General features: G+C 44.1%; 1 protein-coding gene, 1 long non-coding RNA gene, 1 other non-coding gene and 2 pseudogenes across 3 annotated transcripts; 3 read left to right on the top strand and 2 right to left on the bottom strand.

The window, feature by feature from the left end:
* The window catches only part of LOC147992315 (putative receptor protein kinase ZmPK1), an 11,245-nt pseudogene extending 928 nt beyond the window's left edge, over nt 1-10,317 (bottom strand).
* LOC125537521 (uncharacterized) lies at nt 57-2,011 on the top strand (annotated as a pseudogene).
* On the top strand, nt 7,192-9,077 carry LOC147992316 (uncharacterized). Its single transcript, XR_015609159.1, has 4 exons — nt 7,192-7,649; nt 7,722-7,784; nt 8,104-8,182; nt 8,827-9,077. It is a non-coding gene; the product is annotated as an uncharacterized LOC147992316 (long non-coding RNA).
* Nucleotides 10,318-23,440: 13,123 nt separating the features above from the next.
* DRT102 (DNA-damage-repair/toleration protein DRT102) lies at nt 23,441-24,791 on the top strand. Its single transcript, XM_087529260.1, has one exon. It carries the CDS (start codon nt 23,581-23,583, stop codon nt 24,529-24,531), a length of 951 nt encoding a protein of 316 aa, XP_087385386.1. The 5' UTR covers nt 23,441-23,580; the 3' UTR covers nt 24,532-24,791.
* Nucleotides 24,792-39,810: 15,019 nt separating this feature from the next.
* Nucleotides 39,811-39,882, bottom strand: TRNAK-UUU (transfer RNA lysine (anticodon UUU)). Its single transcript has one exon. It is a non-coding gene; the product is annotated as a tRNA-Lys (tRNA).
* Nucleotides 39,883-72,089: the final 32,207 nt, after the last annotated feature.

Below are 72,089 nucleotides of genomic sequence, written 5' to 3'. Positions count from 1 at the left end.
TGCCCACAAAACCTGAAGAACGGGGGTCCAGGAGGGACCGCCCGCGAGAGACTGAAGCCGGCTCCGTCCAGGGCTCCGGTGCGCGACCGTCTCCGCTTCCCGTCGCCGGCCCGCCCCTCTCCGCCCCCTCCGGCCATGGACCGCTTCCTCCACTACGACCCGGCGCGGCGGCCGCGGGTCAGCAACAAGGTGGTGGTTGCCTCGCCCGTCCTCGAGTGTGAGGAGTTCGTCCTTCGCCAACACGCCGTCACGCTCTCTGCCGTCGACGGGATCCACGCGACAAACCCCATGGCGGTGGGCAAGGCCATCGAGGAGCTGATAGGCACGCCGCCTTTCCAGCTCCGCGTCACCTCCCACCAGCCGGAGGCGTTCCTAGTCCATTTCGACCTGCCGGCGCACCGCGACGACACCGTGCGGAGGGGCTCCATCAAGGTGGACGGCTTCAAGTTCTTCATCCGCGCCTGGCACGAAGACGACCATGCTGCCATCATGAGCCTGCCGTTGCACGTCCGCATCGTCGTTGAAGGCCTCCTCGATGCAGCTCTGGTCCTTGGACGGGGCGGACGAGGCGTTCGGCAACTTTGGCCGCATCGACCGCCTTGACAGCCGGACCTTGGAGCACGGCCACACCAAGACGTTCGCCTGCTGGCTCTGGACTTGGAGCATTGCGCACATCCCCACCACGCGGGCGCTCTGGGTGCTCAAGAGGGGAGCGGGCCGCGTCGATGAGATCATTGGATACTCCCCGCCTGATCGCCGTGTCCCTCGTCCGCCGCGTGTCCATCGCTACGACATGCTCATCCACGTGGATCGGATGGAGGACTGGACCCCGATCTCGCCGCGTTCCTCGCACTCGGGCCAGAGCGGGATCCCTTCCTCCTCTGACGATGATGACGACCGCCCCTTCTCGCGGACTGACCCTGGTTCCTGGGCCGCCGGCGTCGAGGACGGCCAGGCCCCTGGGAGGAGGGCGGCCTCGCGGGCGCCGGCCTCTGGATGTAGGGGCGGGCCTCCGGTCGTCAATCGCCGTGACACAGACCGCGATGGCAACCAAGGTGGGTTGCGGTGCTCTTGGAAGGACGCCTTTTTGGGCAACTATTGCCACGCCAAGGGCAAGGCCACTGACGTCGTCGAGGCCGCTCCCCGGCACCGCAACAAGGCCCCCTCGGACCGTCGGCACGATGACCAGGGCAAGCAGGCAAAGAAGGGCCCCGTCCTCAAGGCCACCCCCTGCTCCCACTCCGTACGCGCGAGGCCGCTCGCCTGAGTGCGCCTGAGCCTGACCCGGTGGCCCAGTTCTTCTCCTTCCCAGGTGGTCGCCCTCTCCCCTCCACCTCGTACCGACGTCATGCAACTGGAGATCGAGAACGCCATGCTCGAGGCGCTCACTTCGCCGCTGGCCTTTGAGGACGGCGGCCGCTCACCGTCCCACGCTTCGACTCGACGTGGGGCCGTTGATGGCTTCCCGGAAGACGACATTCTGCCATGCATCGCCGACCTTGACACCCCTCTCAGTAGCCCATGCATCTCCACCCCGGCTCCTTATGCTGTAGGCTTCCATGTCGCTGCCATCACCCAGAAGGTCGACTGCCTCCACCTCGACGTTGGACAGGGAAGCACCAGTCAGGTGGGCGGACCGCAGCAGCTGTTCTGCCCCCCTCCATTGGCCATCCTCGATGTTCCGCCAGCTCCGCCTGCCCATCCACGCTCATCAGCTCCCCCGAAAGTGCGGGCCTCTTCTGCTCCTTCTCGCCGAAGCGCGCATTAGGCCGCGTCCAGCTGCACTGTGCCTGTGGCTCAGCGCGCGGCGCTGCGCCTCGTCCAAGAACTCGGCGGCCTCGGCCCAAAGGATCGGATGACTCCATCGGCGGCGGCTGCCCTGCTCAAGCGCTTCGAGGAGCCCCAGTCCCACAGCGACATCAAGGCGATTGCAAAGCTCACTGGCCTGGACAGTAAGGCACTGGAAATCGCGGCCGGGATGGCCGGCGCGGATGCTGAGGATGTAGCTTGATCATGTTAGTGTTAACTAGTAGTCTTCGTCGACGGCTAGTTTTAGACCAGTTCGAGTTAGGATTGGTCTTCATGTGTAGTCTTCAGTCAGCAGGATCAGTTTCTAGCCACCGTCGGGATTTTGGGCCTATTGGTGGCCGGCGGTGCCCCCTGGGTCGATGTAATGTGTGTTGTAACCCTTCTGTTTTAATGGATAGTCGACGAAGCAAACTCCCATGTCTCCATGATTGATACAAATTATAGGATTATGTCGTGGAATGTTAGAGGCCTTAACGCGCCGGCTAGACGATCTGCAGTTAGAGAGGTGGCGCAGGCAAACAAGATCTCAATCCTAAACCTACAAGAAACTAAAATAGAGGCTAGGACTTCTGAAATGGCTCGCGACGTTGGGGGAAATCTTCTGCAGGGCTGCGTGGTGCTTCCGGCAGTGGGCACAAGAGGGGGCGCGGCAATCTTTTGGGACAAGCAGATCGTCGACATCACAGATCAGATCATCGCTAGTTTCTCCATCACTGCCAAGGTGAGGATCATTAGCACCGGTCACTCGTTTTGGATGACTACAGTATATGGGCCGACGGATAACCAGCAGAAAGCAAATTTTCTGTCTGAGCTGGCTGCGGTTGCGCCGGCTGCCTCAGAGCCATGGATGCTGAATGACGACTTCAACATGATTTACCAAGCTAGGGACAAGAACAACTCCAACATCAACAGAAGAATGATGGGCCGTTTCCGCAGAGCAATTGACCTCGCCGGGGTAAAAGAGGTCAAATGCAAAAATAGGAGATTTACGTGGAGCAGCGAGAGGGAGGACCCAACTCTTTGTAGCATCGACAAGGTTTTCTGCAACCTGGCATGGGAGGATATGCGCCCAAAATTTGTGCTAATGGTGGCCTCCACTTCGTTCTCTGATCATTGCCCTCTGGTGCTGGCTAATGGAGTTAGGTCTGTCACCAGGGCAAGGTTCAGATTCGAAAACTTTTGGACAGTCTTTCCTCATTTCCAAAAGACGGTGCAGCATGCTTGGGAGAGGCCTGTCTGCCATGACTGCCCGTTCGTCAGATTGAAGAAGAAAATGGAAAGAGTTGCGGTGGATTTAAAGGTTTGGAGCAAAAGTTTGTTTGGGGGTGCGAAACTTCAATTTCACATCGCCAACGAGGTCATCATGAGGCTAGACGCAGCGCTGGAGGCCAGACCGTTGTCACCTGACGAGCTACACCTGAGGAAGCAGCTAAAACTAAAGGTTCTTGGGCTAGAAGCAATTGTAAGGGCTCGCAAGAAGCAGGCCTCCAGGATTTCTTGGCTCCGCGCGGGAGATGCAAACTCAAAGTTCTTTCATGCCCGCATCCTCTCACGTCGTAGAAAAAACTACATCCACTCGATCAAGCATGGAGACGCCATTGTCACAGAGCCGTGGGAGAAAGCTAAGTTGGCCTTCGATCACTTCGCCCGCGGCCTTGGGGATACCTGGCATCGAAGCTGCACACTTAACTGGGACATGCTCCAGCTGCCAGCCGTCGACCTGCAAGGCATCGATCTTCCTTTCTGTGAGCAAGAAATCTGGGCGGCCATCAAGGCATCTCCAATGGAAAAAGCTCCTAGGCTGGATGGGTTCACTGGCAAGTTCTTCAAATCATGTTGGCACATTATCAAACTAGATATCATGGCGGTTTTCCAAAAGTTCTACAACCTAGCGGGTGGCATTTTTGCCGATCTGAACACTGCCTTCATTGCCTTGCTGCCAAAGAAGGATGGAGCAACATAGTTGGGTCACTTTCGTCCGATCAGCCTCATTCATTCCATGGCTAAGTTGATTGCAAAAGTTCTATCCATGAGACTAGCGCCTCAGCTTCAAGACCTGATTTCCCCAGCACAAACGGCGTTTCAGAAAGGAAAATGCCTGCATGAAAGCTACCAATACGTGCAGGGCTATGTCAGAGTGCTCCATCGGCAGAAAAAAAAGGGCCCTCCTGTTCAAGTTAGACATTGCAAAAGCTTTCGATTCTATCTCTTGGGTTTATCTCCTGGAGCTAATGCAAAAGCTGGGTTTTCCACCGAGATGGCGTGATTGGATCGCGCTAATCTTATCGTCGGCCTCCTCTTCGGTGCTGCTAAATGGGGATCCGGGCGATCGCTTCTGGCATATGCAAGGGTTAAGGCAGGGCGACCCCCTCTCCCCCTGCTCTTCATCATCGCAATTGACCCGCTCCACCACCTGCTTGCTGTTGCATCTGACCTTGGGGTCCTGGCGCCCCTGCCGGGCCGCGGCCAAAGCTTGCGTGTCAGCTTATATGCTGACGACGCAGTTATCTTCGTCAATCCATCTGCGCAGGAGGTGGGCAAGCTGCTTGAACTGTTGGATAGTTTCGGAGAAGCCACCGGTCTGAAGCTGGACCAAAGAAAATCTTCAGTTGTCGCAATCTGCTGTGAGGAGCTGAACGTGCCGGATCTGCTACAGGGCTTCGGTGGTCAAATTGTCAGTTTCCCAATAACTTACCTGGGCCTCCCAATTTCGCCAACTCGCCTCAGAATGGTACATTTTCAGTTCCTGATCGATAGGTTGAAAGCACGGCTGGCTGGCTGGAAGGGCAAGCTCCTTAATATTGCTGGGAGAAGAGTTCTCGTCAGATGCGTCCTCTCTGCTCTCCCAACTTTTGCGATGACTGCACTGAAGATACCGAAAAAGATACTGAAGGAAATGGACAAATCGCGAAGACGATTCCTTTGGGCACAAGATGACGAGCTCTCTGGTGGAAAGTGCAAAGTATCCTGGGACAAGGTTTGCTGCCCTCTAGATCGTGGAGGCCTTGGTCTCCTGGATCTGCTCAAATTCAACCGTGCGTTGAGAATGCGCTGGCAATGGCTTGCATGGGCAAGGCCTGAGAAGCCTTGGGTTGCCGTGTCCCCAGGTCCTGATGATCAGGAAAGGGCTCTGTTTGCCAATGCGACATCTATCCGTGTTGGCAATGGAAAAAGCACCAACTTCTGGAAGGATACCTGGATCGGAAATGAGCCACTGTCTACAACTTTCCCTGCTCTATTCAGTCACGCGAGGCGCAATAACAGATCGGTTGGGGAGGCGCTGGCAAATGACCAGTGGATTTCAGATTTACAACATGGAGATACAGTAGCAATAGCCCCTCAGTTTCTGCAGATGTGGCGACTCTTTGACGCAGCGCCAATTGCCATGGCTCCTGATCAAGAAGACGAAATCACATGGAAGCTCAATCGTGAAGGAACATACACTGCCAAAACAGCTTATCAGATGCAATGCCAGCAAGCCCCCAACCCGGCCTACAGCAGCTTCATCTGGAAGGTCTGGGCTCCCAACAAGCTCAAAATGTTCATGTGGCTCTTGATAAGAGATCGACTGTGGTGCAACGACAGACTGCAAAGAAGAGGTTGGCCCAATAGCTATTTTTGCCCTTTGTGCACCAGGAACTTGGAAACATCTACACACCTCATCTGGAGCTGCAGTTTCTCACACCTGGTTTGGGGGAAATGTGCCACTTGGTCAGGCTGCTCTTCGCTGGCACCAGTCACGACGTCTCGGCTCAGCTCGGCACAGACTTGCCAACTCCTCATCAACAAGACTGCTACCGCTTGCAGGCGCGGAATCAGATCGCTGATCATCATGATCGCCTGGGAATTGTGGAGGGAAAGGAACCACTGCGTTTTCCGGGAAAAACACCACGGGTGGATGATGTTCTCACGGCAATCAGGAGCAATATCGAGCAATGGAGACTGGCCGGAGCCAAATGCTTAGAGTCTCCCTTCGGGGACACCATTAGCGAAAATTAGACTCAAGAGAGGAGAGGGCAACTGTATTTTTCTATTTTTCATCCACCTGATCGCTTGATCTTATGTTTCCACTGCTTTCTGCTAAATCAATGAAGCCAACAATATGTCGGGTCTTTCAAAAAAAAAGCTATACACGTCGACCTTGGCATCGACCGGCAGACTCAGCGCCCACTCGGGTGCCATGTACCCCGTCGTCCCCCTCATGTGGGAGAGTTGTACGCCGTTGCCAATGGCCTTCCTCCCGGATAGCTTGGCCAGCCCGAAATCAGAGATCTTTGGGTCGAGGTTCCGCGTGAGCAGGATGTTCTCCGGCTTGACGTCGCAGTGAATGACCCACTCGAGGCACTCGTGGTGAAGGTAGGCTAGGCCCCTGGCCGCACCCAAAGCGATCTTGAACTGCTCACTCCATGCCAGCGCCTTACCAACATCGTCGCCGAACAGGTGCCTGTCGAGAGACCCGTTCTCCACGTACTCGTACACCAACAACTTGTGTTTCCCCTCGGAGCAGAACCCCCAAATCCTCACGAGGTTGATATGGTTGATCCTCCCAAACACCGTCATCTCGGCCCAGAACTCCTCCTCGCCCTGCACCACGTTTGTCAGCTTCTTCACTGCCACCACGGTGGCCTTGTCAAGCACGCCGCGGTACACAACGCCGGAGCCGCCCCGGCCGAGCTCCTCGTTGAAGTTCCCAGTCGCAGTCTTGAGCTCCCGATACGTGAACCTCCTGAACTGGGTCCCCAAGATCAGCCTATAGCCCGATGCCTCCAGAGAGCTCGGGAATGGGATGCTCTCATGTCCTGACAGGAACCACCATGCCATGGCGACCAAGAAAAGGAGAAGCTCGAGAAATCCGAGTGCTGCGGCGAAGGCGAAAACGTAGGACCAGCTTGTGTGGCCGCTGGGTACCCCGTACGTGTACGCGTATGGCGAGACGATGGCAGCGCCGGAACCATTATGATTGCAGTCGAGGCCCGCGGACGGCGTCGGTGCCGTGGCGTTGAGATCACCAGGCACCTTGATACATATGCTTCCGGGGAACGCCGGCGAGGTGTAGCCGTTAAACAGGAGGCCTTTAGGGTAGCACCTGCCCTGGCCATCCATCTGGTAGGAGAAGGCGATGCAGGAGCATGTATCCTATATACTTAAGAAGTTCACCCCCACTACTTGATTTATCTCAACATGCAGCATAGACACGTCATCATCCATTCACATCTAGCCACGTCACACCTCATGCAGTCCCACTTAGGCCCACCTCCTCAGGTCTGAATAAATATATTCAATTTTTCTTCGGCTGGACTTGTGGCGGTTGTACGAAGCGATTTCTCAGCAAAGAGTTCGAATGGGCTGGGTTGGACGTTGGCAGACCGTATCCGTCAGGGTTCCCCGCATGATGGTACCACTTCCTTCTGTAGCGCCTCCTCTGCGTCCTTTCTTCTACACGGCTGCTCCTCTTCCTCTTCACCTTCTCTAATGTCCATTAATGGAGACAATGCATCGATACCTTAATTTGGCTCCTCCTCTCCCCTGACCTACCATGTCTTCTCACCATTAATACCCTTCCCAACCTCCCGCCCCAGCCCTTGCACATCCACCGCTTCGCTTACCCGTGCCATCAGATCCGTCCTCTTCTCCTTGGCTACAGAATCCGTGGCCTTCTCTCCCCCGTCCTACCATCTCCATCCACTAAATCGATCACCACGCCCTGCAGCCAGCAGTACCAGCAACCGGCGGTAGCCTTGGCCTGGTTGGGAGGAAAGCTGTTGTGTAAAGGTTTTCTAAGACAACTTCACCACGATATGCTGACGAGAAGAGATACTGCCAGTCAAGAGTATATCAAGGTACACCCGAGATCCCAAAAAAATAACTTCCAAGTTGCAGATTCACTATACTGTTTTGATTTGCTCTAGCAGATTGCTACAATCATGTTACTAGATCCCTTTGAAGAAGACGATCAATGCTACCATCCACTGAAGGTAACTCCTGTACCTACATTTCTTTAGCAGGATTGCATTAGTTATTGCAGAGATTGTATTATTTGTGCATCGCTAAAGAAGACATCTAAGGAAATTACCTTGCACAGATCTTCTTTGATGGTATAACTTCCATAATCTTCTTTTTCATTCAACACACATTTTATTTGGGAACATAGTTGTATGCTGAATGTATACATCTCTGTATAATTGAAATAGCTTCCATGTATATGCATCTCCTTCTGTATTGTTCAACAATTATAGTCGGACACTGTTTCAGTTATGCCCATCATTGATACTGCATGATGGCTGAATCTGACAGAGAGTGGTGGCTGGGTCAGCCATATACGGGTGCCGTTGTTTTGGAGCTTGAGAGGCCAGATCAAAGTCTACATAATTCAGTATGCTTCCTTATCTTCTTCTTTAGCTTAAGTTTGACAAATTCAAGCTTAAGTTGCTGAACCGAATCAGTTTGGTGTATAATCCATCTTGATATCATGCAATGTAACTAAACTTAGGAAAATGTGTTAACCTGAAATGACTTTTTATTATTGAAAACATTTTACCAGCATAAGCGTGAAATTACCTATTCCCGAGGGCACAAGTTATGTCGCCATTGTGGGAACATACCATATGATTCATGTGCCTAAATTGATATGTTGGAATATGTCACATCATTTTCTGAACTCTACTACGTAACTGTACATCTATATTTTTAGTGATCTACATTCTTATCTTATCTTCTTCTTTAGCAAGGATAGTAATCTATATTTGTGTACTTGGATGAGATAAAAAGTTATAACCTTCTCCCAGCATGCCGAGATACATTTTGGTTGTTTGCTATGTTCCAAGAGGTAGCATGTCTCGATCAAATTATTATTCGATATGTTATCTATTTACAGAGATTTTGATAGGCATACACAAATGAGGACATCTTGCTAGCCATGTCATCATACTCACGTGATAATAAGATCTTCCTTTAGTTGTGTGTTTTTTGTCATACTTTTGCTGATTTGAGTAATTTATTCCGTGGTGTGATTCTCAGGTGGTTCTCAGTACAATACATGAGTGTGCAGGTTAGTTGGTTAGCGAAGTGAAGGATTCAGGACGACCATTGATGTGTGCTCCATCTTTGTGAACTATTCTTTTGTCTCACATACTACATTTCGTATGCTTCCTTAGTTTGAAGATCAGAACAATGAAGGTTCCTTACTAAGCAATTACATTATTTGCTTTGCATTTTGTGTTTTTAAATATACATTATTAGAAGGAAAAGAGGAAATATTTCTATTTTTCTATCCGGTCGTTCATTGTTCAATTCAATCTAATCAAATTGTTTTACTTTAGTCAAGAGACCATATGGTTAACAAGTATATCCAAATTATTTATAATTCATTTGTCTAATACATCAAATTTTTCGCACTACAATTCCCGCAGCAACGCGCGGGGTATCATCTAGTTCAAACAGATGCTCTTGCAGTATTGGAACGTGACGGACTGGTTGAACCCGAGGTCGTAGCCGTAGAAGTCGGTGTAGGCCACCTTGACGAACTTGAACCGCTCCGGCGCCACGGCTCCGCTGCAGTTGGCGGTGAACCCCGGCGCGCAGGAGCACCGGAGGGACGGCTGGTACTCGCAGATGGCGTTCTTGCCGCACAGCCCGTGGACGGAGCACGGCTGCTTCAGCGCCGCCCACGTGACCGTCCATCCTCCGGCCGCGTCCAGGCTGTACATCCTCAGGTTCCCGTCCTGCTCGACGGTCAGCCGTCTCTTGGCGCCGGCGACGCCCAGGTCGGTGGCCTCGGCTCGCAGGTTGTCGCTGGAGAGGAACACCCCGGCGTCGTCCAGGACGCCGACCCGTGAGCTGTTGTAGTTGGTCCGCCCGCTCCCGAACACGCCGAGGTCCGGGTCCGGCCAGTAGATGCTGGCGATCTCCGGGCCGTCGTAGAGGAGGCGCAGCACGTTGTCGTTGTCGTAGTAGAGGGTGTAGTAGCCGGCGACGAGCTTCTTGTCCTTGGACAGCGTCTGCGACGGGAGCAGCGTGTCCGTCGGCCAGTCGAAGCTCTGCCACGCGGCAACGCCGGTGGAATCTTCCGGGGTCCGTGATGAGAAGGTTGCCGGCGTCGAGAAGGGAGACGGCGAGGCGCTTGTTGCCGCCGGTCTTGCTGTCCCACACAGTCGTCCCGTTGGCGTCGGCGAGGGCCAGCACGCCGTCGTGGCCAAAGGATATACGGGAAGCCCGGCCGTTCACGGGGGCGCCAGGGTTGGCCGTCCAGACGGCGGTCCGGTTCTTGGCCGCGGTGAACCAGACGGAGAAGTAGAAGGCGTTGTCGACGTGGACGGCTGGGAGGAAGCCGCAGGAGAAGGTGGCGTCCGGCGACACCAGGAAGGGCCGCTCGTGGTCTTCCACCGACAGGGATGACCCGGCGCTCAGCGTGTGCTGTGCCGATGATGCACCGGAGCGCAGGAGCAGAACGAGAGAGACGAGCGGAACGAGAGCTGGACTGAAGAATCTAGCCATCACGAATTGTGTAGAGGAATGTGTGAGTACGTGCTAGTTACGTCGTCAGGCCAGTGGTGTTCTTTTAAAGGCTGAAGAGAAAGTAGTGAGATGCTGGATACGGTTGTCCACTCGTCTTGTCCATATGATGTCGGCGTGGACTATAAGACTTAAGCCTTGTTTGTTTCATAAGTTCTAGGACTTTTTTAAATTTTAACTTATAAGTCCCGAGTCCCTACCTGTTTATTTACAGAGACTTATCATGGGCTAGAGGTTATTAAATGGGGTCTGTCTAGGCCTCATCTAGATGAAACATAATTATGTCTCATTTAAGTTGTGACATCGGAAGGCTACTTCACTTATTTGTTTGTTTATTTGTTTTTCCTCCTTCGATCCGATATCAGTACACGCGCAACCGTGTTGACCGACGCTCGAGAAGCGGGCGGGCGGTCGTGGCCTCCTTCCAACAAGGACGGCCCAAGCGGAACGGCTGGCTGGGAGGCCCAATTACACGATGGTTCTTTACAAAACATGTATGTACACTCGTTATCCTCGGAAGAAAATGTACGTGCACTTGCTCGCTTAGAATCCTAGACCTAGCAGCTAGGCTCGTATATTCAACGAGCATGCTATCATCACATAGCTAATTACCTCCTCTAGTCTAGTAATTAAGCACGCTACATCTCTCACTCAACTATTAATCAACGAGCAACTACCCCATGTAGATGCAGCTAGACACGCCGTAATTCTCGCCAAAGCCTTTTCCTTAGCCTACTCTGTAATTATTTCCACTTTGTGTTTTCTTGCCGTCCATCAGTCAAATACAACTAAGGGCAAAACATATATTTTCTATTATTTTTGATTTTTTGGTGAAATAAAAATATGCAAATTTTTGTTAAATCGTGAATTAGAAAGGACATAGAAAATTCAAAAAATGTTTACGAATTCAAAAAAGTTTATCAAATAGAAAAATGTTCCTGAAATTAAAAAAGTTCAGATTAAAAAAATCACGATTTTATAAATGTAATTAAAAACAAGAATTGGAAAATTTATGATTTTCAAAAAAATCACAATTTTCCGACTTTATTCATGAATTTTTTTACAAATAATATAAAAACTAAAAATCATGAATATTTTTTAAAATGTGGGTACAACCGCCCGATAACACTCCTCCCGCCCCTAATTGTAGTCTCGTTGCAGGCATGCAGTTCCATGTCGAAGGTGGACTTGCAACCAGGACAAAAATAGATTAAATCCAGTTCTGTGTCAAGGATGGACTTCCAACTGGGACAAAAATGGGTCGGGCAATTGGGATAAAAAGGGTAGGGGGGCCCAGTTGCATGTCGATGATGGACTTGCAACCACGACAAAAAAGCGACACCCCCTCTCTCAGTTGCATGTCGAGGGTGCAGCTGCAATTGGGACAAAAAGGGTAGGGGCTCCCAGTTGCGTGTCGAGGGTGAACTTGTAACTAGGACAAAAAAGGACGTCCTCTCTCTCAGTTCCATGTCGAGGGTGGAGCTGCAACTGGGATAAAAGGTAGGGGGGCATTTGCATGTTGATGGTGGACTTATAACTAGGACAAAAAGGGGATGTCCCCTCTCTTAGTTGTGAGTCGAGAGTGGAGCTGTAATTGGAGCAAAAAGGGCAGGGGGGCCCAGTTGCGTGTCGAGGATGTGCTTGCAACTAGGACAAACAAGGGACCACCCCCTCTCAGTTCTATGTTGAGTTGGTGCTGCAATTAGGACAAAAAGGGTAGGGGGCCCAGTTGCATGTCGGGGTGGACTCACAACTAGGACAAAAAAAGGTGTCCCCTCTCTCAATTGTGTGTCGAGGGTGTACTTGCAACTAGGACAAAAAAGGGACGTCCCCTCTCTTAGTTGTGTGTCAAAGGTGGAGCTGGAATTCGGACAAAATGTGTAGGGGGCCTAGTTGCGTGTCTAGGGTGAACTTGCAACTAGGACAAAAAAGGAACATCCCCTCTCTCTACTGCGGGTCAAGGGTGAAGCTGCAATTGGGACAAAAAAGGTAGGGGGCAGTTGCGTGTCGAGGGTGGACTTGCAACTAGGACAAAAAAGGGGCACCTCCTCTCTTTGTTGCGTGTCGAGAGTGTAGTTGCAACTAGGATAAAAAAGGAATGTTCCCTCTATCAGTTGCGTGTCAAGGGTGGCGCTGCAATTGGGACAAAAAGGTAGGGGGCCCAGTTGCATGTCCATGGTGGACTTGTAACTAGGACAAAAAAGGGACGTCCCCTCTCTCAGTTGTGTGTCGAGGGTGGAGCTGCAATTGGGGCAAAAGAGTATGGCCCCCAGTTGCATGTCAAGGATGTGCTTGCAACTAGGACAAACAAGGGACGTCACCTCTCTCAGTTCCATGTCGAGTTGGTGCTGCAATTGGGACAAAAAGGGTAGGGTCCCCCGTTGCATGTCGAGGTGGACTTGCAACTAGGACAAAAAATGGACGTCCCCTGTCTCAGTTGCGTGTCGAGGGTGTACTTGCAACTAGGACAAAAAAGAAACGCCCCCTCTCTCAGTTGCGTGTCAAGGGTGGACTTGCAATTCAGACAAAATGAGTAGGGACTCCAGTTGTGTGTCCAGCGTGGACTTGCAACTAGGACAAAAAAGGAACATCCCCTCTCTCTGTTGCGTGTCAAGGATGGAGCTGCAATTGGGACAAAAGGATAGGGGCCCCGGTTGAGTATCGATGGTGGACTTGCAACTAGGACAAAAAAGGGATGTCCCCTCTCTTAGTTGCATGTCGAGGGTGGAGCTGCAATTGGGACTAAAAGGGTAGGGGGGCCTAGTTGCATATCAAGGGTGGACTTGTAACTAGGACAAAAAATCCCCTCTCTTAGTTGCATGTCGAGAGTGTACTTGCAACTAGGACAATAAAGGGATGTCCACTCTCTCATTTGTGTGTCGAGGGTGGAGTTGCAATTGGGACAAAAAGGGTAGGGGGCCCAAGTTGCATGTCGATGGTTGACTTGCAACTGGGGCTCCTACAAACAAACCCCCTAGTTGCAAGTTGATGGTTGACATGCAACTAGGGCCTCCGAGAAACACACAGACGTCGCCCCTAGTTGATAGTCAATGGTTGACATGCAACCCCCCCCCCCCCCCGACAAACACACATAGAACTTGCCCCACCAGTTGCGAGTTGATGGTTGACTTGCAATCTGGCCTGAACAAACACACTCCCTCCCCTAGTTGCGAGTCGGTGGTTGACATGCAGTTGGGCCCCTACAAACAGACGACCCTCTAGTTGCGGGTTGATGGTTGACTCGCAACTAGGACCCCTACAAAAAAACAAATAACACCCCTGGATTGCATGTCGATGGTTGACTCGCAACCGAGGCCCTACAAAAACACCCCTAGTTGCAAGTCAATGGCTGACATGTAACTGGGGCCCTATAAAAAAACAAATGCCACCCCGAGTTGTGAGTCGATTGTTGACTTGCAACTGTGACCCGTACAGAATACACTCCTCTCACCTGGTTGCACGTCGATGGTTGACTTGCAACTGGGGCCTGTACAAAAAAACTTCCCTCCCTAGTTGCAAGTTGATGGTTGACTTGCAACTGCTGCCCCTACTAACAAACCCCATAGTTGCAAGTTGATGCTTGACATACAATTGGGGGCCTCGACAAACACATAGACGCCCCCTAGTTGCAAGTCGATGGTTGACATGCAACTGGGGCCCCTAACAAACACACACAAACGTCGTCATGCTAGTTGTGAGTCGATGGTTGGCTTGCAACTAGGGCCCGTACAAACACACTCCCTCCCCTAGTTGCGCGTCGATGGTTGACTTGCAACTGCGGCCCGTACAATCACACTCCCATCCCCTAGTTGCAAGTTGATGGTTGACTTCAAACTGGGGGCCCTACTAACCACCCCCCTAGTTGCAAGTCGATGGTTGACATGCAACTGGGGCCTCCCACAAACACACACAGACGTCGCCCCCTATAGTCAATAGTCAATGGTTGACTGCAACTAGGGCCTCCCACAAACACACATAGCCGCCGCCCCCTTATAGTTGGTAGTCGATGGTTGACATGCAACTGGGGCCCCTGACAAATACACAGACATCTCCCAACCAGTTGTGAGTCGATGGTTGACTTGTAGCTAGGGCCCGTATAGACACACTCCCCTCCCTAGTTGCGAGGTGGTGGTTGACATGCAAATGGGCCCCTAAAAATACACGCCCCCTAGTTGCAAGTTGCGGGTCGATGGTTGAGTTGCAACTGGGCCCCCTATAAAAAAACAAACCGGGGCCCTACAAAAAAAAACCCTAGGTGCGAGTCAATGGCTGACATGTAACTGGCGACCCTAAAAAAATGCCACCCCCAGTTGTGAGTTGATGGCTAACTTGCAAAATGGGGCCCGTACAAACACACCCCTCTCCCTCATTGCAACTTAATGGTTGACTTGCAACTGGGGCCCCTACAAACAATCCCCTAGTTGCAAGTCGATGGTTGACATGCAATGCGTCAACTTGGGCCCCCGACAAAATGCACACAGACGCCCCCTAGTTGCAAGTTGATGGTTGACATGCAACTAGGCCCTCACAAACACACACAGACGTCGCCACACCAGTTGCGAGTCGATGATTGACTTGCAACTAGGGCCCGTACACACTCATTTCCCTTGGTTGCACGTCGATGGTTGACTTGTAACTGGGACCCGTACAAACACACTCCCCTCCCTAGTTGAAAGTCGATGGTTGACATGCAATTGCGGGCCCCGACAAACATCCCCCCTTGTTGCGAGTCGATGGTTAAAAAAGAAAAAGGAAAAAGGAAAGGAAATGAAAAAAAATAAAAATGGAAACAAAAACCATGAATTTAAGACAATTGAATTCTAAAAATTCATAAATTTGAAGCAAAAAAGGAAGAGTGAAAAAAAGGAAAGGAAAAACAAAAATAAAACAACCTGACTCGGACGAGAAACATGCATCGACGCCATGTATATACACAAAGCATAGAATCGAAATGGAAGGAAAAAGAAGCTCGAAAAAGAGCTCACAAATAAAATTTCTACAATGAACGGATACAACACATATAGTAGACAAAAAAATTAAGCTTGAAAAGGAAGAAATCGAGCAGGCGGACACACACACCAACAAAAAAAAGGAAGCAGGCACGAATAAATTTCTATCTAACATGAACATCTGAAGCACACCCTGCAATTCAAAAACAACCAGAAAAAAGCGGCCCACCTGTTCCCCGGCGTGATGACCATAACGGGTCAGAAACAAAAAACGGGTCAAAAAAAAGAACAACTAAAGATGCAACTAGCGTCAGGGGCAACGAACAAGATACGGGATAAATTTTGCATGAGAATTACAAAAAAAGATCCAATGACCACTGGTTTAGATGTGACATCCTTAAATAAATCTAGATGTGAGTTTTCCGTAAAAAGTTACAATAAATAGGTCGGATGAACCACAACTTAGATAAGACATTTTGAAATCTTCATGAGATTTAACAAATCTGATTTAAAATTATTCAAATATATTTTAAAATGTTTTTCAATTTTAAAATCACACATTCAAATAAGTATTGACAAAAAGAAAATTCATGAATTTTAATAAATGTTTGCACACTTCAAAAAGTGTTTCACGTACTAACAAAAATCATGAACTGGGCAGAAAAAGAGTGAGATGTGAACCAACGAGTGTTATATCGTACATTATATATTTTTAGTTTTGTATATCGTACATTATATAGGCACATAAAAACAGATAGCCTTTTGAATTGTTACAACACATCCCAGAAAATACAAAAACAAAAAAGAACAGGCTGCCCGTGCAACAAAAGGCCGGACCAACAAAAGAACACAGCCCAGAAAATACCAAAACAAAAAAGAATAAGCCGCCCGTGCAACAAGAGGCCGGACCAACAAAAGAAAAAGCAACGGCCCGAGTGACAGCGACTTGCGGGCGAGCGATGCGGGACGTGCACGACGCGAATCAAAACTTGCACGATAATTACAGCAGGTTAAATCCAAGGGTTAAGAGCTTAGATGTGACATCCTTAAAAAATATCTAGATGTGAATTAGACAAACTGTATTAAATGACATGCTAAAAGACCCAAATCACCACTATAAGTCCCTATAAGTTTCTCCCTGAGAGTCTTTTTTGATAAGTCCCAAATCACCACTTTAAGTCCCTATAAGTCCCTCTTGTTTGGTTTAGATGGGACTTATAGGGACTTTTTTAAGTCCCTAAATCAATAAGTCCCTGAAAACAAACACCCTCTTAATCAAGTGACTAACATGTATAATAAGAAAGAAAGAAAAATCTTAATGTAAGATCTCACCAAACGGCTTTCATGCAAGGAAGAAATATACTCGATGGAGTAGTTATCCTTCACGAGGCCATTCACGAGATGCACCGGAAGAACATGAGTGGGGTAGTATTGAAAATTGACTTTGAAAAGGCATATGATAAAGTCAAATGGTCATTTCTACAGCAGACCCGGAGAATGAAAGGTTTCTCCGATAAATGGTGTGAGTGGATCCAAAATTTCATTACTGGAGGCAGTGTGGCTATCAAAGTCAATGATGATGTAGGCCATTACTTCCAGACGAAAAAAGGATTACGTCAAGGTGACTCACTCTCTCCAATGTTATTTAACATTGTCGCTGACATGCTGGCTACTTTGATTGAACGTGCCAAACAGGATGGTCAAATTGCAGGAGTAGTGCCACATCTTGTTGATGGAGGACTCTCTATCTTACAATATGCCGATGATACGATTCTTTTCATGGAACATGACCTTGATAAGGCGAGAAATCTGAAACTTCTGCTTTCAGCTTTTGAGCAAATGTCAGGTTTGAAAATCAACTTTCATAAAAGTGAATTGTTCTGTTTTGGAGAAGCCAAGGAGACGGCTGCGCAATATGCTGACTTGTTTGGATGTGCACAAGGCCAATTCCCAATTAAATATTTGGGAATTCCGATTCATTATCGGCGTCTCACTAATGCGGAGTGGAAACATGTTGAAGAACGATTGGAGAAACGGTTGAGCAGTTGGAAAGGAAAATTGCTCTCCGTTGGAGGACGACTAGTTTTGATCAATTCTGTTCTCACCAACATGGTTCTCTACATGCTCTCATTTTTCCAACTACCCAAAGGGGTTCTGCAAAGACTGGATTACTTCAGATCCCGATTTTTTTGGCAAAGAGACTGTGAAAAGAAAAGGTATAGACAAACCAAATGGAGCATCATTTGCCGACCGAAAGACCAAGGAGGCTTAGGTGTTCAGGACCTCCAGGTCAAGAATGATGCCTTACTCAGTAAATGGTTGTTCAAACTTCTTACTGAGGATGGTGTTTAGCAAACTATGCTACGCAACAAGTATTTAGGCCGAAAGGCGTTGTCCCAGGCTTATTGAAAGCCCGGTGACTCGCATTTTTGGGCTGGTCTGATGGCGGTAAAGAAACATCTTTTCCGTTTCGGATCCTTCGCGATAAAGGACGGCTCGGAGATACGCTTCTGGGAGGACAAGTGGCTAGGAAATATCACTCTCCGAGAATAGTACCCAGCCTTGTACCGCATTGTACGCGATAAGAACGATACTCTTGCGCACGTGATGACCACTTCTCCGCCAGATATATCATTTCGGAGGGATTTGGTTGGGACCCGTCTTGTGTCATGGCAACATCTTCTATCCCGTTTGGATTCGATTAACTTGACACAAGGTCGGGATGTCTTTCGCTAGAATCTTACTACATCTGGGTCCTTCACAGTTGACTCTATGTATCGTGCACTATCGCACACAGAGATTCCAGTGGCCAATAATAAACAAATCTGGAAATCGAAGATGCCACTAAAAGTTAAGATTTTCATGTGGTATCTTCGGAGAGGAGTTGTGCTAACTAAAGACAACCTCGCTCGACGCAACTGGAAAGGAAGCAAGAAATGTAGTTTTTGTACTCATGATGAGACAATCAAACATCTCTTCTTTCAATGCAAGTTTGCGCGTTCTACATGGTCAGTTATCCAAATAGCGTCAAATTTGTATCCACCAACAAGTGTTACCAATATATATGGTCACTGGCTTGATGGAATACCAAATACTTTTAGTACACTAATACGGGTGGGAGCGTCTGCCTTACTATGGTCGCTTTGGCTATGTAGAAATGATTGTGTTTTTAATGACAAAATCTCTTCTCCTGTGCAGGATATTTACCGTTGTACGCACTGGCTTTGTATGTGGTCTACTCTGCACCGAACGGAGTACCAATTGCTGTTCAAGGCGGTGTGTATGCGGTTGGAGCGGGTGGCCAGGGAGGTTTTTACCCAACATGGGTGGCAGCATAATCTCCGAATCGATCCACCTTCTCCGTCGACATAGGCATAGTTTCGGCCCCATATGGCTTTACTGTTGCCACTTTGTCGTTTTTATATTTTTTTGTCAGACTGTTTGTTTGATGGTTGTGTGCATCTTAGCTATGCAGAAGCCGGGTGTCGCTCTTTATGTTTTGTATCCGCTCGATGCTACATTTTGAGTTAATAAAAGCGTCCTTTATCGAAAAAAAGATCTCACCAATATAGCACTGATTGAGACTATATAACATCAGCAGTACCAATTCAAGAAGAAAAAACGAATAAAACACTAAGTCGATTTCTTCCGCAGCAGCTCCTTCAAGAAGAGGTACACATGTCCTTGTGTTGTCATTGTCCAGTGAGCGGTAGGACGAGGATTTTCATCTTAATTGCTAAAATCAATCACTTAAGGCCAATGCATCAAACAACGAGACAACCCCTTTAACAAGGTAATGACACAAGTTCTTCGTTGTTCAACACGACCAATAAAGGTCAGAACAAGTTTTCATTTGGACATGAAGCGTGAAGGAAATATACCCTAGAGACAATAATAAAGTTATTATTTATTTCCTTATTTCATGATAAATGTTTATTATTCATGCTAGAATTGTATTAACCGGAAACATAATACATGTGTGAATACATAGACAAACAGAGTGTCACTAGTATGCCTCTACTTGACTAGCTCGTTGATCAAAGATGGTTAAGTTTCGTAACCATAGACATGAGTTGTCATTTGATTAACGGGATCACATCATTAGGAGAATGATGTGATTGACTTGACCCATTCTGTTAGCTTAGCACTTTATCGTTTAGTTTGTTGCTATTGCTTTCTTCATGACTTATACATGTTCCTATGACTATGAGATTATGCAACTCCCGTTTACCAGAGGAACACTTTGTGTGCCACCAAACGTCACAACGTAACTGGGTGATTATAAAGGTGCTCTACAGGTGTCTCCAAAGGTACTTGTTGGGTTGGCGTATTTCGAGAGTAGGATTTGTCACTCCGATTGTCGGAGAGGTATCTCTGGGCCCACTCGGTAATGCACATCACTATAAGCCTTGCAAGCATTGCAACTAATGAGTTAGTTGCGGGATGATGTATTACGGAACAAGTAAAGAGACTTGCCGGTAACGAGATTGAACTAGGTATTGAGATACCGACGATCGAATCTCGGACAAGTAACATACCGATGACAAAGGGAACAACGTATGTTGTTATGCGGTCTGACCGATAAAGATCTTCGTAGAATATGTAGGAGCCAATATGGGCATCCAGGTCCCGCTATTGATTATTGACCAGAGAGGTGTCTCGGTCATGTCTACATAGTTCTCGAACCCGTAGGGTCCGCACGCTTAACGTTCGTTGACGATATAGTACTATATGAGTTATGTATGTTGATGACCGAATGTTGTTCGGAATCCGGGATGAGATCACGGACATGACGAGGAACTCCGGAATGGTCCGGAGATAAAGTTTGATATATGGGATAATAGTGTTTGGTCACCGGAAGGGTTCCGGAAATCACCGGAAGGGGTTCCGGATGTTTCCCGAAATATTTGGGTACGAGAACACTTTATTTGGGCCAAAGGGGAAAGCCCACAAGGTTTTTGGAAAGCGCAAAAGGAAGTTTTGCGGAGTCCAGGGGCCAGACGCCAGGGTCCCTGGCGTCTGGGTCCAGACGCCGGGAACACTGGCGTCTGGCCCTGGAGTCCGAGAAGGACTCTTGCCTTTCGGGTGAAACCGACTTTGTGGAGGCTTTTACTCCAAGTTTCGACCCCAAGACTCAACATATAAATAGAGGGGTAGGGCTAGCACCCAAGACACATCAAGAAACACCAAGCCGTGTGCCGGCAGCCCCGTCCCCTCTAGTTTATCCTCCATCATAGTTTTCGTAGTGCTTAGGCGAAGCCCTACGGAGATTATTCTTCACCAACACCGTCACCACGCCGTCGTGATGCCAGAACTCATCTACTACTTCACCCCTCTTGCTGGATCGAGAAGGCGAGGACGTCACCGAGCCGAACGTGTGCAGAACTCGAAGATGTCGTGCTTTCGGTACTTGGATCGGTCGGACGTGAAGACGTACGACTATATCAACCGCGTTGATATAACACTTCCGCGAACGGTCTACGAGGGTACGTAGACAACACTCTCCCCTCTCGTTGCTATACATCATCATGATCTTGCGTGTGCGTAGGAATTTTTTTGAAATTACTATGTTCCCCAACAAAAAGATGTTTCAAAAATCATCTTGAAAATATATCTTTTGATAGTCACCCCAGCCAGTACTCCACCATAGAACATAGTTGTTCTTTCGCATGGGTGGGACACCTACCCACCATAGACGACCACCGATCGCCCATGTTGCCAGTGGTGGAGCCAGAAATTAAAGGTAGTTAGGGGGTACAAATGACACGGGGCCGAACTACATTAATGCATGTATTTTTTTCTAAATTCTGCACTGTTCATCTCTGTATTAGGAGTAAATCAGTGATGGGGGGGGGGGGGGGGTCAGGGCCCTGCTACTGCTGGTCCCTCTGTCTCTGCCACTACATGTTGTGGAGCGAATCTGTTTGTTGTCACTCCAAATTCGATATTTTTGTGGCTTGTTTGCTATTTTTAAGTCACTAAAAGAATTTTATATCCATTTAATGAATATAATTCAAATTTGAACAATATGTGCGTGAAAAAGTTGGCAAAATGAGTTTAAAATCGTATTTGTGTTCTTTAGTCTATCCTGAGGTCTTATCCAAGACAAGAAAGGAGAAATTCCAAACATTCAGGTGTCAAGGTCTGACATGAAGCTTATTGCTTCTTTAATTCTAAAAAATGCAAATGAATTCTGAGAAACATGAAACCTGGCGTGGTTCCAAATTTGCATCCCTACCTTTATAAGCAAAATTGTCTTAAAAAAACTTTATGTTCGTATCTCTACCAAACAGTGTGATACACAGGGACTGATGGGCCGTTCGAGTTCTCATTCGTGTCCATCTCATCAACAAAGAAAAGGTCCACTTGCGGTCGTCGTCTTGCTTAGTTCGGCCCGGCTGCCTTTGCTCGCTGTCGCTGCTCGCCACTGTAATCTTCTGCTCCGCATCCAAATCTCGAGCTCCCAAATCTCAGATCGAACACCGCTATCGCCGATGGCCGCCTCCGCCGGCACAAAGGAACTCTTAATGAAAACACCAATGTCGGTGTCAAAACCGGCGGATCTCGGGTAGGGGGTCCCGAACTGTGCGTCTAGACCGGATGGTAACAGGAGGCAGGGGACACGAAGTTTTTACCCAGGTTCGGGCCTTCTCAATGGAGGTAAAACCCTACGTCCTGCTTGATTAATATTGATGATATGGATAGTACAAGAGTAGATCTACCATGAGATCAGAGAGGCTAAACCCTATAAGCTAGCCTATAGTATGATTGTTGATGTGTATGTTATCCTACGGACTAAAACCCTCCGGTTTATATAGACACCGGATAGGGTTAGGGTTACATAGAGTCGGTTACAATGGTAGGAGATCTGAATATCCGTATCGCCAAGCTTGCCTTCCATGCCAAGGAAAGTCCCTTCCGGACACGGGACGAAGTCTTCAATCTTGTATCTTCATAGTCCTGGAGTCCGGCTGAAGGTATAGTCCGGTCATCCGGACACCCCCTAATCCAGGACTCCCTCACCCGTGCTGGAGCCGTCGCTGTGCTAGAAACCATCGATGCGCCACGCTGGAAGCTCTATGGCCGCCGTGATGGAATCCGGCCACGCTCGCGCTGGAACCGGTGAAGTAAATTGCTGGAACTGGCTACTCGATTTGCTACAATGGAGGATTCAAGACGCTGCATCCATGGTGGTGGAGGTATTTTTTGTTGGAACCGCGAGCTGATTTGCTGGAACCGGCTACTGGATTTATTGGATCCGGCGAAGTTTTTTGTTGCAACTGTCCGCGACGACGCATGTTCTTTGGTTGTAACTGGCATATGTTTTTCCTGCCACGGTGATTCGTTTTGCTACAACCGTATCAGTTTTTTGCTACATTCATTCACGGCCGAGCTGCATTCTGCGACGGCGACAACCTTTTTTTCTACAACCGTTATAGTTTTTGCTACGTCCGTCGAGGATTTCTTGATACATCCTTTTTTTCATGGTGGAGTTGGAGGCTCGACAACGGCGACGGTGATTTTTTTGCTACACCCGTCGTTGCTTTTTGCTACAACCTATGAGTTTTTTTGCTACATACATTTTTTTCTTTTTTGCTGAGATTCGTCTGCTACATTTGGCGGCAGAAGACGAGGATCGGCCTAGTGTGTGGCACGGTGTTGCACCGACGATGACGAGAACTGCTGCATTTGCAACCTCGGGGGAGGGGGGGGGCTGGTGCGGCCATGGTGAGCGGCGACCTTGGGGTCCGGCATGGCGCTGCACTCCGAGCGGCCGGCCCTGCTGCTCGCCAGAGCCACACATGGCGTGGCTGAGCCAAGCAACGATGGAAGGCGGGAGTTTTTTTTCGCGAAGGCCAGGGAAGAGAAGGAGGCGCCATGGTGGAGGATGTGTTTGTGTCAAGCGCAACCCGTACCTGAGGAAGGAGGAGGCTTTGACCCGCATGCAAGGGAGAAGATGCAATATGGACGGTTATTATTGAGTAAATCGAACGACTAGGGCTTGACCAGCCAAAACTTTCGACCGGCGCGCCGGGGCCAGTACTGGCCTTCCAAATTTGCATCCCTACCTTCATGAGCAAAATTGTCTTAAAAAAAACTTTATAAGGAAAAAAATGTTCTTATCTCTACCAAACAGTGTGATACACACAGACTGATGGGCCGATCGAGTTATCATCATCAAGAAAGAAAAAGTCCACTTGCGGTCGTCGTCTTGCTTAGTTCGGCCCGGCTGCCTTTGCTCGCTGTCGCCGCTCGCCACTGTAGTCTTCTGCTCCGCATCCAAATCTCAGATCGAACACCGCTATCGCCGATGGCCGCCTCCGCCTCCGCCGGCAGCCGCCGCTTCAAGATCTTCGCGGCCGCCGACGGCTTCGGCGAGCCGCTCAAGGACGCCGTCGTCGCGCACCTCCGCGCCCACTCCTCCGTCGCCGACGTCGTCGACCTCGGCGTCGACAAGTACTACTCCGCCGCCGCGGCCGTCGCCCGCGGCGTCTCCTCCTCGGCCCCCGACCCAGCGCTCGAGGCCCGCGGCGTCGTCGTCTGCGGCACCGGCGCCGGCGTCGCCATCTTCGCCAACAAGTACCCCGGCGTGTACGCCACGCACTGCGGCTCCGCCGCCGACGCCGTCAACACCCGCTCCATCAACGCCTGCAACGTCCTCGCCCTCTCCGGCATGGCCACCCCGCCCGAGGCCGCCGCCGCCATCGCCGACGCCTGGCTCGCCACCCCCTTCCGCGCCCCCTGCCCCGCGTCCGGCGACGCCCCTTGGCCGGAGGACATTCAGAAGTTCTTCGATGCTGCCCCCGGTGAGATGGCCTCCATCCCCGAGGGACCGGCAGCCCCTCCTGCGCCGGACTCCGCCTGCGCCATCTGTTACCTGAGGAAGGGGATGGAGTTCGAGCCGGTGGACATCATGCCCGGCGGCGAGATGCGGATTGTGCGCGAGAGCCCGACTTCGGCCTACGTGCGGTTCAAAGCTGGAAGCGTGGAGCCGGCCCACCACCACACCTTCGGCCACGACCTGGTGGTGATCAAGGGCAAGAAGAAGGTGTGGAACTTGACCAAGAAGGAGAGCTATGGCCTGGTCGATGGGGACTTCCTGTTCACGCCTGCTGGGGACGTGCACCGTGTCAAGTACTTGGAGGACACAGAGTTCTTCATCCGCTGGGATGGGCACTGGGACATTTTCCTTGATGAAGACCTCGAGACCGCACGCAATGCCATCGATGCAGAGCTCGGTGTGGTTGACAGTGAGAAGTGAGGAGGTTTGTGAAGGTTCTATCTTGTGCTTCCACCTTTTTTTCTCCATCGATGCAGAGTTCAGTGTACAATGTTTGTTGCTGGTGCTGTGCCTGTACTGGTTCTGGTGACATCTTTTCAAATATGTATGTTTGCTGGATGCTGTGCCATGCTTTGTCGAATAAAATGGTGATACTGGTTGTAATGCTACCTTGATATGTTTATACAATTACAATCTGTGTTTGCTGAATAATATGCAGATGCAAGGATTGCTATGTTTTATTCAGACTCAAGTTTAATGATCTCAACAAATATAACAAGTTAACAATTATATTCTGTGTCAATGTTAAGTGACACACAAGATGTTTTAGGCTATCGGCAAACATGCTTGGCTTGGTTTGTTTTGTGACTCGACATCCATGGACAAATGGATGCATCTGGTCTGCATTTAAAAGCTCGAACTTTTTTGGGTGGAAAGCAACCTCTAAAATAGTACTGTAGAAACTATGACTTGCTTTGGATATTTGCCTATTGAACAAACAGAAAATGTTTATCCGACCACAGTGTTTGCAATACTTTTTGGCCCAGAGCACTATTTATTTTCTGTCTTCATTAGAATTGTCCTCATTTTTGTAGCTTATTATCCTGGTATTTGTTTTTTGTCAGCGGTTGCCACTTGCTTGTTCCTTGTTTCTGTTTTTGATGGTTGCAGTTTTCTAAACATATTACTCAGCTGGTTTTCATGTATTTGTTATGGGACAGAGGGAGTATTAGTTATTATCCATGTATATCCCTCAGCTGGTTTTCATGTATTTGCGTTGAATACATGATTGATACTATGCCATGAATCAAAGTAGTATATTACATGAGATGCTAATATAGGTTCTAAAGCTCTAAAATCACATACCTGTGTTTGTACGCCTGCACAGAGGCGTCATGAGTAAATTACTGGATTGGTTGGTACAGTTTTATTGATGTTGGCTAAACTGGCCAATTTGCTGCCAAATGCCTAAACCATTTTTCAGTATATGAAATTATAAACTTGAATGTTTTAGATCTCAAACTGTATCACTACTAGCAATTCAGTAAAAAAGAGAGGCATTATCTTCAAAAATTGATGACCTTATTTCTATTTTCCATGGTTGAAGTATATCAAATTGTTTTAATTGAAGACGGACCTTAGGGTAATTTTTTTTTCCTAGGAGGTACCATAAATCTTTGATATCCTTCCTTGTATAGAACTATAACATTTTGCATTTGACAGCCGAATAGAGTAAAGTGAACAATCAAGAACATGGACTTTAGAATTTTTCTAGTGACCTAAGAATGAATGTTGCTTGAAAACCCCGTATTGGTGTTAAAGAACTTGAAAACAACCCTTGGTAGTTCCAAAATGCCATTCCAGAACTGATATTTAAGAACCTGGAATAAGAGTTTGTGAAACTGGAGCTTTGAACCCTCGTGATGTAGATGAAGCTGCAAATCCGGCCTTCAGGCTCCAATCTGACCATCCATCTCATCGAGTACTGGGCTTCAAAGATAAACTCCATCAAGGGTACTTATAACTTTATGGAATTGCATATTTGCTTGGACTCCCATGCTTGCAGTAGTTCTAGCATAGAAGATTTCTAGGTGACTTGTCGTGGATAGCAGGTTGTATGCTATGCTAGTCGTTGTCATCGAACTCAAAAACACTGTCAGATTTGAAGCAGGCGAGGGCTGCTGTGCACGAAGATGGTTCTCTGTAACTCAATGCAGATGTATCCTGCAGCTTCTGAACGTTGAACAAGAGCATGCTTATTTGGCAGGTTCTCTACAATGGCTGGGCTTTTTTTCATAACTTGTACAGTGCACTGCTGTTTTCTTAAGCTACAACATCCACGAGGTTTTATTTCCTCACCCAGGGCTTGGAACATGTTTTTTTTTTTGGTAAATAGATAAACATTGTTCATATTGAGGTGATGGGGGGCTATTCAGAAGTCTCATGACTTTGGCAGTCTTCTCGGCTGAAGTACACTCTTGCATTGGATGAATTTTCCATGCATAGGCCAGGGCTCTTTGGTCCTCTCAACGAGAGGAAGATGGAGTGCTGTGGGGCTCATCGACAGGAAGTTATATTTAGAAAAGTGCAGTGATTTAAGTTCAAGAATAATACTACTACAACCAAGTGATTTGCTGTTTTTTCTCCTTACTTTTATAGATTCGAAAACCACGTATAGGCCATCACAAATTCACAATTCTCTCTCTAATATACTGGGCTGTTAAAGAATAGCTACTCTGATTTCAAAAGTAAGTCTTCAGTAAACATGCTTCCATAATGTTTCTCTATTTCTATACGGTGCTGCTAAATCTCAGTCGCGAAGTCTCAGTCGACGCGTCCATCATTTGATTGGTATTTGCTTTAAGCTTCGTGCTGTAAGTGGGTTTGTCTCGTTCTGGCCTGTTAATGCAGCCGGTTCTTTTTCTTCATGTCTTCTGGTTGTCTGGGCTCTTTTTGTCGCGGGCCAGAGGGTTTGCGTGGTGGGTTGAGGAGGTGTGGAGGGCCTTTTCAGTATCTTTCCTGTGATTTGTTCTTTTTCTTCATTTTAATTTTGCTTTTTTGTGGTACGCGGTTGTGAGCTTGGCCTTTTTTTTCTGTGCCTGCGTTGTTATGTTTGAGGGTGAAAAAAATATTCGCCCATTTCTTTTCCTGTGTGATCCTCAAAAAAAGAAAAATAAAATTCTTTTCATGTGCTGTTATGTTTGTCTTTTTTGTTTTTCCATTTCTTCTTTTCTAAATATTTTTTGTAAATACATGAATAATTGTAGAATTATATAATTTTTTGTATAATTTTTTTTCTTCTTGTAAAATTACATGTTTTATAAAGAATATAAAACTTTGATATTACATGTATATTTATGTAATTTCGCTTGCGTAACAATTGTTGCACACTCGTTTGCTACGTGTAGCTGGATGTTCATCGCCCACGTGAAAATCCTTAAAAATTTATTCAATAAATTACTTTATCAATAATTGTTTATATTTTTAGGTTCTACTTTATTTATATTTCTAGTTTCTATCTTTTTGCTGTATTGGGTTTTTCCGTTGTTGTTACGGCTTCACTAAATCTCAGTCGACTGAGATTTAGCGAACTCTCAATCAATGGCACTAAGATTCGTGTGTATGTGTACGCTGGCTCGAACGAGCTCTTTTCTTTGTCGCTGCACGGGCCGGTGGAGATGAGAGAGCCTTTCTTTTATTTTTCTTCTTGGCCTTGTTCCCTTTGTTGTGCAGCACAAGTTTCCCGAGAGTGTTTTTTTAGTTATTTTGGTCAGCCTAAAAAAAAGTACTTTGTTTTGTTTCTTTTTCTCGCCCTACACAAGTGAGTTTTGCCGGTAGGAGAGGAAGTCTCGGTGGCTTCTCTTTTTCCCAAAAGAAATTTTCATTTTCATTTTTCCTTTTTATTGTTTTACTTTTCATTTACTTTTTATAAGTCTTTAACTTTTCTTGTATTTATTTATATTTATTATTTGCTTGTCCCGTTTCATATTTTTCGTTTTGTTTTTTCTCTTGTTTATTTAATTTCATTTTTCATTTTTCATTTTGTCTTTGCTTAATAATGGTGTGTTTTATTCTATTTTATTTTAGCATATTTTCCAACTTTCTAGCAGCCCTATTTTAGCAACGAAATTGCCTACTCCCTCCTTCCATCTATATAGGGCTTTTGCGTTTTTCGAGGCTAACTTTGACCAAATATTAGAGCAACAATATATGACATGTAACTTACACAAATCATACGGTCAAATTCGTATGTGAAAGGAGCTTCCAATGATATAATTCTCACATTATATATCTCATGTACTACTAATCTTGTCAATAGTCAAAGGCGGTATTGAAAAGCACATTAGGCCCTATATAGATGGAAGGATGGAGTACCAATTTTTTTGTTAATCATTTTCAGTTGCACATCCATTAGATACTTTTGTAACTAAATGTTGGCTGTAATAGTTGAAATTTTATTATTGGGATTGCTAAAATTCAGACGATTGAGTTTAACCGAAGTCCCGATACACATATATAGTCGTTATCACTGTTTCTGTATGATTCACACAACACTACTTGTCTAGTGTTACCCCGACCTGTTTAGCGCTCGCTTCTTCTTTTTTTACTTTTCTCGTGTTCGGTGTGCTGGTTGTGAGAGGTGTTTTTCATTTTTTTGTTGGACATTTCAATTGCCATGTACACACCATATCTACCGCGGAGTACTCATCTCAGGGGAGGGATTTTCGTACCTCGGGGTTCTTCAGTTGCATTTTTTCATCTATTCCCCCCTCTTTTATGACAGATCTCTATTTGTGGATTTATTTATGTATGCATTTTATTTTTTATGCTTGTATAATGTAGGAAATGCTTTTTCTTCGATGAGTGGGGATTTTTGAACCATGTAGACATAAATGTTAGTGGGTATGTTGGTTGTTAGCGGGTTTTTAACCATGACTTTTGTTTTTTATAGGACCGACATTTTCATATATATTTTTCTTGTTTATGCGTAAAAGAATATTAGCATATTTTTTTCTTGCACCCGGCTGCAAGTGAATGTCTTCTGACCCAACCGCAACTGGACTTTTTTGTTCTGTCGAAGGGGGAGCCGGAAGAGGGGGTGGGCCAGTTGCAAGCCCAACAACAACCCCGCAACTGCATGTCCCCCAACATGGTTGCAACTCGACTTTTATTTTGTCAGAGGGGGCGCCAGGAGAGGGGGCAGGCCAGTTGCACGCCTGACAACAGCCCCACAACTGCATGTCCCCCAATATGGTTGCAACTCGACTTTTGTTTTGTCGGATGGGGCGCTGGGAGAGGGGGCGAGCCAGTTGCAAGCCCAACAACAACCCCGCAACTGCAAGTGCCGCACCCGACCGCAATTGCATGTCCGCCAACATGGTTGTAACTCTACTTTTGTTTTGTCGGAGGAGGCACCGGGAGAGGGGGCGGACCAGTTGCAAGCCCGACAACAGCCCCGCAACTCCATGTCCCCCAACATGGTTGCAACTCGATTTTTTTTTGTTGGAGGGGATGCCAGGAGAGGGGGCAGCCAGTTGCCCGAGAACAGCCCCGCAACTACAAGCGTTGCACCCGCCCGCAACTGCATGTCCCCCAACATGGTTGCAACTCGACTTTTGTTTTGTCGAAGGGGGCGCCGGAGAGGGGGCGGGCCAGTTGCAAACCCGACAACAGCCCCGTAACTGCAAGTGCCGCATTCGACCGCAACTGCATGTGTTTTAACCCAACCGCAACTGGACTTTTTTATTCTATCGGAGGGGATGCCGGGTGAAGGGGCGGGCCAGTTGCAAGCTCGACAACAGCCCCGCAACTGCAAATGCCGCACCCCGACCGCAACTGCATGTCCCCCAACATGGTTGCAACTGGACCTTTGTTTTGTTAGAGGGGCGGCGGGAGAGGGAGCAGCCTAGTTGCATGTTCGACACTAGGAATGCAACTGCAAGTGTCACACCCAACCGCAACTGCATGTCTTCTAGCCCGCCCGCAACTGGACTTTTTTGTTCTGTTGGAGGAAGCACCGATAGAGGGGGTGGGCCAATAGCAAGCCCGACAACTGTTGGAAATATGCCCTAGAGGCAATAATAAATTAGTTATTATTATATTTCCTTGTTCATGATAATTGTTTATTATCCATGCTAGAATTGTATTGATAGGAAACTCATATACATGTGTGGATACATAGACAACACTATGTCCCTAGTAAGCCTCTAGTTGACTAGCTCGTTGATCAATAGATGGTTATGGTTTCCTGACCATGGACATTGGATGTCGTTGATAACGGGATCACATCATTAGGAGAATGATGTGATGGACAAGACCCAATCCTAAGCCTAGCACAAGATCGTGTAGTTCGTATGCTAAAGCTTTTCTAATGTCAAGTATCATTTCCTTAGACCATGAGATTGTGCAACTCCCGGATACTGTAGGAATGCTTTGGGTGTACCAAATGTCACAACGTAACTAGGTGGCTATAAAGGTGCACTACGGGTATCTCCGAAAGTGTCTGTTGGGTTGGCACAAATCAAGACTGGGATTTGTCACTCCGTGTAACGGAGAGGTATCTCTGGGCCCACTCGGTAGGACATCATCATAATGTGCACAATGTGACCAATGAGTTGATCACGAGATGATGTGTTACGGAACGAGTAAAGAGACTTTCCGGTAACGAGATTGAACGAGGTATCGGGATACCACGATCGAATCTCGGGCAAGTATCGTACCGATAGACAAAGGGAATTGAATACGGGATTGATTGAATCCTCGACATCGTGGTTCATCCGATGAGATCATCGTGGAACATGTGGGAGCCAACATGGGTATCCAGATCCCGCTGTTGGTTATTGACCAGAGAGATGTCTCGGTCATGTCTGCGTGTCTCTCGAACCCGTAGGGTCTACACACTTAAGGTTCGGTGACGCTAGGGTTGTAGAGATATTAGTATGCGGTAACCCGAAAGTTGTTCGGAGTCCCGGATGAGATCCCGGATGTCACAAGGAGTTCCGGAGGTAAAGATTTATATATAGGAAGTCCAGTTTCGGCCATCGGGAAAGTTTCGGGGGTAATCGGTATTGTACTGGGACCACCGGAAGGGTCCCGGGGGTCCACCGGGTGGGGCCACCTATCCCGGAGGGGCCCGTGGGCTGAAGTGGGAGGGGAACCAGCCCCTGGTGGGCTGGTGCGCCCCCCATGGGCCTCCCCCTGCGCCTAGGGTTGGAAACCCTAGGGGTGGGGGCGCCCCACCTGACTTGGGGGGCAAGTTCCCCCTTGGCCACCGCCCCCCCCTTGGAGATGGGATCTCCTAGGACCGGCGCCCCCCTAGGGCCCCTATATATATTGGAGGGGAGGGAGGGCAGCCGCACCCAAGTCCCTGGCGCCTCCCTCTCCCTCCGTGACACCTCTCCCTCTCATTGGTGCTTAGCGAAGCCCTGCCGAGATCCCGCTACTTCCACCACCACGCCGTCGTACTGCTGGATCTCCATCAACCTCTCCTCTCCCCTTGCTGGATCAAGAAGGAGGAGATGTCTCTCCGTTCCGTACGTGTGTTGAATGCGGAGGTGCCGTCCGTTCGGCGCTAGGATCATCGGTGATTTGGATCACGACGAGTACGACTCCATCAACCCCGTTCTCTTGAACGCTTCCGCTTAGCGATCTTCAAGGGTATGAAGATGCACTCCCTCTCTCTCTCGTTGCTAGTATCTCCTAGATTGATCTTGGTGACACGTAGGAAAATTTTGAATTATTGCTACGTTCCCCAACAGTGGCATCATGAGCTAGGTCTATGCGTAGATTCTATGCACGAGTAGAACACAAAGTAGTTGTGGGCGATGATTTGTTCAATTTGCTTGCCGTTACTAGTCTTATCTTGATTCGGTGGCATTGTGGGATGAAGCGGCCCGGACCGACCTTACACGTACACTTACGTGAGACAGGTTCCACCGACTGACATGCACTTGATGCATAAGGTGGCTAGCGGGTGTCTGTCTCTCCCACTTTAGTCGGATCGGATTCGATGAAGAGGGTCCTTATGAAGGGTAAATAGCAATTGGCATATCACCGTTGTGGCTTTTGCGTAGGTAAGAAACGTTCTTGCTAGAAACCCTTAGCAGCCACGTAAAACATGCAACAACAATTAGAGGACGTCTAACTTGTTTTTGCAGGGTATGCTATGTGATGTGATATGGCCAAAAGGATGTGATGAATGATATATGTGATGTATGAGATTGATCATGTTCTTGTAATAGGAATCACGACTTGCATGTCGATGAGTATGACAACCGGCAGGAGCCATAGGAGTTGTCTTAATTTATTTATGACCCGCGTGTCAATGAAAACGCCATGTAATTACTTTACTTTATTGCTAACCGTTAGCCATAGTAGTAGAAGTAATAGTTGGTGAGGCAACTTCATGAAGACACGATGATGGAGATCATGGTGTCATGCCGGTGACGAAGGTGATCATGCCGCGCCTCGAAGATGGAGATCAAAAGGTGCAAGATGATATTGGCCATATCATGTCACTTTATGATTTGCATGTGATGTTTGTCATGTTTACATCTTATTTGCATAGAACGACGGTAGCATAAATAAGATGATCCCTCGCTGAAATTTCAAGAAAAGTGTTCCCCCTAACTGTGCACCGTTGCGAAGGTTCGTTGTTTCGAAGCACCACGTGATGATCGGGTGTGATAGATGCTAACATTCGCATACAACGGGTGTAAGCCAGATTTACACATGCGAAACACTTAGGTTGACTTGACGAGCCTAGCATGTACAGACATGGCCTCGGAATACAAGAGACCGAAAGGTCGAACATGAGTTGTATAGTAGATACGATCAACATGAAGATGTTCACCGATGATGACTAGTCCGTCTCACGTGATGATCGGACACGGCCTAGTTGACTCAGATCATGTATCACTTAGATGACTAGAGGGATGTTTATCTAAGTGGGAGTTCATTGAATAATTTGATTAGATGAACTTAATTATCATGAACATAGTTAAAAGGTCTTTGCAAATTATGTCGTAGCTCACGCTTTGGTTCTACTGTTTTAGATATGTTCCTAGAGAAAATTTAGTTGAGAGTTGACAGTAGCAATTATGCGGACTGGGTCCGTGAACTGAGGATTGTCCTCATTGCTGCACAGAAGGGCTATGTCCTTAATGCACCGCTCAGTGCATTGAACCTCGAGCGTCGTCTGTAGATGTTGGGAAACATCTGACATACACGTTTTGATGACTACGTGATAGTTCAGTGCGTAATACTAACGGTTTAGAATTGGGGCACCAAAGACATTTTTGAAACATCGCAGAACATATGAGATGTTCCAAAGACTGAAATTGGGATTTCAGACTAGTGCCCACGTCAAGAGGTATGAGACCTCTGACAAGTTTCTTAAACCTGCAAACTAAGGGAGAAAAGCTCAATCGTTGAGCATGTGCTCAGATTGTCTGAGTACTACAATCGCTTGAATCGAGTGGGAGTTAATCTTCCAGATGAGATAGTGATAGTTCTCCATAGTCACTGCCACCAAGCTATTAGAGCTTAGTGATGAACTATAACATATCAGGGATATACATGATGATCCTTGAGCAATTCGCGATGTTTGACACCGTGAAAGTAGAAATCAAGTAGGAGCATCAATTGTTGATGGTTAGTAAAAACACTAGTTTCAAGAAGGGCAAGGGAAAGAAGGGATACTTCATGAGACGGCAAATTAGTTGCTGTTCTAGTGAAGAAACCCAAGGTTGAACCAAACCCGAGACTAAGTGCTTCTATAATGAGGGGAACGTTCACTGAAGCAGAACTACCCTAGATACTTGGTAGATGAGAAGGCTGGCAAGGTCGACAGAAGTATTTTGGAAATATGTTATATTAATGTGTACTTTACTAGTACTCCTAGTAGCACTAAGGCAATAAATACCGGTTCGGTTGCTTAGTGTTAGTAACTCGAAATAAAAGGCTACGGAATAAACGAAGACTAGCTGAAGGTGAGATGACGATATGTGTTGGAAGTGTTTCCAAGGTTGATGTGATCAAGCATCGCATGCTCCCTCTACCATCGAGATTGGTGTTAAACCTAAATAATTGTTATTTGGTGTTTGCGTTGAGCATGGACATGATTGGATTATGTTTATCGCAATACGGTTATTCATTTAAGGAGAATAATGGTTACTCTGTTTATTTGAATAATACCTTCAATGGTCTTGCACCTAAAATGAATGGTTTATTGAATCTCGATCGTAGTGATACACATGTTCATGCCAAAAGATATAAGATAGTAATGATAGCACCACATACTTGTGGCACTGTCATTTGAGTCATGTTGGTATAAAACGCATGAAGAAGCTCCATGTTGATGGATCTTTGGACTCACTCGTTTTTGAAAAAATTGAGACATGCGAACCATGTCTATTGGTAGATATGCATGAAGAAACTCCATGCAGATAGATCGTTTGGACTCACTTGATTTTGAATCACTCGAGACATGCAAATCATACCACATGGGCAAGATGACAGAAAGGCCTCGTTTTTAGTAAGATGGAACAAGAAAGCAACTTGTTGGAAGTAATACATTTTGATGTGTGCAGTCCAATGAGTGCTGAGGCACGTAGTGGATATCGTTATGTTCTTACTTCACAGATGATTTGAGTAGATGCTGAGTATATTTACTTAATGAAACACAAGTCTGAATTATTGAAAGGTTCAAGTAATTTCAGAGTGAAGTTGAAGATCGTTGTGACAAGAGAATAAAATGTCTATGATATGATCATAGAGATGAATATCTGAGTTACGAGTTTGGTACACAATTAAGACATTGTGGAAATTGTTTCACAACTAATACTGCCTGGAACACCATAGTGTAATGCTGTGTCCGAACATCATAACTGCACCCTATTGGATATGGTGCATACCATGATGTCTCTTATCAAATTACCACAATCGTTTATGGGTTAGGCATTAGAGACAACCACATTCACTTTAAATAGGGCACCACACAATTCCGTTGAGACGACACCGTATGAACTATGGTTTAGAAAAACCTAAGCTGTCGTTTCTTAAAAGTTTGGGGCTGCGACGCTTATGTGAAAAGTTTCAGGCTGATAAGCTCGAACCCAAAGCAGATAAATGCATCTTCATAGAATACCCAAAAATAGTTGGGTATACCTCCTATTTCAGATCCGGAAGCAAAAGTGATTGTTTCTAGAAATGGGTCCTTTCTCGAGGAAAAGTTTCTCTAGAAAGAATTGAGTGGGAGGATGGTGGAGACTTGATGAGGTTATTTGAACTGTCACTTCAACTAGTGTGTAGTAGGGCACAGGAAGTTGTTCTTGTGGCACCTACACCAATTGAAGTGGAAGCTTATGATAGTGATCATGAAACTTCGGATCAAGTCACTACCAAACCTCATAGGTCGACAAGGATGCATACTACTTCAGAGTGGTACGTAATCCTGTCTTGGAAGTCATGTTGCTAGACAACAATGAACCTACGAGCTATGGAGAAGTGATGGTGAGCCCAGATTCTGACGAATGGCTCGAGGCCATAAAATCCGAGAGAGGATCCATGTATAAAACAAAGTATAGACTTTGAAAGAACTACTTGATGGTCGTAAGGCTGTTGGGTGCAGATGGATTTTAAAAGGAAGACAGACAATGATGGTAAGTGTCACCATTAAGAAAGCTCGACTTGTCATTTCCCGACAAGTTCAAGGAGTTGACTACGATGAGACTTTCTCACTCGTAGCGATGCTAAGAGTCTGTTGGAATTATGTTAGCAGTTACTGCATTATTTATGAAATCTTGCAGAAAGGATGCCAAAACATTGTTTCCTCGACGTTTTTCTTGAGGAAAGGTTGTATGTGATACAACCAGAAGGTTTTGTCAATCCTGAAAGATGCTGACAAGTATACAAAGCTCCAGCAATCCTTCTAAGGACTGGAGTAAGCATCTCGGAATTGGAATGTACGCTTTGATGAGATGATCAAAGATTTTGGGTTTATACAAAGTTTATGAAAAACTTGTATTTCCAAAGAAGTGAGTGGGAGCACTATAGAATTTTTGATGAGTATATGTTGTTAACATATTGTTGATCAAAAAATGATGTAGAATTTCTGGAAAGCATGCAGGGTTATTTGAAAAGTGTTTTTCAATGGAAAACCTGGATTAAGATACTTGAACATTGAGCATCAAGATCTATAAGGATAGATCAAAAATCGCTTAATAGTACTTTCAAATGAAAACATACCATGACAAGATTTTGAAGGAGTTTAAAAATAGATCGGCAAAGAAGGAGTTCTTGGCTGTGTTATAAGGTATGAGTGTTGAGTAAGACTCAAGACCTGACCACGGCAGAATATAGAGAAAGGACGAAGGTCGTCCCCTATGCTTTAGACGTAGGCTCTAAAGTATGCTATGTTGTGTACCGCACCTGAAGTGTGCCAAGCCATGAGTCAGTCAAGGGGTACAAGTGTGATCTAGGAATGGATCATAGGACAACGGTCAAGGTTATCCTTAGTAACTAGTGGACTAAGGAATTTTCTCGATTATGGAGGTGGTAAAAGAGTTCGTCGTAAAAGGTTACGCCGATGCAATCTTTGACACTAATTTGGATGATTCTGAGTAGTAAACCGGATTCGTATAGTAGAACAGTTATTTGGAATAGCTCCAAGTAGAGCTTGCTAGCTGCATCTACAAGATGACATAGAGATTTGTAAAGCACACACGGATCTGAAAGGCTCAGACCCGTTGACTATAACATCTCTCACAAGCATAACATGATCAAACCCAGAACTCAATGAGTGTTAATCACATGGTAATGTGAACTAGATTATTGACTCTAGTAAACTCTTTGGGTGTTAGTCACATGGGGATGTGACCTTGAGTGTTAATCACAAAGCGATATGAACTGGATGATTGACTCTAGTGCAAGTGGGAGACTGTTGGAAATATGCCCTAGAGGCAATAATAAATTAGTTATTATTATATTTCCTTGTTCATGATAATCGTTTATTATCCATGCTAGAATCGTATTGATAGGAAACTCAGATACATTTGTGGATACATAGACAACACCATGTCCCTAGTAAGCTTCTAGTTGACTAGCTCGTTGATCAATAGATGGTTACGGTTTCCTGACCATGGACATTGGATGTCGTTGATAACGGGATCACATCATTAGGAGAATGATGTGATGGACAAGACCCAATCCTAAGCCTAGCACAAGATCGTGTAGTTCGTATGCTAAAGCTTTTCTAATGTCAAGTATCATTTCCTTAGACCATGAGATTGTGCAACTCCCGGATACTGTAGGAATGCTTTGGGTGTACCAAACGTCACAACGTAACTTGGTGGCTATAAAGGTGCACTACGGGTATCTTCGAAAGTGTCTGTTGGGTTGGCACGAATCAAGACTGGGATTTGTTACTCCGTGTAACGGAGAGGTATCTCTGGGCCCACTCGGTAGGACATCATCATAATGTGCACAATGTGACCAAGGAGTTGATCACGGGATGATGTGTTACGGAACGAGTAAAGAGACTTGCCGGTAACGAGATTGAACAAGGTATCGGGATACCAACGATCGAATCTCGGGCAAGTATCGTAAGGGAATTGAATACGGGATTGATTGAATCCTCGACATCATGGTTCATCCGATGAGATCATCGTGGAACATGTGGGAGCCAACATGGGTATCCAGATCCCACTGTTGGTTATTGACCAGAGAGATGTCTCGGTCATGTCTGCGTGTCTCCTGAACCCGTAGGGTCTACACACTTAAGGTTCGGTGACGCTAGGGTTGTAGAGATATTAGTATGCGGTAACCCGAAAGTTGTTCGGAGTTCCGGATGAGATCCCAGACGTCACAAGGAGTTCCAGAATGGTCCGGAGGTAAAGATTTATATATAGGAAGTCCAGTTTCGGCCATCCGGAAAGTTTCGGGGGTAATCGGTATTGTACCGGGACCACCGAAAGGGTCCCGGGGGTCCACCGGGTGGGGTCACCTATCCCGGAGGGCCCCATGGGCTGAAGTGGGTGGGGAACCAGCCCCTGGTGGGCTGGTGCGCCCCCATGGGCCTCCCCCTGCGCCTAGGGTTGGAAACCCTAGGGGTGGGGGCGCCCCACCTGACTTGGGGGGCAAGTTCCCCCTTGGCCGACGCCCCCCCCTTGGAGATGGGATCTCCTAGGGCCGGCGCCCCCCTAGGGGCCCTATATATATTGGAGGGGAGGGAGGGCAGCCACACCCAAGTCCCTGGCGCCTCCCTCTCCCTCCGTGACACCTCTCCCTCTTGTTGGTGCTTGGCGAAGCCCTGCCGAGATCCCGCTGCTTCCACCACCACGCCGTCATGCTGCTGGATCTCCATCAACCTCTTCTCTCCCCTTGCTGGATCAAGAAGGAGGAGATGTCTCTCCGTTCCGTACGTGTGTTGAACGCGGAGGTGTTGTCCGTTCGGCGCTAGGATCATCGGTGATTTGGATCACGACGAGTACGACTCCATCAACCCTATTCTCTTGAACGCTTTCGCTTAGCGACCTTTAAGGGTATGAAGATGCGCTCCCTCTCTCTCGTTGCTAGTATCTCCTAGATTGATCTTGGTGACACGTAGGAAAATTTTGAATTATTTCTACGTTCCCCAACAACAACATCCCCACAACTGCAAGCGCCGCACCCGACCGCAACTGCATGTCCCTCGACATGGTTGCAATTGGACCTTTTTTTGTCGAAGGGGGCGGCAGGAGAGGGGGCGGGCTAGTTGCATGTCTGACACTAGGAATGTAACTGCAAGTGTCGCACCGATCGCAACTGCATATCCTGTAACCTGACCGCAAGTGGAGTTGTTTGTTCTGTTGGAGGAGGCGCCTGTAAAGGGGGCGTGCCAGTTGCAAGCTCGACAATAGCCCCACAGCTGCAAGTGCCGCACCCGATCGCAACTGCATATCCCCCAACATGGTCTCAACTGGACCTTTGTTTTGTCGGAGGGGATGCCGGGAGAGGGGGTAGGCCAGTAGCATGTCCGGCACTAGGCATGCAACTGCAAGTGTCGCACCCGACCGTAACTCCGGTTTTTCAACACGACCACAACTTAGTGTTGTTCTGCCAGTTTTTTATGAAAAATTTATTGCACGCCATATCTCAACTGTAACTGCAAGGGATACAAGTACCAGCAACTAGCCGCTCCCTACACCTTAATTATTTAGTGTTAGATGACTAGATATGGATGTATCTAGACACGTTTTAGTGTTAGATACATCCATATTTGGATAAATTTAAGATAAGTAATTTGAGATGGAGGGAGTATAAGGTTAGCAGAAAATTCCATGGGCAGGTTGTTGTTTCTACAGTGAATACTACTCCATTTGTCATATAGAACCACAAATAAAGAAAAAATGCTCAGAAACGCTAACTTGCGTTCATCATTGACATGTGGACAAGCCCAGGTCCAGTTTGAGACTTCAGAACTTACCTTTATCATGGTTAACTTTCCCTATGGTTCATCTGGAATGGACAACTGTTAATCCAACAACACGGACAAGAAAATGATTAGTGCCACTTTTGTCCGGTCAAAGAGACTTTAGCCAGGTTTGTATGGCAGGTTAATTCGTTGTGGTTTTGGTTTGAGGTGACCACCTCACACCACAGCTATGATGTTGTTTGAGGACTGTGAGATCAGCTGCATTTCGTTTAGTGTTAATTCTCTTGCTTTGAGGGGTAAAAAAATGCTCTTCTGTTTTGCGGAAAAACACTAAAAGAGAACACAAACGCCGACCGTGGGGATCGAACCCACGGCCACGTGGTTAAAAGCCACGCGCTCTACCACTGAGCTAGGTCGGCTCTGCGATGAACTTAATGTTAAATACATAAGATCATTTTAACCGACGCCAAAAACCACGCCATCGTCCAGAGAACTGACGTTTGGGGCACTTTGGATAAAAAATACTGCTCCAATAGATGCCCTATGTCAAGCTGACACGAAGATGGGAGTTGTTTGCCTCTAGGGTTGTCCAGAACACTACTTTTGCTTGCTACTTGTTTTTGCTTAACCTTGTGACCCGTTGCGTCAATGGCACAAGGCCGAATAGAACCGTGAAGTTGGGCTAATTATTTACGTACGTCTTTCGTGACTGATTCTACAACTTATCGATCCACCCCGCTTCGGATATGTCTTCTCTCTCCAATGTCAATGAGGTCGAGAAACACACTTATGGCCGACATACTTGATGCGGGTGCCCTTCCATGTTGCAGCGAAGTCGAAGTCGTCGAGCCGCGAGCGCGATGGATGATATACGACGACACTGCGAAGATCTGCAGGGTGCTTTGCTCTGTCATGTTTAGTTGTGCCGGCGACCTTGTATCTCTTGGCCTGGGTTAGCTGTTGGTCTTCTCTTTGGCTAGACCGAGGGACCTTCCCCCCCCCCCCCCCCTTGTTTCCTCTGTTTTCATCCACTGATCACTTGATCGCACATTGTTTTCCGCTTGCTTGCTGCTTAATCTGTGAAATGCCAGCGAACCCTGGATCTTTCAAGAAAAAATGATAGTGCTTTCAATTTTTTTTAAAGTGCACAAAGCATATCTAAAGGTTTTGTAGCCAGAAAATTCCATATCTGTCTTGCAAATACCTCATATTTTCGTACATAAAAATCACACCTTTTTTCTGCTCACACATAAGTTAATAAAAATATTAACAATTGTTTATTATCTGAAATTAAGAAACATATAGTGCCTAAAACATCCCAACCTAATACAAACACAAGATAAACACATGTCATTAGATCAAATTAACATCACAGTTCAACTTATGAATAATAAACAATTGTTAATATTTAAATAATTCTTACAACTTTATCGTAGCAGTTCACCACCCGTAGTTCCTTCCGACGCTTGCAACCGCTTAATTTCAGATAATAAACAACTTTGTATGGTGTCTTATAAATAATTATTACAACTTTGTATGGTGTCTTATGTGTTTGGATCATGGGTATCTTATATTCGGTGGCCAGCCGTTATAATCCTTTTGTGGTTATATATCTTCTTGATGCAGCTACATGATTATAAAGGTAACTTCATCGTAGACTAGAAGCCCCACATGATTGTTTTTCATGATCAGGTGTCTTGGACACCAGTACCCACTTTGTCCATCCTACTTTTTGCGGTGCTGGCAGGGGATACATTAATGCCTTGGACGGTTACTTCTTTCTGTTACCGAAAGGACAAATCCTGGGTCTAAGAAGCTGGTGCCAACATATTCTTCAAAGACCCAATTCTCCTTCATGTAAACATATGTTCGTCGACACATCAGCCCCTTCATCACCAAAATATGTAATCGACGATGATCAAGTCCTCCGAAGAAGGTTGTAAAGAAGTTCTAAAGATGGAGCTCATGTCGACTATGATACGCATTTGAGGCGAGTCAAATGTGTTGTGAGCCTCGTTTAAGCTAGGTTGCTGCTGATGGCAAGCGTGTAAATCATATAGTCAAATGCGGGATATCAAAATCCAATCAATAAGTACATCCGATCATATTTTCATCATGTTTGCTAATTAAATCTTGCTTGAACATTACAATTGTGTTGTTCTTCCAGGCGATAGTGGAGATGATTAATTAGGAATTTGTCGACGGAAGAAGAAGAGGCGACCGTGGAAGAGACCACACTTAAATGACTTCAAAAATGAAAAAAGGGTCCTTTTAGTTTTGTCCTTTTGTAGTGTACTTAATTTCAAATTTCTCGAGGAAGGAAGTTGGAATACGGAGTACAAGATGGTGAGGACGACACGTAAGTATCTGTACAACGATGGGAGGAGACCTGCATATATATGGACTCTCAAGTCAAGCTAGCTCAATCGTGCATCTTAATTCCACAGTTTCGATCCTAGGGTGTATGTTAGTTAGTTTAGTTTGTTATAAGGCAGCGTTGCACAACACGATTGTTTCCGAAGTTCTTTATTTGGTTTCTTGTCTTGATAAGCGCTAGTTAGGTTCTATAAGAATTCCCGGCAAAAAGAAATGTTCTATTAAGAATTAGGATACGTGGATTAGGGAACAATAAATTGATTCACATAAGTATTTATTTTAAACCTTTTTTAGTGAGCTTGGTTTTCAGCTAGTAATGGTGTGAGTTATGAACCGTGCTTGATTGCTCATTAAGATCAACAAGACATCTTAAGCACTTGTTGTCTTGGGTGTATAGCTTCCTTAATTTGTGATTTTTTTGTATAACCATATTTTTTTGTAATCCCTCCATTTTTATTTACTCTGCATATTAGGTTTGACTGAAGTCAAACTTCGTAAGTTCGATCAAATTTATAGAAAAAATATAAATATTTACCATAACAAATCTATATGATGTGAAAGTACATTCAATAATGATATTGATTTGTTATTGTATATGTTAATATTTTTGTTTATAAACTTTGTCAGAGTTTACAATGCTTGACTTTGACCAAAGTTAATACGCGAAATAAATAAAAACGAAGGGAGTATCGAATAACTGTTTGTACAAGAAAGTCAATGAATGCCTAACCCTCTTCTTCTTCCGTCACTATGCCTACCACTGAATATGTTACTCCCTCCGTTTTTATTTAGTTCGCATATTAGCTTTGGTCAAAGTCAAGCTTTATAAACTTTGACAAAGTATATAAACAAAAATATTAACATATATAATAACAAATCAATACCATTAGAATCATTATTGAATGTACTTTCACATCATATAGATTTGTTATGATAATGTTTATATTTTTTTTCTATAAACTTGGTCAAACTTTATGAAGTTTGACTTTAGTCAAACCTAATATGCAGAGTAAATAAAAATGGAGGGAGTACTACTTTTGTGTTTCGATGACAAAGCAATATCTGAAGTTCAATTGAGCTAGGCGTTCAAGGCGAGTCAAATGTGTTGGGACTTGGGAGAGTCGTCTATGGCTGGTGGCTATGGCAAGTGTGTAAATCAGACAGTCAAACGTAGATATCAAAATCCAGTCAAATAAGTACATTCGATCACATTTCCACCGTGTTTGCTAATTAAATCTTAGTTGAACGTTGAATACGATATTGTTCTTCCAGGTGATAGTGGGCAGGATTAGGCATTCGTGGGCGGAAGATTGGAAGAGGCCACACTGAAAGGACTTCAAAATTGAAGAAATGGTCTCTCAAGTCAAGCTTAGCTCGATCGTGCATGCTGCTTCATTCTACAGTTTCGTATATGCATGGTGTACGTTTGTTGATTCGATTGAGGCTGGCAGCGTCGCACGACGTACACGATGGTTTCCGAAGTCCTTAATTTGGTTTCTTGCGTTTTTTTTCTTCTGGTAGTCTATGATAAAAAACTTCCAACCCAAGTGGAAGAAGCATGCGAAGACAATTAAGAAGATGAGGAGATGATTCCCAGCCCAAGTGGCCGAAGAAGGCGACCATGTACATCGGGGCATGCAGGCTCAACTTGCACCGGAACCGTTTGTACACGCCACCAGCGGGAATTTTTAGTAGAAAATAGACATAATACTTCCTCGGTCCCAAAATAAGTGTCTCAACTTTATACTAACTCTAAAACAAAGTTATACTAAGTTCAAGACATTTATTTTGAGACGGAAGGAGTACAACGGATATAGGCTTGTTTTCAAATGAGCTGGGTGGCCATGGCCTAGGTTGACCCCTATGAAGCTCTGCCACTGCACGCCATGAGATGAGGGGGGGGGGGGGGGGGGGGGGGGGGGGGGGATGGACCAGTTTGGCCTTGCTCCTCTCACGCTAGGGTTACTCTTCGTCTTCCATCGGCATCGGCGCGTAGCCTTTGAGCCACATATGCACGGTGGATTGCAGCATTTGCCGGCGCGTAGCCTTTGAGCCACAAATGCACCATTACCAAAAAAGTCCTTTACCCTGCTTTACATATAATGCAACGAATCTCATACATCTAAACCATACAACATGACACCCAAAAGCATAGACCCAAAGCAAGATACAAAGGTGTCGAAGATCAGTTAAGCCAACTTGAAGCGAACAACAGATGTACAACAAGCCCCACTTCAAAGATGACAGAGCCCTCCACCGAGAACAAGCCAACGTGAAGAACTAAACTGACCGTCGATGAACCGTGAGCTCCAAGGTAGTGCCTTCAGGAAGGACACGACACTGGAGCGCCGCCACCAGCCGACCCAAAAGGATCAAGATTTTCATCCGGAGCAACACGAAGGATCCGGAGAGACTGCTACAGAGCCTACAAGAAGGGGACGATTCCCTCGGATGCCTCCACTGTCGGCTTGACTACGGTCAGACAAGGTATTCACCCCAGCATATCACTCTGAAAGTGCGTTATATCGACTAAGGGGGGGGGGGTGAATAGGCGATTTTTATGAATTCTTCACTGAGGAATTTGTGGGTGAGGAAATTCCTGAGTGAAGAACTACTTGCAGCGGAATAAGTACTCAGAAGTAAACATAACATAACATGAGCATGGTCTTCATGATGAAATGAAAACAAGCACATAGTACAGAAAGCGTAAACCCATGATAAACGGAATGAAGACAAACAGACTAAAGAAATTGAGCTGAGGAAATAGAGAAAGTCTTCAGTCAAAGTCTTCAAACAGATATGAACAAGCACACAACACAGAGATGAGGAAATAGAAGGGTTGAGGAATTGGAACCAGTTAGCTCGGTGATACGTCCATTTTGCATCATGCTTTTATATCAATATTTATTGCATTATGGGCTGTTATTACACATTATGTCACAATACTTATGCCTATTCTCTCTTATTTTACAAGGTTTACATAAAGAGGGAGAATGCCGGCAGCTGGGATTCTGAGCTGGAAAAGGAGCAAATATTAGAGACCTATTCTGCACAGCTTCAAAAGTCATGAAACTTCACGGAAGATGTTTTCCAAATATATAAAAAATACTGAGAGCAAGAACTTCACCAGGGGGGCCACACCCTGCCCACGAGGGTGGGGGCGCACCCTACCCCCTGGGCGCGCCCCCTACCTCGTGGGCCCCCTGGTGGACCTCCGGTGGCCATCTTCTGCTATATGGAGTCTTTCGATGGAAAAAAAAATCATAAGCCATCTTCTCGGACGAAACTCCGCCGCCACGAGGCGGAACCTTGGCGGAACCAATCTAGGGCTCCGGCGGAGCTGTTCTGCCGGGGAAACTTCCCTCCCGGAGGGGGAAATCATCACCATCGTCATCACCAATGCTCCTCTCATCGGGATAGGGCAATCTCCATCAACATCTTCATCAGCACCATCTCATCTCAAAACCATAGTTCATCTCTTGTATCCAATTCTTGTCTCCAAGACCGGGATTGGTGCTAGTAGGTTGCTAGTAGTGTTAATTACTCCTTGTAGTTGATGCTAGTTGGTTTAGTTGGTGGAAGATCATATGTTCAGATCCTATATTCATATTAATAACCCTCTGATTATGAACATGTTTATGCTTTGTGAGTAGTTACTTTTGTTCCTGAGGACATGGGAGAAGTCTTGCTATTAGTAGTCATGTGAATTTGGTATTCGTTTGATATTTTGATGAGATGTATGTTGTCTCTCCTCTAGTGCTGTTATGTGAATATCGACTACATGACACTTCACCATTATTTGGGCCTAGAGGAAGGCATTGGGAAGTAATAAGTAGATGATGGGTTGCTAGAGTGACAGAAGCTTAAACCCTAGTTTATGCGTTGCTTCGTAAGGGGCTGATTTGGATCCATATGTTTCATGCTATGGTTAGGTTTACCTTAATACTTTTGTTGTAGTTGCGGATGCTTGCAATAGAGGTTAATCATAAGTGGGATGCTTGTCCAAGTAAGGGAAGCACCCAAGCACCGGTCCACCCACATACCAAATTATCAAAGTACCGAACGCGAATCATATGAACGTGATGAAAACTAGCTTGAAGATATTCCCATGTGTCCTCGGGAGCGCTTTACATCATATAAGAGTTTGTCCAGGCTTGTCCTTTGCTACAAAAGGATTGGGCCACCTTGCTGCACTTTATTTATTTTTTGTTACTTGTTGCTCGTTACAAATTATCCTATCACAAAACTATCTGTTATCACTTATTTCAGTACTTGCAGAGAATACCTTGCTGGAAACCGCTTATCATTTCCTTCTGATCCTTGTTGGTTCGACACTCTTACTTATCAAAAGGACTATGATAGATCCCCTATACTTGTGGTTCATCAAGACTCTTTTCTAGCGCCGTTGCCGGGGAGTGAAGTGCCTTTGGTAGGTGGAATTTGGTAAGGAAAAACTTATATAGTGTGCTGAAATTTACTGTCACTTGTCACCATGGAAGGTAATCCTCTGAGGGGCTTGTTCGGGGTATCTTCACCCCGACCAGTAGAGTAAAGAGTTGCTCCTCAACCTATTGAACCTACTAAAAATGAAAATGAAAATGCTTGCTTTGAAGTTCCTGCGGGTATGATAGAAAAACGGCTAGCTAATCCTTTTTTAGGAGATGGAACGAAACATCCCGATGAACATCTGATATATGTGGATGAAGTTTGTGGATTATTTAAGCTTGCAGGTGTACTCGGAGATGTTGTTAAGAAGAAGGTCTTCCATTTATCTTTGGGGGGGGGGGATGCATCGACATGGTATAGGCTATGTGATGGTATGAGGTCTTGGAATTACAAACAATTGAAATTGGAATTTCATCAGAAATTTTATCTTATGCATCTTGTTCGTCGTGATCGCAATTACATATATAATTTTTGGCCTCGCGAAGGACAAAGCATCGCTCAAGCTTGGGGGAGGCTTAAATCAATGTTATATTCATGCCCCAATCATGAGCTCTCAAGAGAAATGATTATTCAAAATTTTTATGCTCGGCTTTCTGGTAACAATCGCACCATGCTTGATACTTCTTGTGCTGGCTCTTTTATGATGAAGACTATTGAATTCAAATGGGATTTATTGGAAAGAATTAAACGCAACTCTGAAGATTGGGACCTCGACAATGGTAAGGAGTCAGGTATGACACCTAGTTTTGATTGTGTTAAATCTTTTATGGATACCGATATTTTTTTTGTAAATTTAGCACTAAATATGGACTTGACTCTGAGATAGTAGCTTCTTTATGTGAATCTTTTGCTGCCTACGTTGATCTCCCCAAGGAGAAGTGGTTTAAATATCATCCTCCCATAGAAGTAAAAGTAGCTGCACCTATTAAAGTTGAAGAAAAGATTGTCACTTATAATGATCCTATTGTTCCTACTTCTTATGTTGATAAACCACCTTTCCCTGTTAGGATAAAGGATCATGCTAAAGCTTCAACTGTAGTTCGTAAAATCAATATTAAAACACATACACCTCCTGAGCAAGTTAAAGTTGAACCTAATATTGCTATTGTTAAAGATCTCTTGTCTGATAATATTGATGGGCATGTTATTTATTTCTGTGATGAAACTGCTAGAATTGCTAAACCCTGTGCTAAAGATAAACCTAGACCTGTGGTAGGCATGCCTGTTTATTTCTGTTAAAATAGGAGATCATTGTTATCATGGCTTATGTGATATGGGTGCCAGTGCTAGCGCAATACCTCATTCCTTATACAAAGAAAGTATGCATGAGATTGCACCTGCTGAAATAGAAGATATTGATGTCACAATTAAACTTGCAAATAGAGATACTATTTCACCAATGGGAATTATTAGAGATGTTGAAGTCTTGTGTGGGAAAACTAAATATCCTGCTGATTTTCTTGTTCTTGGTTCCCCACAAGATAGCTTTTGCCCCATTATATTTGGTAGACCCTTCTTAAACACTATTAATGCTACCATAGATTGCAAAAGAGATGTTGTTACTATCGATTTAGATGATATGACTCATGAATTTAATTTCTCTAAATTTAGTAGACAATACCGTGAAGAAGAATTACCTAGTAAGGATGAAATTATTGGTCTTGCTTCTATTGTCGTACCTCCTAGTGATCCTTTAGAACAATATTTGCTAGACCATGAAAATGACATGTTTATGAATGAAAGAAGGGAATTAGATGAAGTATTCTTTAAACATGAACCTATTCTGAAAAATAATTTACCTGTTGAAATCCTAGGGGATCCTCCTCCACCCAAGGGTGATCCCGTGTTTGAGCTTAAACCGTTACCTGATACTCTTAAATATGCTTATCTTGATGAGAAAAAGATATATCATGTTATTATTAGTGCTAACCTTTCAGAACATGAAGAAGAGAGATTATTGAAAACTCTGAAGAAGCACCGTGCTGCTATTGGGTATACTCTTGATGATCTTAAGGGCATTAGTCCCACTCTATGTCAACATAAAATTAATTTGGAAGAAGATGCTAAACCAGTTCGTGATTATCAACGCCGGCTGAATCCTAAAATGAAAGAAGTGGTAAGAAAGGAGATACTAAAGCTCCTTGAGGAAGGTATAATTTATCCCGTTGCTGATAGTCAGTGGGTAAGCCCTGTCCATTGTGTCCCTAAGAAGGGAGGTATTACTGTTGTTCCTAATGATAAAGGTGAATTGATTCCTCAAAGAATTATTACAGGTTATAGGATGGTAATTGATTTCTGTAAATTAAATAAGGCTACTAAAAAGATCATTACCCCTTACCTTTTATCGATCAAATGCTAGAAAGATTGTCCAAACATACACATTTTTGCTTTCTAGATGGTTATTCTGGTTTCTCTCAAATACCTGTGTCAGCCAAAGATCAATCAAATACTACTTTTACATGCCCTTTTGGTACTTTTGCTTATAGACGTATGCCTTTTGGTTTATATAATGCACCTGCTACCTTTCAAAGATGCATGATGGCTATATTCTCTGACTTTTGTGAAAAGATTTGTGAGGTTTTCATGGACGACTTTTCCATCTATGGATCTTCTTTTGATGATTGCTTGAGCAACCTTGATTGAGTTTTGCAGAGATGTGAAGAAAATAATCTTGTCTTGAATTGGGAAAAGTGCCACTTTATGGTTAATGAAGGTATTGTCTTGGGGCATAAAGTTTCTGAAAGAGGTATCAAAGTTGATAAAGCCAAGGTTGATGCTATTGAAAAGATGCCATGTCCCAAGGACATCAAAGGTATAAGAAGTTTCCTTGGTCATGTCTGATTTTATAGGAGGTTCATTAAGGACTTCTCAAAAATTTCTCGGCCTCTGACTAATTTATTACAAAAAGATATACCATTTGTTTTTGATGATGATTGTGTAGAAGCATTTGAAATACTTAAGAAAGCATTGATTTCTGCACTTATTGTTCAGCCACCTGATTGGAATTTACCCTTTGAAATTATGTGTGATGCTAGTGATTATGTTGTAGGTGCTGTTCTAGGACAAAGGGTTGATAAGAAACTAAATGTTATTCAATATGCTAGTAAAACCCTTGACAATGCTCAAAGAAATTATGCTACCACTGAAAAAGAATTCATAGTAGTTGTATTTGCTTGTGATAAGTTCAGACCTTATATTGTTGATTCTAAAGTAATTATTCACACTGATCATGCTGCTATTAAATATCTTATGGAAAAGAAAGATGCTAAACCTAGACTTATTAGATGAGTTCTCTTGCTACAAGAATTTGATTTGCATATTGTTGATAGAAAAGGAGCTGAGAACCCCGTTGCAGACAACTTGTCTAGGTTAGAAAATGTGCTTGATGACCCACTACCTATTGATGATAGCTTTCCTGATGAGCAATTAAATGTCATAAATGCTTCTCATACTGCTCCATGGTATGCTGATTATGCCAATTACATTGTTGCTAAGTTTATACCACCTAGTTTCACATACCAGCAAAAGAAAAAGTTCTTCTATGATTTGAGAAATTACTTTTTGGATGACCCACATCTTTATAAAGGAGTAGATGGTGTTATTAGACATTGTGTACCTGAGCATGAACAGGAACAGATCTTACGCAAGTGTCACTCCGAAGCTTATGGAGGACACCATGATGGAGATAGAACTGCACATAAGGTACCGCAATCCGGTATTTATTGACCTACTCTCTTCAAGGATGCCCGTAAGTTTGTCTTATCTTGTGATGAATGTCAAAGAATTGGTAATATTAGTAGACGTCAAGAAATGCCTATGAACTATTCACTTGTTATTGAACCATTTGATGTTTGGGGCTTTGACTATATGGGACCTTTTCCTTCCTCTAATGGTTATTGACACGTCTCCATCGTATCTACTTTTCCAAACACTTTTGCCCTTGTTTTGGATTCTAACTTGTATGATTTGAATGGAACTAACCCGGACTGATGTTGTTTTCAGCAGAATTGCCATGATGTTGTTTTATGTGCAGAAAACAAAAGTTCTCGGAATGACCTGAAACTCCACGGAATATCTTACAATAAATAATAAAAAATCCTCACCAAAGATGAAGACCAGGGGGCCCACACCCTTGCCACGAGGGTGGGGGGCGCGCCCCCTACCTCACGGGCCCCCTGGAGACCTCTCGACTCCAACTCGAACTCTATATAACTGCTTTCGGGGAGAAAAAAATAGAAGAGAAGAAATCATCGCGTTTTACGATACGGAGCCGCCGCCAAGCCCTAAAACCTCTCGGGAGGGCTGATCTGGAGTCCGTTCGGGGCTCCGGAGAGGGGGATTCGTCACCGTCGCCATCATCAACCATCCTCCATCACCAATTTCATGATGCTCACCGCCGTGCGTGAGTAATTCCATCGTAGGCTTGCTGGACGGTGATGGGTTGGATGAGATTTATCATGTAATCGAGTTAGTTTTGTTAGGGTTTGATCCCTAGTATCCACTATGTTCTGAGATTGATGTTGCTATGACTTTGCTATGCTTAATGCTTGTCACTAGGGCCCGAGTGCCATGATTTCAGATCTGAACCTATTATGTTTTCACCAATATATGAGAGTTCTAGATCCTATCTTGCAAGTCTATAGTCACCTATTATGTGTTATGATCCGTTAACCCCAAAGTGACAATAATCGAGATACTTACTGGTGATGACCGTAGTTTGAGGAGTTCATGTATTCACTATGTGCTAATGCTTTGTTCCGGTTCTCTATTAAAAGGAGGCCTTAATATCCCTTAGTTTCCATTAGGACCCCGCTGCCACGGGAGGGTAGGACAAAAGATGTCATGCAAGTTCTTTTCCATAAGCACGTATGACTATATTCGGAATACATGCCTACATTACATTGACGAATTGGAGCTAGTTCTGTGTCACCCTATGTTATGACTGTTACATGATGAACCCCATCCGCCATAATTATCCATCATTGATCCAATGCCCACGAGCTTTCCATATACTGGTTTATGGTTATTTACTTTCCCGTTGCTATTGTTACAATCACTACAAAATACCAAAAACATTACTTTGCTTTCGTTACTCTTTTGTTACCGTTACCATCACTATCATATTACTTTGCTACTAAACACTTTGCTGCAGATATTAAGTTTCCAGGTGTGGTTGAATTGACAACTCAGCTGCTAATACTTGAGAATATTCTTTGGCTCCCCTTGTGTCGAATCAATAAATTTGGGTTGAATACTCTACCCTCGAAAGCTGTTGCGATCCCCTATACTTGTGGGTTATCAAGACTAATTTCTGGCACCGTTGTCGGGGAGCATAGCTCTATTATTTGAGTCACTTGGGATTTATATCTGCTGGACACTATGAATAATTTGAAAGACGATAAGACAACAATTTATCCCTCAACTATGAGGGGAGGTAAGGAACTGCCATCTACCTCTGCACTTGATTCACCTTCTGTTTTGAGTAAGCTTGCGACACCCACACCTGCTTCTGCTATTCGTTCTGATATGTCGCATGTTATTGATGATGCTACTTCTGCTATACATGATACTTATGATAAAACTGCCTCTATGCCTGATACTACTATGCCACTTAGTGATTTTCTCGAGGAACGACTTGCTAGGGCTAGAGAGATTGAAAATATTGAATCTGATTATGAGGATGAAAGTGATGATGAAGAATCACTTGTTATTCCTAAGGGTTATTTATTTGATCAAGAAGCTTCTTTAGCTATTTTAGCTTGCAAAGATAGATATGAACTCAAAAGGTTATTAGCTAAATGGAATAAGCAATCTCTAAATGCTAGGATGAGACCTGATCCTGCTTTTGCTACTTCACCTATCTGTGTTACTAATAAGGATTATGAATTCTCTGTTGATCCTGATATAATTACTTTGGTTGAATCTGATCCTTTTCATGGCTATGAATCTGAAACTGTTGTGGCACATCTTACTAAATTAAATGATATAGCCACCCTGTTCACTAGTGATGAGAGATCTCGCTACTTTTATATCCTTAAAATATTTCCGTTCTCATTAAAGGGTGATGCTAAGATATGGTTTAATTCTCTTGATCCTGGTTGTGTGCGTAGTCCCTAGGATATGATCTATTACTTCTCTGCTAAATATTTCCCTGCTCATAAGAAACAAGCTGCTTTAAAGGAAATATACAACTTTGTGCAAATTAAAGAAGAGAGTCTCCCACAAGCTTGGGGGAGGCTTCTCAAGTTACTTAATGCTTTGCCTGATCATCCTCTTAAGAAAAATGAAATACTTGATATCTTTTATAATGGACTAATCGATGCCTCCAGAGATTACCTGGATAGTTGTGCTGGTTCTGTTTTCAGGGAAAGAACACCAGATGAAGCTGAAATATTATTGAATAATATGTTGAGAAATGAAAATAATTGGGCACCTCCTGAGCCAGCTCCTGCTCCAATTAATGATCCTATTCCTAAACCAACTCCGAAGAAGAGAGGTGTTCTATTTCTCAGTCTCGAAGATATGCAAGAGGCAAAGAAATCTATGAAAGAAAAAGGTATTAAAGCTGAAGATGTTAAGAATTTACCTCCTATTGAAGAAATACATGGTCTTAATTTACCGCCTATTGAAGAAACATATGATCTTGATCCTTTATTTATTGAAGAACCTCCAGACCCCGATAACCCGACACATGTAGTAAAGGTAAATTCTCTCTATAGATATGATAAAGCTGAAATCCCATTTACTAAAATTGCTAGCCCATGCTTAGATGAGTTTGATAAATTTATGGCTAAGCAAGAAGACTTTAATGCTTATTTTGGTAGACAATTAAAATACAATTCAAATATGCTTGGACACTTGGGTGATTATATGGCTAATGTCAAAGGTGAACTTAAACTTATTAGTAAACATGCTTCCATGGTTACCACTCAAGTAGAACAAGTACTTAAAGCTCAAAAGTAATTGCTCAATGAGATGAATAGTAAGAAAAATGATTATGCTGTTAAAGTGGCTACTAGAACTGGTAGAATGACTCAGGAACCTTTGTATCCTGAAGGCCACCCTAAGAGAATTGAGCAATATTCTCAGAGAAATAATATTGATGCACCTAGTTCTTCTAAAAAGAAGAAAAAGAAAAATGATAGAACTGTGCAAACATCTAGTGAACCTATTGCTAAACCGCCTGATAATCCAAATGATATCTCTATGTCTGATGCTGAAACACAGTCTGGCAATGAACATGAACCTAATGAAAATGTTAATGATGATGTTCATAATAATGCTCAACCTAGTAATGATAATGATGTAGAAATTGAACCTGCTGTTGATCTTGATAACCCACAATCAAAGAATCAACGTTATGATAAGAAAGACTTTGTTGCTAGGAAACATGGTAAAGAAAGAGAGCCTTGGGTTCAGAAACCCATGCCTTTTCCTCCCAAACCATCCAAGAAAAAGGATGATGAGGATTTTGAGCGCTTTGCTGAAATGATTAGACCTATCTTTTTGCGTACGCGATTAACTGATATGCTCAAAACCAATCCTTATGCTAAGTATATGAAAGATATTATTACAAATAAAAGAAAAATACTAGAAGCTGAAATTTCCACCATGCTTGCTAATTATACTTTTAAGGGTGGACTACCTAAGAAACTTGGAGATCCAGGAGTACCTACTATATCGTGCTCCATTAAAAGAAACTATGTTAAAACTGCTTTATGTGATCTTGGAGCCGGTGTTAGTGTTATGCCTCTCTCTTTATATCATAGACTTGATTTGAATAAGTTGACACCTACTGAAATATCTTTGCAAATGGCTGATAAATCAACTGCTATACCTATTGGTATTTGTGAGGATGTGCCTGTTGTGGTTGCAAACGTTACTATTTTAACGGACTTTGTTATTCTTGATATTCCCGAGGACGATAGTATGTCTATTATTCTTGGAAGACCTTTTCTTAATACTGCAGGGGCTGTTATTGATTGCAACAAAGGCAATGTCACTTTTCATGTTAATGGGAATGAGCATCCGATACACTTTCCGAGGAAACAACCTCAAGTTCATAGTATCAATTCTATCGGAAAAATTCCATCAATTATATTTGGAGGTTTTGAATTTCCTCTTCCTACTGTCAAGAAGAAATATGATATTCTTATTATTGGGGATATGCATATCCCCGTTGAGGTAACCTAGTGTTATTCGAAATTTCTCCAGTTTCATGTTAATCGGAATGAGTTTGTTAACAAGACTTGATCAACCTTGTTAGTGGATTCCTTTTGACGAGCATGAGATGGATGAAACTAGAAGCACAACCTTGTGTACCCTCTCTATACTTTCTGTTATTTAGTTGAAATAAAGTAAAAATAAATAATTTTCTGTCTGTTATCTGATTATCCATGCAATATAAAAATACCTCGAAAATAAAAGTTCTCCAAATGCCCTGAAAATTAAATATGATTTTTTTCTAGAATATTTGAGGATTTATGGAACAAAGAACACACCAGGGGGGCCAACCACCATGCCACGAGGGTGGAGGGCGCGCCCACCCCCCTAGGGCGTGCCCCTGCCTCATGGGCCCATGGTGGCCCTCCTCCACTTATTCCTGCACCCATCCTCTTCTTCCTCATCACAGTACGACCCCAACAACTATTATTATGGATATCAGTGAAGGAAATATGCCCTAGAGGCAATAATAAAGTTATTTATTTCCTTATATCATGATAAATGTTTATTATTCATGCTAGAATTGTATTAACCGGAAACATAATACATGTGTGAATACATAGACAAACAGAGTGTCACTAGTATGCCTCTACTTGACTAGCTCGTTAATCAAAGATGGTTATGTTTCCTAACCATGGACAAAAGAGTTGTTATTTGATTAACGAGATCACATCATTAGTTGAATGATCTGATTGACATGACCCATTCCATTAGCTTAGCACCCGATCGTTTAGTATGTTGATATTGCTTTCTTCATGACTTATACATGTTCCTATGACTATGAGATTATGCAACTCCCGTTTGCCGGAGGAACACTTTGGGTGCTACCAAACATCACAACGTAACTGGGTGATTATAAAGGAGCACTACAGGTGTCTCCAAAGGTACATGTTGGGTTGGCGTATTTCGAGATTAGGATTTGTCACTCCGATTGTCGGAGAGGTATCTCTGGGCCCTCTCGGTAATGCACATCACATAAGCCTTGCAAGCATTATAACTAATATGCTAGTTGTGAGATGATGTATTACGGAACGAGTAAATAGACTTGCCGGTAACGAGATTGAACTAGGTATTGGATACCGACGATCGAATCTCGGGCAAGTAACATACCAATGACAAAGGGAACAACGTATACTGTTATGCGGTCTGACCGATAAAGATCTTCGTAGAATATGTAGGAGCCAATATGAGCATCCAGGTCCCGCTATTGGTTATTGACCGGAGACGTGTCTCGGTCATGTCTACATTGTTCTCGAACCGTAGGGTCCGCACGCTTAAGGTTTCGATGACAGTTATATTATGAGTTTATGAGTTTTGATGTACCGAAGGAGTTCGGAGTCCCGGATGAGATCGGGGACATGACGAGGAGTCTCGAAATGGTCGAGACGTAAAAATCGATATATTGGACGACTATATTCGGACATCGGAAAGGTTCCGAGTGATTCGAGTATTTTTCGGAGTACCGGGTAGTTACGGGAGAAGCAATGGGCCTTGATGGGCTTTAGTGGGAAGAGGAGAAAGGGCCAAGGGGCTGCTGCGCCCCCCTCCCCTTTGGTCCTAATTGGACTAGGGAAAAGGGGGCCGGCCACCTCTCCTTCTCCTCCACTTCCTTCTCCCTTCCTCCCCTCTTGGTGGACTCCTACTAGGACTTGGAGTCCTAGTAGGACTCCACATCCTGGCCGCACCAAGTGCCTTGGCCGGCCTCCCCCCTTGCTCCTTTATATACGGGGGCAGGGGGGCACCCTAGAACACACAAGTTGATCCTCGTGATCATTCCTTAGCCGTGTGCGGTGCCCCCCTCCACCATATTCCATCTCGGTCATATCGTTGTAGTGCTTAGGTGAAGCCCTGCGTCGGTAGAACATCATCATCGTCACCACGCCGTTGTGCTGACGGAACTCATCCCCAAAGCTTTGCTGGATCGGAGCCGGGGATCGTCATCGAGCTGAACGTGTGCTAAGAACTCGGAGGTGCCGGAGTAACGGTGCTTGGATCGGTCGGATCGGGAAGGCGCACGACTACTTCCTCTACGTTGTGTCAACGCTTCCGTTGCGATCTACAAGGGTACGTAGATCATACTCTCCCCTCTCGTTGCTATGCATCACCATGATCTTGTGTGTGCGTAGGAATTTTTTTGAAATTACTACGAATCCCAACAGTGGCATCCGAGCCTAGGTTTTATATGTTGATGTTATATGCACGAGTAGAACACAAGTGAGTTGTGGGCGATATAAGTCATACTGCTTACCAGCATGTCATACTTTGGTTCGGCGTATTGTTGGACGAGGCGACCCGGACCGACATTACGCGTACGCTTACGCGAGACCGGTTCTCCCGACGTGCTTTGCACATAGGTGGCTTGCGGGCGACAGTCTCTCCAACTTTAGTTGAACCGAGTGTGGCTACGCCCGGTCCTTGCGAAGGTTAAAACAACACCAACTTGACAAACTATCGTTGTGGTTTTGATGCATAGGTAAGATTGGTTCTTGCTTAAAGCTCGTAGCAGCCACGTAAAACTTGCAACAACAAAGTAGAGGACGTCTAACTTGTTTTTGCAGGGCATGTTGTGATGTGATATGGTCAAGACATGATGCTAAATTTTATTGTATGAGATGATCATGTTTTGTAACCGAGTTATCGGCAACTGGCAGGAGCCATATGGTTGTCGCTTTATTGTATGCAATGCAATCGCGATGTAATGCTTTACTTTATCACTAAACGGTAGCGATAGTCGTGGAAGCATAAGATTGGCGAGACGACAACGATGCTACGATGGAGATCAAGGTGTCGCGCCGGTGACGATGGTGATCACGACGGTGCTTCGAAGATGGAGATCACAAGCACAAGATGATGATGGCCATATCATATCACTTATATTGATTGTATGTGATGTTTATCTTCTATGCATCTTATCTTGCTTTGATTGACGGTAGCATTATAAGATGATCTCTCACTAAATTATCAAGAAGTGTTCTCCCTGAGTATGCATCGTTGCGAAAGTTCTTCGTGCTGAGACACCACGTGATGATCGGGTGTGATAGGTTCTACGTTCAAATACAACGGGTGCAAAACAGTTGCACACGCGGAATACTCAGGTTATACTTGACGAGCCTAGCATATGCAGACATGGCCTCGGAACACAGAGACCGAAAGGTCGAGCGTGAATCATATAGTAGATATGATCAACATAGTAATGTTCACCGATGAAACTACTCCATCTCACGTGATGATCGGACATGGTTTAGTTGATTTGGATCACGTGACCACTTAGAAGATTAGAGGGATGTCTATCTAAGTGGGAGTTCTTAAGTAATATGATTAATTGAACTTAAATTTATCATGAACTTAGTCCTGGTAGTATTTTGCAAATCATGTTGTAGATCAATAGCTCGCGTTGTTGCTTCCCTGTGTTTATTTTGATATGTTCCTAGAGAAAATTGTGTTGAAAGATGTTAGTAGCAATGATGCGGATTGGATCCGTGATCTGAGGTTTATCCTCATTGCTGCACAGAAGAATTATGTCCTTGATGCACTGCTAGGTGACAGACCTATTGCAGGAGCAGATGCAGACGTTATGAACGTTTGGCTAGCTCAATATGATGACTACTTGATAGTTTAGTGCACCATGCTTAACGGCTTAAAATCGGGACTTCAAAGACGTTTTGAACATCATGGAACATATGAGATGTTCTAGGAGTTGAAGTTAATATTTCAAGCAAATACCCGAGTTGAGAGATATGAAGTCTCCAACAAGTTCTATAGCTAAAAGATGGAGGAGAATCGCTCAAGCAGTGAGCATGTGCTCAGATTGTCTGGGTACTACAATCGCTTGAATCAAGTGGGAGTTAATCTTCCAGATAAAATAGTGATTGACAGAATTCTCTAGTCACCATCACCAAGTTAGTAGAACTTCGTGATGAACTATAATATGCAAGGGATAACGGAAACGATTCCCAAGCTCTTCATAATGCTGAAATTGACGAAGGTAGAAATCGAGAAAAACATCAAGTGTTGATGGTAGACAAGACCACTAGTTTCAAGAAAAGGGCAGAGGGAAGAAGGGGAACTTCAAGAAGAACAGCAAGCAAGTTTCTGCTCAAGTGAAGAAGCCCAAGTCTGGTCCTAAGCCTGAGACTAAGTGCTTCTACTGCAAAGGGACTGGTCACTGGAAGCGGAACTACCCCAAGTGATTGACGGATAAGAAGGATGGCAAAGTGAACATAAGTATATTTGATATACATGTTATTGATGTGTACTTTACTAGTGTTTATAGCAACCCCTCAGTATTTGATACTAGTTCAGTTGCTAAGATTAGTAACTCGAAACGGGAGTTGCAGAATAAACAGAGACTAGTTAAGGGTGAAGTGACGATGTGTGTTGGAAGTGGTTCCAAGATTGATATGATCATCATCGCACACTCCCTATAATTTCGGGATTAGTGTTGAACCTAAATAAGTGTTATTTGGTGTTTGCGTTGAGCATGAATATGATTTGATCATGTTTATTGTAATACGGTCATTCATTTAAGTAAGAGAATAAATTGTTGTTCTGTTTACATGAATAAAACCTTATATGGTTACACACCCAATGAAAATAGTTCGTTGGATCTCGATCATAGTGATACACATAATCATAATATTGAAACCAAAAGATGCAAAGTTAATAATGATAGTGCAACTTATTTGTGGCACTGCCGTTTAGGTCATATTGGTGTAAAGCGCATGAAGAAACTCCATGCTGATGGGATTTTGGAATCACTTGATTATGAATCACTTGATGCTTGTGAACCATGCCTCATGGGCAAGATGACTAAGACTCTGTTCTCCGGAGCAAGCAACTGACTTATTGGAAATAATACATACTGATGTATGCGGTCCGATGAGTGTTAAGGCTCACGGCAAGTATCGTTATTTTCTGAACTTCACACATGATTTGAGCAGATATGGGTATATCTACTTGATGAAACATAAGTCTGAAACATTTGAAAAGTTCAAAGAATTTCAGAGTAAAGTGGAAAATCATCGTGACAAGAAAATAAAGTTTCTACGGTCTGATCGCGGAGACAAATATTTGAGTTACGAGTTTGGTCTTCAGTCAAAAACAATGTGAAATAGTTTCACTACTCACGCCACCTGGAACACCACAATGTAATGGTGTGTCCGAACGTCATAACCGTACTTTATTAGATATGGTGCGACCTATGATGTTTCTTACCGATTTACCACTATCGTTTTGGGGTTATGCATTAAAGACAGCTGCATTCACGTTTAAAAGGGCACCATCTAAGTCCGTTGAGACGACACAATCTGAACTGTGGTTTGGCAAGAAACCAAAGTTGTTGTTTCTTAAAGTTTGGGATTGTGATGCTTATATGAAAAGGTTTCATCCTGATAAGCTCAAAACCAAATCGGAGAAATATGTCTTCATAGGATACCCAAAGGAAACTGTTGGGTACACCTTCTATCACAGATCCGAAGGTAAGACATTCGTTGCTAAGAATGGATCCTTTCCAGAGAAGGAGTTTCTCTCGAAAGAAGTGAGTGGGAGGAAAGTAGAAAACTTGATAAGGTAATTGTACCTTCTCCCTTATTGGAAAGTAGTTCATCACAAAAATCTGTTCTTGTGACTACTACACCAATTAGTAAGGAAGCTAATGATGATGATCATGTAACTTCAGATCAAGTTACTACCGAATCTCGTAGGTAAACCAGAGTGAGATCCGCACCAGAGTGGTACGGTAATCCTGTTCTGGAAGTCATGTTACTAGACCATGACGAACTTGCGAACTATGAGGAAGCGATGATGAGCCCAGATTCCGCAAAATGGTTTGAGGCCATGAAATCTGAGATATGATCCATGTATGAGAACAAAGTTTGGACTTTGGTTTGCCCGATGATCGGCAAGCAATTGAGAATAAATGGATCTTCAAGAGGAAGACAGACGCTGATAGTAGTGTTACTATCTACAAAGCTAGAATTGTCGCAAAAGGTTTTCGACAAGTTCAAGGTGTTGACCACGATGAGAGCTTCTCACTCGTATCTATGCTTGAGTCTGTCCGAATCATGTTAGTAATTGCCGCATTTTAATCTGGCAAATGGATAAACAAAACTGCATTCCTTAATGGATTTATTAAAGAAGAGTTGTATATGATGCAACCAGAAGGTTTTGTCAATCCGAAAGGTGCTAACAAAATGTGCAAGCTCCAGCGATCCATCTATGGACTGGTGCAAGCATCTCGGAGTTAGAATATACGCTTTGATGAGTTGATCAAAGCATATAGTTTTATACAGACTTGCGGTGAAGCCTGTATTTACAAGAAAGTGAGTGGGAGCACTACAACATTTCTGATAAGTATATGTGAATGACATATTGTTGATCGGAAATAATGTAGAATTATTCTGTAAAGCATAAAGGAGTGTTTGAAAGGAGTTTTTCAAAGAAAGACTTCGGTGAAGCTGCTTACATATTGAGCTTCAAAATCTATAGAGATAGATCAAGATGCTTGATAAGTTTTTTCAATGAGTACACACTTGACAAGATTTTGAAGTAGTTCAAAATGGAGCAGTCAAAGAAAGAGTTCTTGCCTGTATTACAAGGTGTGAAGTTGAGTAAGACTCAAAGCCCGACCACGGCAGAAGATAGAAAGAGAATGAAAGTCATTCCCTATGCCTTGGCAATAGGTTCTATAAAGTATGTCATGCTGTGTACCAGATCTATTGTATACCCTGCACTGATTTGGCAAGGGAGTACAATAGTGATCTAGGAGTAGATCACTGGACAGCGGTCAGAATTATCCTTAGTGAAATAAAGATATGTTTCTCGATTATGGATGTGACAAAAAGGTTCATCGTAAAGGGTTACGTCGATGCAAGTTTTTGACACTGATCCAGATGATTCTAAGTCTCAATTTGGATACATATTGAAAGTGGGAGCAATTAGCTAGAGTAGCTCCGTGCAGAGCATTGTAGACATAGAATTTTGCAAAATACATACGGATATGAATTTGGCAGGCCCGTTGACTAAATTTCTCTCACAAGCAAAACATGATCACTATTTGGGTGTTAATCACATAGCGATGTGAACTAGATTATTGAATCTAGTAAACCCTTTGGGTGTTAGTCACATGGAGATGTGCACCAATCACATGATGATGTGAACTATCGATGTTAATCACATGGTGATGTGATCTAGATTATTGACTCTAGTGCAAGTGGGAGACTGAAGGAAATATGCCCTAGAGGCAATAATAAAGTTATTTATTTCCTTATATCATGATAAATGTTTATTATTCATGCTAGAATTGTATTAACCGGAAACATAATACATGTGTGAATACATAGACAAACAGAGTGTCACTAGTATGCCTCTACTTGACTAGCTCGTTAATCAAAGATGGTTATGTTTCCTAACCATGGACAAAAGAGTTGTTATTTGATTAATGAGATCACATCATTAGTTGAATGATCTGATTGACATGACCCATTCCATTAGCTTAGCACCCGATCATTTAGTATGTTGCTATTGCTTTCTTCATGACTTATACATGTTCCTATGACTATGAGATTATGCAACTCCCGTTTGCCGGAGGAACACTTGGGTGCTACCAAACGTCACAACGTAACTGGGTGATTATAAAGGAGCACTACAGGTGTCTCCAAAGGTACATGTTGGGTTGGCGTATTTCGAGATTAGGATTTGTCACTCTGATTGTCGGAGAGGTATCTCTAGGCCCTCTCGGTAATGCACATCACATACGCCTTGCAAGCATTACAACTAATATGCTAGTTGTGAGATGATGTATTACGGAACGAGTAAAGAGACTTGCCGGTAACGATATTGAACTAGGTATTGGATACCGACGATCGAATCTCGGGCAAGTAACATACCGATGACAAAGGGAACAACGTATACTGTTATGCGGTCTGACCGATAAAGATCTTCGTAGAATATGTAGGAGCCAATATGGGCATCCAGGTCCCGCTATTGGTTATTGACCGGAGACGTGTCTCGGTCATGTCTACATTGTTCTCGAACCGTAGGGTCCGCACGCTTAAGGTTTCGATGACAGTTATATTATGAGTTTATGAGTTTTGATGTACCGAAGGAGTTCAGAGTCCCGGATGAGATCGGGGACATGACGAGGAGTCTCGAAATGGTCGAGACGTAAAAATCGATATATTGGACGACTATATTCGGACATCGGAAAGGTTCCGAGTGATTCGAGTATTTTTCGGAGTACCGGGTAGTTACGGGAGAAGCAATGGGCCTTGATGGGCTTTAGTGGGAAGAGGAGAAAGGGCCAAGGGGCTGCTGCGCCCCCCTCCCCTTTAGTCCGAATTGGACTAGGGAAAAGGGGGCCGGCCACCTCTCCTTCTCCTCCACTTCCTTCTCCCTTCCTCCCCTCTTGGTGGACTCCTACTAGGACTTGGAGTCCTAGTAGGACTCCACATCCTGGCCGCACCAAGTGCCTTGGCCGGCCTCCCCCCTTGCTCCTTTATATACGGGGGCAGAGGGGCACCCTAGAACACACAAGTTGATCCTCGTGATCGTTCCTTAGCCGTGTGCGGTGCCCCCCTCCACCATATTCCACCTCGGTCATATCGTTGTAGTGCTTAGGTGAAGCCCTGCGTCGGTAGAACATCATCATCGTCACCACGCCGTTGTGCTGACGGAACTCATCCCCGAAGCTTTGCTGGATCGGAGCCCGGGGATCGTCATCGAGCTGAACGTGTGCTAAGAACTCGGAGGTGCCGGAGTAACGGTGCTTGGATCGGTCGGATCGGGAAGACGTACGACTACTTCCTCTATGTTGTGTCAACGCTTCCGTTGCGATCTACAAGGGTACGTAGATCATACTCTCCCCTCTCGTTGCTATGCATCACCATGATCTTGTGTGTGCGTAGGAAATTTTTTGAAATTACTACGAATCCCAACAATCAGCCAGGCCAACCGTGGCCATAGACCAACTTAGGCCAAAAGCCTAAGCTTGGGGGAGTACGTATTTCTCACCGACATTACATTTATGTTCACACACACTCATTGCTAGATGTCAGTGCTCATAATTTTTCATTGTATCATCCATGCTAGTTTATTTCCTTTTATGCTTTCTTCTTGTGTGTTTAATAAACCTTAAGAAAAAACCAAAAAAAATTAGTTGTAACTTTTAATCAGTTTAATTTCCATGCTTGTAGTATTAATTAAAAAGAAAACCCAAAAATATTTCCTGTTCTTCTTTTGCTTGTTGGGAGCTTTCTCGTGTAAATAGTTTTTTTCTTTTCTTTTCTTTGGGGGTTAGTAGGAGAAGACCATGGTTAAATTGTTGAAGTGGCTCTTATATGCTTTATTGTTGATTTAACCAAGAGCCCATATTGCTTTGTCTTCTCCTGTTTATTGAATGCTCGCAGATTCTAGCTTAGTCCAATGCATGTGCACTCTTATTATTATTCACATCGTTCGATCGTGCAAGTGAAAGGCAATTATGATGATATATGATGGACTGACTGAGATGAGAAAAGCTGGTACGAACTCGACCTCTTTTGTTTTTGTAAATATGATGAGTTCATCGTTCTTGATTCAGCTTGTTATGAATAAACATGTTTGCAATGACAATTAGAGATCATAGTTGCTTGTGCCATGCTTTATTAGCTATGAGTTATAATGGTTTACCTTGCGTGCCAACATGCTATTAAAATGGTTATGATGTGGTATGATAGGGTGGTATGCTTCTCTGAATGATTTAAGTGACTTGACTTGGCATATGCTCATGCATGTAGTTGAGACAAATCAACATAGCCTTTACGATATTTATGTTCATGGTGGATTATATCCTACTCATGCTTGCATCCAACGTTTGTTAATTTTAATGCATGTACATGGCTGTTGTCTCTCTCTAGTTGGTCGCTTCCCAGTCTTTTGCTAGCCTTCACCTGTACTAAGTGGGAATACTGCTTGTGCACCCAAACTCCTTAAACCCCAAAGTTATTCCACATGAGTCCACTATACCTTCCTATATGAGGTATCTACCTACCGTTCCAAGTAAATTTGTATGTGCCAAACTCTAAACCTTCAAATAAATATCCTATTTTGTATGCTCGAATAGCTCATGTATCAACTAGGGCTGTCTGTATCTTCCATGTTAGGCGGGTTATTCTCCAGAGGAGTGGACTCCGCTCCTCACTCACGAGATAAATGGCTGGTCACCAGGATGCCCAGTCCCATGCTTTATGCAAACTAAATCAAAAATAATTGCAAACAAAACTCCCCCTGGGACCTGATGTATGTTGGAGTCACTCGTTGTTTCGAGCAAGCTATGGATTGATGTTTGTTGGTGGAGGGGGAGTATAAACTTTACCATTCTGTTTGGGAACCGCCTATAATGTGTGTAGCATGGAAGATATCGCCATCTCTTGGTTGTTATGTTGACAATGAAAGTATACCGCTCAAAATGTTATTCACCTCTATTTCAGAACCGAGCTCTGGCACCTCTACAAATCCCTGCTTCCCTCTGCGATGGGCCTATCCATTTACTTTTATGTTGAGTCATCACCCTCTTATTAAAAAGCACTAGCTGGAGAGCACAGCTGTCATTTGCATTCATTACTATTAATTTATATTGGGTGTGACTATGATTGGATCTCTTTTACCATGAATTACAATGTCTAGTCAGTCCTTGATCTTTAAAGGTGCTCTGCATTTATGTTTTGCGGTCTCAGAAAGGGCTAGCAAGATACCATCTTGTTATATCATATTATGATTGTTTTGAGAAAGTGTTGTCATCCGAGATTTATTATTATGGCTTGCTAGTTGATTATGCTATTGATATGGGTAATCATGAGACCTGAGAATTATTGCAAATATGGTTAGTTATAATCTTTGCTGAAAACGTGAATGCTAGCTTGACATATTTACAACAACAAGAGCAAACAGAGTTTGTAAAAGTTTTTCTTTATTTCTTTCAGTTTGTCAACTGAATTACTTGAGGACAAGCAAGGGTTTAAGCTTGGGGGAGTTGATACGTCTTCGTCGTATCTACTTTTCCAAACACGTTTGCCCTTATTTTGGACTCTAACTTGTATGATTTGAATGGAACTAACCCGGACTGACGCTGTTTTCAGCAGAATTGCCATGATGTTGTTTTATGTGCAGAAAACAAAAGTTCTCGGAATGACCTGAAACTCCACGGAATATCTTACAATAAATAATAAAAAATCATCGCCAAAGATTAAGACTAGGGGGCCCACACCCTTGCCACGAGGGTGGGGGGCGCGCCCCCCTAGGGCGTGCCCCCTACCTCGTGGGCCCCCTGGAGACCTCCCGACTCCGACTCCAACTCTATATAACTGCTTTCGGGGAGAAAAAAATAGAAGAGAAGAAATCATCGCGTTTTACGATACGGAGCCGCCGCCAAGCCCTAAAACCTCTCGGGAGGGCTGATCTGGAGTCTGTTCGGGGCTTCGGAGAGGGGGATTCGTCGCCGTCGCAATCATCAACCATCCTCCATCACCAATTTCATGATGCTCACCGCCGTGCGTGAGTAATTCCATCGTAGGCTTGCTGGACGGTGATGGTTTGGATGAGATTTATCATGTAATCGAGTTGGTTTTGTTACCTAGTATCCACTATGTTCTGAGATTGATGTTGCTATGACTTTGCTATGCTTAATGCTTGTCACTAGGGCCCGAGCGCCATGATTTCAGATCTGAACCTATTATGTTTTCACCAATATATGAGAGTTCTAGATCCTATCATGCAAGTCTATAGTCACCTATTATGTGTTATGATCCGTTAACCCCGAAGTGACAATAATCGGGATACTTACCGGTGATGACCCTAGTTTGAGGAGTTCATGTATTCACTATGTGCTAATGCTTTGTTCCGGTTCTCTATTAAAAGGAGGCCTTAATATCCCTTAGTTTCCATTAGGACCCCGCTGCCACGGGAGGGTAGGACAAAAGATGTCATGCAAGTTCTTTTCCATAAGCACGTATGACTATATTCAGAATACATGCCTACATTACATTGACGAATTGGAGCTAGTTCTGTGTCACCCTATGTTATGACTGTTACATGATGAACCCCATCCGCCATAATTATCCATCATTGATCCAATGCCTACGAGCTTTCCATATACTGGTTTATGCTTATTTACTTTCCTGTTGCTATTGTTACAATCACTACGAAATACCAAAAACATTACTTTTCTTTCGTTACTCTTTTGTTACCGTTACCATCACTATCATATTACTTTGCTACTAAACACTTTGCTGTAGATACTAAGTTTCCAGGTGTGGTTGAATTGACAACTCAACTGCTAATACTTGAGAATATTCTTTGGCTCCCCTTGTGTCGAATCAACAAATTTGGGTTGAATACTCTACCCTCGAAAGCTATTGCGATCCCCTATACTTGTGGGTTATCAGTTATATACATATTTTAGTTGCTGTTGATTACGTTACTAAGTGGGTAGAAGCTATTCCAACTAGTAGTGATGATCATAACACTTCTATTAAAATGCTTAAAGAAGTTATTTTTCCAAGATTTGGAGTCCCTAGATATTTAATGACTGATGGTGGTTCACATTTTATTCATGGTGCTTCCCGTAAAATGCTTGCTAAAATATGATGTTAATCATAGAATTGCATCTCCTTATCACCCTCAGTCTAGTGGTCAAGTAGAATTGAGTAATAGAGAACTCAAATTAATTTTGCAAAAGACTGTTAATAGGTCTAGAAAGAATTGGTCCAAGAAACTAGATGATGCATTATGGGCCTATAGAACTGCATATAAAAATCCTATGGGTATGTCTCCGTATAAAATGGTCTATGGAAAAGCATGTCACTTACCTCTCGAACTAGAACAGAAGGCTTATTGGGCTATTAAAGAACTTAATTTGATTTTAAACTTGCCGGTGAGAAGAGGTTATTTGATATTAGCTCACTTGATGAATGGAGAACCCAAGCCTATGAAAATGCCAAGTTGTTTAAAGAAAAAGTTAAAAGATGGCATGACAAATGGATACAAAAGTGTGAGTTTAATGTAGGTGATTATGTATTGCTATACAACTCTCGTTTAAGATTTTTTACAGGAAAACTTCTCTCTAAATGGGAAGATCCTTACGTTATCGAGGAGGTCTACTATTCCGGTGCCATAAAAATCAACAACTTCGAAGGCACAAATCCGAAGGTGGTGAACGGTCAAAGAATCAAACACTATATCTCAGGTAATCCCATAAATGTTGAAACCAATGTTATTGAAACCGTAACGCCGGACAAGATGGACGTCAAGGACATTGGGGAGGCCATGTTCAAGCTTCATGAGAAAAACGAGCACCTCCAAGCCCAGATCTATGACCTGCAAAACCAAAATTGTGAGTATGAATATAGATTCAAGAGGATGAGTTTGGCTGCAGATTTGAGGTTTCAGGAGACTCGGTCATCATTCTATGATGGAGAGCCTATGCCTTGGAAGAAGGACAACAAGCCTACGCCATCAACAAAATCACCACCGTCTCCACCAACAAAGAAGAATTGAGTATCTGGTATGGGCACTCCACTTGGCAACTGCCAAGCTTGGGGGAGTGCCCCGGTATCGTATCACCATCACTTTATCTTTACCGTTTTTCTTAGTTCGATCATTTTGGTAATATCTTGATCTAGTAGAATAAAAGTTCTTAGTATGATCTAGTTGTGAGTTTTGCTTTATTATCCTCCTATGTAATCGAGTCCGTGAGCTATATAATAAAGATTAGTGTTGAGTCAAGGGCTTGATTATTTTGCCATGATCCTAAGGGAATAAAGAAAAGAGAAAGAAATAAAAAGAGACAAAGAGATCATGTGAATCTTATGGAGAGTAATGAGCTCACATAGAAAAAGTATGATGAATAAAAGTTGTTGAGAGTTGACAAACATAGTTTTGGTCATCGTTGCAATTAATAGGAAGTAATAAACAAAGAGAGGTCTTCACATATAGATATACTATCTTGGACATCTTTTATGATTGTGAACACTCATTAAAATATGGCATGTTAAAGAGTTGACGTTGGACAAGGAAGACAACGTAATGGGTTATGTTTTCTTACATCTGAGATAAATTATATTGTCTTGGATCTTCCAACATGATGAGCTTGCCTTTCCCCATCATGCTAGCCAAATTCATTGCACCAAGTAGAGATACTACTTGTGCTTCCAAATACCCTTAAACCAGTCTTGCCATAAGAGTCCACCATATCTACCTATGGATTGAGTAAGATCCATCAAGTAAGTTGTCATCGGTGCAAGCAATAAAAAAATTGCTCTCTAAATATGTATGATTGATTGGTGTGGAGAAAATAAGCTTTATACGATCGTGTGATATGGAAGTAATAAAAGCGACAGGCTGCATAATAAATGTCCATATCACAAGTGGCAATATAAAGTGACGTTCTTTCGCATTAAGATTTTGTGCATCCAACCATAAAAGCGCATGGCAAGCTCTACTTCCCTCTGCAAAGGGCCTATCTTTTACTTTTATCTCCTACATTGCATAAGAGTCGTGGTGATCTTCACCCTTCCTTTTTACATTTTATCCTTTGGCAAGCACAATATGTTGGAAAGATCCTGGTATATATGGCTAATTGGATGTGAGTTTTCATGAACTATTACTGTTGACATTACCCTTGAGGTAAAACGTTGGGAGGCAAAACTATAAGCCCCTATCTTTCTCTGTGTCCGATTAAAACTCCATACCCATAAGTATTGCGTGAGTGTCAGCAATTGTGAAAGATTATATGATAGTTGAGTATGCGGACTTGCTGAAAAGCTCTTATACATTGACTCTTTCCTATGTTATAATAAATTGCAATTGCCTCAATGACTGAGATTGTAGTTTGTTAGTTTTCAATGAAGTTTATGATTCATACTTGATATTGTGATTGAATTATTACTCTAGCATTAGAGACTATATGACAAAGAATTATAGGAGTTGTTGTTCTAAGAATGATCATGATGCCCTCATGTCTGTATTTTATTTTTATCGACACCTCTATCTCTGAACATGTGGACATATTTTTCGATTTCAGCTTTTCGCTTGAGGACAAGCGAGGTCTAAGCTTGGGGGAGTTGATACGTCCATTTTGCATCATGCTTTTATATCAATATTTATTGCATTATGGGCTGTTATTACACATTATGTCACAATACTTATGCCTATTCTCTCTTATTTTACAAGGTTTACATAAAGAGGGAGAATGCCGACAGCTGGGATTTTGGGCTGGAAAAGGAGCAAATATTACAGACCTATTCTGCACAGCTCCAAAAGTCCTGAAACTTCACGGAAGATGTTTTCCAAATATATAAAAAATACTGAGAGCAAGAACTTCACCAGGGGGGCCACACCCTGCCCACGAGGGTGGGGGGCGCGCCCCCTACCTCGTGGGCCCCCTGGTGGCCCTCCGGTGGCCATCTTCTGCTATATGGAGTCTTTCGATGAAAAAAAAATCATAAGCCATCTTCTCGGACGAAACTCCGCCGCCACGAGGCAGAACCAATCTAGGGCTCTGGCGGAGCTGTTCTGCCGGGGAAACATCCCTCCCGGAGGGGGAAATCATCGCGATTGTCATCACCAACGCTCCTCTCATCGGGATAGGGCAATCTCCATCAACATCTTCATCAGCACCATCTCATCTCAAAACCATAGTTCATCTCTTGTATCCAATTCTTGTCTCCAAGTCCGGGATTGGTGCTAGTAGGTTGCTAGTAGTGTTAATTACTCCTTTTAGTTGATGCTAGTTGGTTTAATTGGTGGAAGATCATATGTTCATATCCTATATTCATATTAATACCCCTCTGATTATGAACATGTTTATGCTTTGTGAGTAGTTACTTTTGTTCCTGAGGACATGGGAGAAGTCTTGCTATTAGTAGTCATGTGAATTTGGTATTCGTTCGATATTTTGATGAGATGTATGTTGTCTCTCCTCTAGTGGTGTTATGTGAACGTTGACTACATGCCACTTCACCATTATTTGGGCCTAGAGGAAGGCATTGGGAAGTAATAAGTAGATGATGGGTTGCTAGAGTGACAGAAGCTTAAACCCTAGTTTATGCGTTGCTTCGTAAGGGGCTGATTTGGATCCATATGTTTCATGCTATGGTTAGGTTTACCTTAATACTTTTGTTGTAGTTGCGGATGCTTGCAATAGAGGTTAATCATAAGTGGGATGCTTGTCCGAGTAAGGGCAGCACCCAAGCACCGGTCCACCCACATACCAAATTATCAAAGTACCGAACGCGAATCATATGAACGTGATGAAAACTAGCTTGACGATATTCCCATGTGTCCTCGGGAGCGCTTTACATCATATAAGAGTTTGTCCAGGCTTGTCCTTTCCTACAAAAGGATTGGGCCACCTTGCTGCACTTTATTTACTTTTGTTACTTGTTGCTCGTTACAAATTATCCTATCACAAAACTATTTGTTACCACTTATTTCAGTACTTGCAGAGAATACCTTACTGGAAACCGCTTATCATTTCCTTCTGCTTCTCGTTGGGTTCGACACTCTTACTTATCGAAAGGACTACGATAGATCCCCTATACTTGTGGGTCATCACTCAGTGAAGACAATGATTTGGTAGACCAGTTCCAACTGCTGTGACAGTTGTACGTCTGGTTAGGGCGGCTAGGTATTTAAACCTGAGGACACACAGTCCCGGACACCCAGTCTTGAACACGCAGCTCAGGACACTTTGTCCTCACTGTATTCCCCTTGAGCTAGGGTCACACAGACCTCGCCCAATCACTCGCGGTAAGTCTTAAGGTGACTTACAAACCTTCACAGACTCGGTCACTCGGCGATCCACAATTTCCTCTTGGATGCTCTAGACCATGACGTCTAACCGTCTGGAAAATACACAGTCTTCAAAGGTAACAAGCGTCGGATCCACGCAGGATCAATCTCTTCGGTGATGCTCAATCACTTTGGGTTTGTAGGTGTTTGGGTTTGGGTTTTCCTCACTTGATGATTTTCACTCAAAGTCCTCGGAGGATGGGATGCTCTCAAATGTCAAGTGTCAGTTTCTCTCGGAGCAGCCAACCAGCTAGTGGTTGTAGGGGGCATCTATTTATAGCCCAGGGAGCAGCCCGACATGATAAGACATAAATGCCCTCCAATGATATGACCGTTAGGTGGGTAGATATTTTGGGACAGCTGGCGCATAGCACAACAACGGTCGGAATTTTGATTATCAAATTCCTCAGGGCTATCATGTTCCTCACTGTGTAGGCAATCTGCAGTGGCGAATTCCTAACTCCTCAGTCAGAACAAATTCCTCAGAGACCAGAAGAACTTTGTCTCTATCACTGAAGAAATTTGACAGAACTGTATGAGAATTCCAATGGCTTGACTCGAAGGGATTGGTAGATGTAGGATTTGAGTTGAGCATCACTTGGAAATTTTCCTTAGTATTTCCTCGAACCCCTTTAACAGTACGGTGTTTCCTATGACCCAAGAAAGAGAAAATGAAACTATGAAAACAAAAGTCTTCACGCTTCATGTTCCTCGAATGAATACCAAGTCTTCAGGATCACACCAATTTCTTCACTTT

This window comes from Triticum urartu, chromosome 1A, assembly GCF_056163025.1.
Source record: "Triticum urartu cultivar PI428250 chromosome 1A, HENAU_Tu73, whole genome shotgun sequence".
Taxonomy (NCBI): domain Eukaryota; kingdom Viridiplantae; phylum Streptophyta; class Magnoliopsida; order Poales; family Poaceae; genus Triticum; species Triticum urartu.
The sequence above is the reverse complement of the archived record's forward strand: the minus strand, read 5'-3'. Positions and strand labels throughout refer to the sequence as shown.

Coding starts and splice junctions, on each gene's coding strand:
- DRT102 (XM_087529260.1), top strand. CDS start 23,581: ATGGCCGCCTCCGCCTCCGCCGGCAGCCGCCGCTTCAAGATCTTCGCG.